The sequence below is a fragment of the Corylus avellana genome, chromosome 7, assembly GCF_965113065.1.
Source record: "Corylus avellana chromosome 7, dhCorAvel1.hap1.2, whole genome shotgun sequence".
Lineage (NCBI taxonomy): Eukaryota > Viridiplantae > Streptophyta > Magnoliopsida > Fagales > Betulaceae > Corylus > Corylus avellana.
In genome coordinates this window covers 4,117,726-4,189,814 of record NC_142496.1, presented here as the reverse complement: position 1 = coordinate 4,189,814, position 72,089 = coordinate 4,117,726, and the positions used below count along the sequence as shown (strand labels likewise).

General features: G+C 32.3%; 5 protein-coding genes and 1 pseudogene across 9 annotated transcripts; 2 read left to right on the top strand and 4 right to left on the bottom strand.

Moving 5' to 3' along the window:
• The first annotated feature begins 8,913 nt into the window (after positions 1 to 8,913).
• Positions 8,914 to 12,985, top strand: LOC132184099 (homeobox-leucine zipper protein HDG11). Its single transcript, XM_059597596.2, has 10 exons — positions 8,914 to 9,515; positions 9,744 to 9,861; positions 9,953 to 10,141; positions 10,214 to 10,672; positions 10,744 to 10,845; positions 10,944 to 11,156; positions 11,250 to 11,433; positions 11,531 to 11,799; positions 11,889 to 11,978; positions 12,063 to 12,985. Exons 1-10 carry the CDS (start codon positions 9,403 to 9,405, stop codon positions 12,447 to 12,449), a joined length of 2,124 nt encoding a protein of 707 aa, XP_059453579.2. The 5' UTR covers positions 8,914 to 9,402; the 3' UTR covers positions 12,450 to 12,985.
• An 11,449-nt stretch (positions 12,986 to 24,434) lies between these two features.
• On the top strand, positions 24,435 to 28,086 carry LOC132184807 (protein REVEILLE 7). 2 transcript variants are annotated; one of them, XM_059598576.2, is made up of 7 exons: positions 24,435 to 24,655; positions 24,824 to 24,891; positions 25,825 to 25,941; positions 26,079 to 26,190; positions 26,281 to 26,342; positions 26,518 to 26,991; positions 27,106 to 28,086. In XM_059598576.2, the coding sequence occupies exons 2-7, from the start codon at positions 24,880 to 24,882 to the stop codon at positions 27,763 to 27,765; spliced, it is 1,437 nt and encodes a 478-aa protein (XP_059454559.2). In that variant the 5' UTR covers positions 24,435 to 24,655; positions 24,824 to 24,879; the 3' UTR covers positions 27,766 to 28,086. The 2 variants fall into 2 exon arrangements, with proteins under 2 accessions (XP_059454559.2, XP_059454558.2); XM_059598575.2 differs by having other exon boundaries at positions 25,822 to 25,941.
• A 774-nt stretch (positions 28,087 to 28,860) lies between these two features.
• Positions 28,861 to 32,314, bottom strand: LOC132184460 (RNA-binding (RRM/RBD/RNP motifs) family protein). Of its 4 annotated transcripts, none has more exons than XM_059598100.2 (4): positions 32,005 to 32,314; positions 31,038 to 31,106; positions 30,830 to 30,936; positions 28,861 to 29,411 (listed from the first exon to the last, which is right to left on the bottom strand). In XM_059598100.2, the coding sequence occupies exons 1-4, from the start codon at positions 32,267 to 32,269 to the stop codon at positions 29,322 to 29,324; spliced, it is 531 nt and encodes a 176-aa protein (XP_059454083.2). In that variant the 5' UTR covers positions 32,270 to 32,314; the 3' UTR covers positions 28,861 to 29,321. The 4 variants fall into 4 exon arrangements, with proteins under 4 accessions (XP_059454083.2, XP_088374484.1, XP_088374485.1 ...); XM_088518358.1 differs by having other exon boundaries at positions 29,402 to 29,472; XM_088518359.1 differs by lacking the exon at positions 28,861 to 29,411 and adding an exon at positions 29,481 to 29,995.
• A 2,043-nt stretch (positions 32,315 to 34,357) lies between these two features.
• Positions 34,358 to 40,589, bottom strand: LOC132184737 (uncharacterized protein At4g15970). Its single transcript, XM_059598474.2, has 5 exons — positions 40,259 to 40,589; positions 36,623 to 36,994; positions 35,239 to 35,720; positions 34,764 to 34,856; positions 34,358 to 34,560 (listed from the first exon to the last, which is right to left on the bottom strand). Exons 1-4 carry the CDS (start codon positions 40,466 to 40,468, stop codon positions 34,814 to 34,816), a joined length of 1,107 nt encoding a protein of 368 aa, XP_059454457.2. The 5' UTR covers positions 40,469 to 40,589; the 3' UTR covers positions 34,358 to 34,560; positions 34,764 to 34,813.
• A 4,779-nt stretch (positions 40,590 to 45,368) lies between these two features.
• Positions 45,369 to 46,177, bottom strand: LOC148584359 (uncharacterized; annotated as a pseudogene).
• Positions 46,178 to 52,374: 6,197 nt separating this feature from the next.
• LOC148584358 (F-box/LRR-repeat protein 25-like) lies at positions 52,375 to 53,439 on the bottom strand. Its single transcript, XM_088518169.1, has one exon. It carries the CDS (start codon positions 53,437 to 53,439, stop codon positions 52,375 to 52,377), a length of 1,065 nt encoding a protein of 354 aa, XP_088374295.1.
• Between the last annotated feature and the right edge of the window lie 18,650 nt (positions 53,440 to 72,089).

Sequence of the window (72,089 nt, the reverse complement as noted above, 5' to 3'; positions counted from 1 at the left end):
AATTTTAAAAAAGCGGTTAGCGGGCGGTTATCTATTTCACTAACCGCTAACCGGCCACTAACCGCTAACCGTTAACCGCTAGGCGGTTAGCGGTTGCGGTTAGTAAAATTTACTAACCGCTAGGGCAGTTACGGTTATTGCCACTAACCGCTAACCGTAACCGCCTTTGCACCCCTAGAGAAAACTCAATCCCAACAGAAAAACAGCCATAAAAGCACATATATGTTCCTAAGAAGACGAGATCTACTCCTCATCGATCCAAAACGGTCAAAAAACTACATCATTTTCATCGTAGATCACTCACAAGAGCAGATTTAAAGAGAAAACTATTATTCAAAACAAACAAAACAAGCAACACAGCCAGCGAATCAGCAGCGACCAGAGTGGAGGAGATGATGGGCACTGACCAGCGTTGGCACGTGGTGGAGCGAATGAAGTTGCTGATTTCTGGCCAAAAAACACCTACAAAAACAAAGAAAACCAGAGAAAAACGCGCAAAAGGGGAGGGGGGATTAGGAGGGTGGAGAGGGGGAAGGGGGAAGGGGGAGAGAAGGAGGAGCTCCCTCCTCTCTTTGACAGCTAGGTTTTGTGAAACTCATTTTTTCAATCATCTCTTTTTGTAAATTCAATTGATCAATCGTTAGATTTGTGGATTTCTATAGATTCCATACAAATTCAATGGTGAATTCAATCCATTCAATATATGAATGTGATTGAAAGATGGCTAAGTAATATACCTTAAAACAAATTTTCTTCTAACTATTAACAAACAATTCGAAACACAAATACTTTTTAAAACACAAAATAACTTTTCAAATGTGGACCATATAACAAAAAAAAAAACAATTATTACATGAAAACACCTTTTCAAATAAAATAAACAAAAAACAATTATCAAACATACCCTTTGTTATTCAACTATTGAATCTTTTTGAAATTGCACATAGATTAGATAGAAACCTGATTGAAAATCCAAAAAAAAAAAAAAAATTAAAAAACAATTATAAATAAATCGCTTGAGGAGATGGAGCTTTGAATTGATCACTTCCAAGGAATTAATCTCCAATTGATATAGGGCATCCGCACTGAATTTCTAGAATAAAGCAATACTTAATTAGATTTTAAAAAAAGAATCTATAAATCAAAGGTTTGCTGACACCATACCAAACTAGTTAAGATGGCAACTCGCCCAAAACAAAAGTTGCAGAAGTTCAATTAGTAACTTTCATTAAGTTATTCTTAATGATTTAATCAGTTCTTAACCGTTGACTTGTACATAATAATGAGGGATTGGGATTTTTAGGAATTTTCTTAATTCGGGCAAAAATATAAAAGAATGAGACTTCTAATTTTTATTGAAGTGTCTGGACAGGTAAACCCCACACTAGAGCTACTCAAAAACCTCAAGACTTGGGACCTCCTTTTTCATTATCTGCCCAAATTTCTTGTAAGTTAGCCGTGAGATTCAGGTTTTGAATAATCTCTTGAAAAATGCCTATATTCCACCACCATTATAAATATTGGTGTGTTTGGCAAAAACACTCCTCTCTTTCCTTTTCTTTTTTTTTTAATTCATTTTTCTTAAACAAAGTTAATTTATGTTTGGTAAAGAGTTTTGTTTTGAGTTTTAAAAAATAAATAAATTGTAATAAGAACTTATTAGTATGATATAAAAGTGAAAGGAGATTTAAATTTTTTATGAACAAAAATGTTTGGTAAATAGGAAAAAATGAAGAATTTTTTATATATTAGTTTGATTTCTGATGATGACGATGATTGCTGCCAAATAAATATTGGAGATCCAGTTCCCAAAAATTATGCGACCCACTTTGTCAACGTCAGCATGGGGATTCCCGTAACATCACCTAGTGGGGACTCCGTAGCGGATCTGTGCCGTGTAGCTAGCAAGATCTGACGGCGACGACTGCTCCTTCACGTGTGGGGTCCATTATGGGAAAGATGATTTGATGGCTTTGATTGCAAAATCTACTTCATAGTCCTTTCTTACGGCTTTAACGGACCCTTATAATTACTACTAAAACCTATCGGACGGCCTACGGGCTACGGGTCTAGGCAGTGGATCTCTGGAAACGACTTCCTTTTTAGCGCCCTTTATTCCACGCTCCACAATGTGCCGTGTTTTTCACGTACAGTATACCCTAATTTTTATCCGGAATTTCCAATTTTAACCCATACAAATGGTTTTTTGTTGGAAATTTTTTTTTATAAAAATTCGGAAAACCAATAATTAATAATTTCCTCACCAATAAATAATGATTTGATTTTTTTTTTTAGTATAAATTCATGCAAAGAAATTAACAAAATGCATAGACTTTCCATCATATAGTTGTAATTTGAAGTACGTTAATAAATTTATGTTAATAATTTTTATTTTTTATTTTTTGTCGCAAAAGTTTGCCTTAAGAGATGATCTTCTGACTTAAATAAGATTCTAATTAATGTATCACAAAGAAAATGAAGACATGTATTAAAATGTAAAAATTAGATAATAAATTAGAAAATTTATTGATACTTGATGCTTGTGTTAATACTAAAAAGTAGAACAATTTGGCATGAAAGTTGTCCTAGTGTTGAATTAGGATTCCCTACAATTGGGGTCGTGTAGCCCATAAAGAGAGGAGGCTACGATACTTACTTGTTTTGAGTAGCTAGGGGTGCAGAGTCTACCTAACTGGGACAAATAAGTCTGCAAACCTTCTTTCTATGAGCTGCCGGAATTATAGTTCAATTTGAGCAGTCCAATTGTAAAGGAAAAGGATTCCGATCTCCTGATTTTGCGAATTGCAAAACTAAGAGAGGACAATCAAGATATGCATTTTTAATGGAGCATATTTATTGATTTATTTTCTGAGGAACAAAGCATATTTAGTTGATTAAGAATAAATAGCTAGCATTGAGTTCATTAATATTAGTATACCAATGTCTTTCATTCAAAACAATTGCATGCAAATTTGATTGCACATTAAATTTGGTTTTTATGGGTATACTTTCGTTTAAATAAAACTAATTGATTCACTAAATGAAGAACATTTAAAAATGGTTGCCAACCCTCATTCAAATTAATCATTGAGAAATTATTAGAACAAGATTGTTAAATGTATGAAAGTTAAGATCAAGGGTTCTATTGCTTGCTACTTAATGTTCTTAATGTGAAGACGCTTTAACTTCATGGGATTAATTAGTATGCTATTTGTGTCCTGTTGATTGCAGGTTTCTATAAATTTGATAAAATAAAATAAATTAAAATTAAAAAAAAAAAAAAAAAAAAAAAAACCTATTTTTGACAAAAGCTAATACTCTTTGTCCAAGTGAATAACCTAACTAGAATAGGGTTTTTGAAAATTCACCTCGCCACCAAGTCATAACTATTACTAATTTAATAATGTATAAAGTTTTTCTTCAAGTTCAGTCAGAGAAAATTTCTCTAATTCAGTCTATAAAAATATTATGTGTCTCTTAAGCAGGTAAAAAACACATACTTTTTTAACAGCATAAACAAAGCTGGAATATATTTTATTAAAAAAGGGAGAACTTATTGGAAATATTTGTACAAACGACCTCCAAATTAGGAAAATGCTTAAGATACTATAACTTTTATTACAATTTTTTTTTATAAATTAGCATTTCAATTTATGTGACACTTACTACGTTAATCATAATCAAATTTGATTATTTAGTGTCTTACGTGGTAAGTGTCACGTGAACTTACAAATTAATATGGCAATCTGCAAGATAAAAAAATTAATTAATTGTAGTTGATGAGTTAAATGTCAAGTGAACTATCACATCAATTTGTAAAGATTTTGTTGTAGTATCCATAATAATATTTTTTCAATTAATAAAAATATACAAGGTAGCAAAAGATAATAAATGAATGAACTTTTTTTTTTTTAATTGAGTTTCCAAAAATTTTGAGAAACAATATTTACCTAAAAAAACACCCCACATCAAATTGCGGGCAGCTTCCCCCCACCTTTCCTTTATTGCTTAGACGACAATGCACGAATAGCGTTTTAAGTTATTAAGTGATTTCATTAAAGATGTACCCAACCAATCAACTAATTCTACCACCACATTGTCCCTTTGGTGTAAGCGTGTGTGTATATATATATATATATATATATATATATTCTTCTAATAAATTATTTAAGAAATTTTAATTAGAATAAAGTTTTGTCTCTTGAGGGGATGAATAAGTAAGATAATATTTTAATTGGAGGTCTCTAATTTAGCCTATAAATACATAGCCTATATATTTTATCAATATGAACTTGAAAAAGGCACGTTAGAGAGAAAAAAAAAAAAAAGAAAAAAAAAAGTCACCTTTTTCATTTTTTAAAAAACAAAAACGTTTGGGTAATTTGGTTTTTTTAAGAGTTTTCATTAGGGTTTAACGGTAAAAATTGATGGAGGGTGTAAATTGCATCAAATTGAAAGTCCGAGAAGTGAAATTGAGAGGTTTTAAAATTTAGAGAGTCTTCTCAAGACGCGTGGTAGTTCAGGGTTCTTTGTAAAGTTTTTTCAAAAGCTAAAAAAACAAATACAAGGGTTGATGAATATTACTAGATTAGTACAATAAAATAAAAATAAGACGAGAGTTGGGTATTTAAAATTACAGGTTCGGATATTGAAATTTTGTGAAGAAATAAGAAAAAGGAAATATATATGGCGGATGAAAGGCCTTAATTGATGGTAAAGGTTTAGAAGGGTTTAATAAATAGGAGTGTTGGGAGACAGTAGACACAACACCACCAATTGGGTAACAACGACCATCATTGACTTCCCACCAGCCATTACCGTGTGACAATTGTGTTGTGCATAAACCTCACCAACCTTTCTTATTTATTCACCTTTTATTTACACCACTGCACTTTACTGCCTCCTCCTTCCTTTCTATTTCTCAGAAAAATAATATATATATACACCACTGCACATTTGCACCATAAGGCTGCTGCATGCTCGTGTGGTTTATAGACAGATTTCACAATAATTAATATGGTGAGAGAGAGATGGTTGGAATTTGGGAGCAAAATAATGTTTATGGGTCCACCAACCCAATTTTCCTTGAATCCGTTTTAAGGTCTTAATTTTATTTTATTTTTTATTTTTTATTTTTTATTTTTTTTAAAAAAGGAATGTGAAAGAAGACATGTCTATGAATAGTAATGTTAGAAATTATATTTTAATTTTATTATGTTGATATGATAGTGTTAATCAACTTTTAAATTTTCTTTAACAATTACTTATTAACATTGTCACGTCAACGAGATATAGTAGTAGTCCCCAAGAGATAGCTCAATCGGCTGGGATCACGCCTAATGAAGCGGAGGTCTCTAGTTCGAATCCCCTCTCCCCCTCTTGTGCGGACATGTAAAAAAAAAAAAAAAATTAAAAATTACTTAGGGTCTGTTTGATATTGCAGTTTCAATAAGTACAATTTTAAAATTTGCGTTTTTTAAAATTACGTTTTTGAAATCGCAAAGATGATTAGTAAAACATGTTAAAAAGTATCTTTATTAAATATAAAATCGTAATTTTAATTTAAATTCGTGCATTTTCAAATAACTACCTCATAGACTGCTTATAGAAATTGTGGATTTTTTTTTAAAAAAATTTAAATTAGGTTTTTTTAAAAAAATTGTAATGTCAAACGCTTTATATTTTGCGATATCTTTTAAAAACACAGATTATTTTTGCGAAATCGCAATTCCAAACACACCCAGATATAAGTGAACAAAGGATGTGGATGATCCAAAATGCCTCATTTTCTTCTTCTTTTGCTTTTTTTCTATGTTGATAAGTACTTATTTTACTCAAATGTTGTTTCTATCTAAAGACTAATTCAGGCCGTGCCGAGGAAGGATTTGTGCTAATTAAGCTAAGGTTGATCAGCTAATTATAAAAATAACATATAAAAGGTTTTGGTGATGAGGCAAAGGTCTTATTTGGATATTAACAAAAGGGACATCCAAGAGTTTTAAATATCTACAAACTATATGATCAAGGAAAGCAATAGGAAACCTTATATTTGTCTTAATCATATATGTTATGACATTCAATTGTCTTAATTAACTAATTTTATCTATATATTGTTAAAATGATTGACAAAAATTAGTTATAGTAAAATAATTAAATGGTACAAGGGAATGATTGGAGATAATGACGTAATCATGTGAAAATAATTCCGTGTATTTCACATAACTATTTTTTATTAATAAATTTAACGAAACTAGATTATAAATATATAGTTGATTGACAAATTGAATATGAAAGAAGACGTAATTAATAAAATACATTTTTTTTAAAAAAAAAGAGAATGTACGTACACCAAAAAAAAAAAAAAAACCTTTCAAAATTGGATAAAGTTTTCTTTCAACTTAGTCTATTAAATCAACATATATCTTTAAAACATGTGGGCATGTTTGTTAATGACTTTGTTTTCACTGTTTTAATTTTTGTTCATAAGTCAAAGACATTTACAAACAATTAAAAAATGTTATTTAGTAAACTGTTATAGAATTACTATACAACTGAGATAGTGTGACAGTGAAAAGTAGCTATTGGATCAATATTTAAAAATAAAAAATAAAAAAACCTAAGGACTAATTTCATTGCCATGTTAATAGACTATTATACAACTACCATATAACTGTGATGATGCATCAATAAAAATCAGTTATTAGATCAACATTTAAAAAAAAAAAACTTATTTAAACAGTAAATCCCATATGAACTTTATCAAAGTTTTTGCTATGCTAACAATTCAAACATAAATTGTCATTAATGGTAAAAGAAGCTAAGAAAATTGAGATTGGGAGTACGTTTTGTAGAAAAGATGAAAAAAAGAGGGAATCATTATCTAGCTAGAAAAGTTTTGATGGATCGGACAGTAGACAATAACGTGATTTACTAGAATATGTTGCAAATCTGAAAACTACTTGAAATGGTAATATTCAAAGATTTAGATATGAACTTCTTCCTTGTGTAATTAAATATGATTAGGTCTAATTCTATAATCTTTTATTGATTTGTATGACTCGTGATGTGAGATCTAACAAAAAAAAACTATTAAACGAAACATATATCAGGGTTGAATGGAAGAAATTCTTCTTTGTATTTATGATATTGTGAAAACAATATGCTTTATTTTTATGAAATAAAAAATAAAATAAAAATTGTTATAAAAAAAAAAAACAATTTTAACATAAATTACTCTTGGACGGTTAGATAACCATCTTTAAACCATCTTATTCCATTTGAATTTTGTTACTACAGTGGCCTACGTAGTGGGGGGACCTCATTCCTCTCTCTTTATACCCCACGTGTGTGCATAATAATATGAATAATTAAGGGAATTTTTTTTTTCATTTTTTCTCTCTCATCGGAATAATTATCTTTTTATTATTTTTTTATTCTCATAAAGTTAATACGACTTTTAAAATTATCATTAAATTTTAAATAAATAATATTTAAATTTTAATCTAATAATAATTTTAAAAATCACATTAATAAAAAAGAAATAAAAAAATAATTTTTAACATTACTCTTAAACTTATGATCTTTACCAAAAACTGAAGCTGACGTGGACAAAAATTAACCGCAGAAAATCTATATGACTAACATTAGATGTTGCTTGATTCACATAGATTGTGGGTCCCAAATATACGTTGTCACAAGCCAAAGAAAGTTCCACGTGTTGGAAAATTCCAAGAGAGCTGGATATACCTCACATCAGAGGATCCGGCCCCCACTTGAAAAAGGGTGCTGCCTAAGTTTGACTTTTGTGGATACTTTGAACAGTGTGAAAATATCAAAAGCGAGACAAGAATAGAATGATGTGAGAGAAACGTTTTAGGTCAAAAATTATTTATATATTTTTTTTATCAAAAAAACTATTTACTAAAATTTTTTATTAATTATTTTCCGTACACCATAACAGTAAAAATTTATACTTATAAAAGTAATATTAGTTACTAAACTTTTTTATACAAGTATTATATCATTAAAATGCCGTGACCGTGACAATCAGTATTTAATTTTTTTTTTCTTTTACAAGTAATAGTTTAAAAATTAATTTTTACCGTTATATCATTACATTATATGATAATCTTATAGTAGTTTATGAAGTAACATTATTATTATTATTTTTTTGTAATAGAGAAATGTTATTTTTCTTTTTCCTATCCATCTTCATTCATATATTTTTCCCCATTTGACTATTCATCTCCCTTTCATCTCTATTGTAAATTTGAATCATTCATATATTTTCCCCATTTGACTATTCATCTCTATTGTAAATTTGAAAAAGAGATGAACGAGAGATTGAAAAATAGTATGTTTTTTTTTTTTTTTTTGTCGATTAAAAGTTGATTTTCATTAACGCAAAATTTGTTTAGAATTGCATTTCAGAAATATAATTTTTAAGTAAAAAAAAAAAAAAGATTTTTAGCAAAACTTTATTTTTAAATTTTTGTTAAAAGTGTGTTTAGGTGAATTTTTTTTTTTTTTTAAAAAAAACTTTTAAGTAAACATAACACAATTCAAAGAGTATAACAAATAGTATAAATAGCATTATTTTAAAAAAGAAAGAAAGAAACTGAGCCAAAAAGGCAGAAAAAGGAAGAAAAGGATACTGTACGTTGTCATTACACGACGAAATCTCGCCCGGGAATGTCACCAACGGTCGCCGGCGACCTCGTCCTCATAAATGCTGTGTTGGGTTCACACCTGGCTGTGGGTGTACCACACTGGGAGAGAGAGAGAGAGAGAGAGAGAGAGAGAGAGAGAGGGGGGGGGGGGGGGGTGAGAATTTAAAAGGAAAGAGTGGGTGTAATGAGAGGCAATGCCATAAAAACCCATCAGTTACACATTTGATGGACACGTACAAGGGAAGTTCAGAGAGTGGGAGTGAGGCTTAGCTGGTGGGTGTGGCTAGTCAGGCCTAGTGGGTCTCCTCCCCTCTCATCCTTTCACACAATCTGTCTATCCATCCATCCATCCATCTATATTTGTTTGTTTACTTAATTACGCCCCAAGATTTTTTCATTACTCAAACCTCCCAAATCATGCCGATATATAATCCATTGATGCTATTCTTTTCAGCCGTTTCTCTTTTCACAAAATGAAACAAACGGTTCACTTCATTGGGTCTTTTTCTTTTTCCATTTTTTTTTTTTTTTTTGGGTTTGAGTATTATTTGACTTCCCCGAACAATATGCTGTGTGTGTCCACCAAAGTCACATTTCCTTAAAATACAACCCAAAATTCTAGTCTTTCTTTGTTTGTTTGCTGTCTTGTTTGTATGTAATGCTGTGGTGAGACAGTTGTGGTTGTGGTGGTGTGAGAAAAAGAGAGAGAGAGAGAGAGAGAGAGAGAGAAGAAATGGAGTATGGCGGGGGAGACGGCGGAGACCACCACGATGCCTCCTCCGACGCCCACAAGAGGAAGAAGCGCTACCATCGTCACACTGCTAACCAGATTCAGAGGCTCGAAGCGTAAGCCCCATATATATATATACTTGCTTCTGCATGATACGCTTTATAAACAACAACAAACACTATTTGCTTTTCCTTTGGCCTTTTCCCATTTTTCTTTTTGTCCTCCGGTTTTCTGGTTTCGTTTGGCTCTATTGGCCTCTGTTTCTTTCTTTTGCTTTTTGAATAATGATGGGGTTTTTTAGTTGCTCTTGTTTTCTCATTGGTTTTCTTTTTTTGGGAATGAAGGGTGTTCAAGGATTGTCCTCACCCAGATGAAAAACAGAGATTGCAGTTAAGCCGGGAGTTGGGCTTGGCACCTCGCCAGATCAAATTTTGGTTCCAAAACAGGAGGACCCAGATGAAGGTATTGGTTTCTGCAACTTTGGTTTTTCAAAATTTTCTTCCTTTTTTTTTTTTTTTTTCCCTTCATTTTATCATATTCTTATGCCATTCAGGCGCAACACGAGAGAGCTGATAACTGCGCGCTTCGGGCAGAGAACGACAAGATCCGTTGCGAGAACATAGCAATCCGGGAGGCACTCAGAAATGTCATCTGCCCCTCTTGCGGGGGCCCTCCAGTGACCGAAGATTCATACTTCGATGAACATAAACTCCGAGTGGAGAATGCCCAGTTGAAAGAAGAGGTTACTTTCTCGTCACTCATCAATGTTTTTGTATTTTCAATTCAGCCCTCTGAAAAAGTTTTCATTTTGCAGCTCGATAGAGTATCTAGCATTGCTGCCAAGTATATTGGGAGGCCAATTACCCAACTCCCACCAGTACAGCCTATTCATATTTCTTCACTGGACTTATCAATGGGAAGTTTTGGAGGCGGCGGCCCTTCCCTTGATCTTGATCTTCTTCCGGGGAGTTCATCGGCTGTACCCAGTTTGCCTTTCCAGCAGTTATGCCTTTCGGACCTTGACAAATCCAGCATGACAGATATTGCTGCCAATGCCATGGAAGAATTGCTGAGGCTTTTGCAGACCAATGAGCCCTTGTGGATGAAGTCCGCCGCTGATGGGAGGGATGTTATTAATCTTGATAGCTACGAAAGAATTTTTCCGAGGCCTAATGCTAATTTGAAAGACCCCCATTTGAGGATTGAGGCTTCTAGAGATTCAGGTGTTGTGATCATGAATGGCTTGGCATTGGTTGATATGTTTATGGATTCAGTAAGCTCCTCTCATTTCTCTTTTTTTAACTTCCCCAATCTTGAATTTTTAAAGACTCTTTGAGTTTGCAGAACAAGTGGGCGGAGCTATTTCCCACAATTGTCTCGGTGGCAAAGACAATTGAAGTGTTATCACCCGGAGGATTGGGCAGTCATAGTGGCTCTTTGCAACTGGTAAATAGGAACAAGTTTCATCACTCTCTTCTGTGATTTTTCAATGCTTCTTTTATGTTTGAAGAATTTCTCACATGCATGAAATTCGTAATTTCCAGATGTATGAAGAGTTGCAGGTGCTTTCACCACTTGTGCCTACTCGGGAGTTCTATTTCCTCCGTTATTGCCAGCAAATTGATCAAGGCTTGTGGGCAATTGTCGATGTTTCTTATGATTTCCCTCGAGATAACCAATTTGCTAATTCTCAATGTCGATGCCACCGGCTTCCATCCGGCTGCTTGATTCAGGACATGCCTAATGGGTACTCCAAGGTTGTGATCAAATGTGTCTTCGTTCCCACCACAAATAAGCATGCATGCATTGTGATGGTTTTAAGTTTTTACTCATCTTCCTGGAAAAAACAGGTTACTTGGGTGGAGCATGTGGAAATTGAGGACAAAACTCCAACTCATCGGCTTTATAGAGATCTTATTCATAGTGGATTGGCATTTGGAGCTGAAAGATGGCTTGCTGTTCTTCGGAGGATTTGTGAAAGATTTGCTTGTCTTATGGTGACAGGCACCTCTACTACTCGGGATCTTGGAGGAGGTAATTATTTCAACAGCATACCACTTGTTATTGTTAAAGTTTTGATTAAATGATGAAATTCATCTACTTTTAATGATTAATTAAACCTGTTATATAGTAATTCCATCACCTGATGGCAAGAGAAGCATGATGAAGCTTGCACAAAGAATGGTCAACAATTTCTGTGCAAGCATTAGCACATCCATCAGCCATCGGTGGACCACCCTTTCCGGCCTGAATGAGGTCGGAGTTCGAGTGACCGTCCATAAGAGCACCGATCCCGGCCAACCCAATGGCGTGGTTCTTAGTGCAGCTACTACTATATGGCTTCCAATGTCCCCACAAAATGTATTCAACTTCTTCAAAGATGAAAGAACTCGAGCGCAGGTGGAGAGATGTTTGGAATTGGAATGTGTTAATTAGATAAATAAGTTTGAAATTTTTCTAACTGTTATATTGGTTTTTTTGTTCTACAGTGGGATGTTCTCTCAAGTGGCAATGCGGTGCAAGAGGTTGCTCATATAGCAAATGGATCGCATCCTGGGAACTGCATATCTGTTCTTCGAGTAAGTGTTTGCAATGGGATTTTCTTCAAGTTTTTTCTTTCCATCTTTTCTTTTCTAACATTTGCATTGAAATTCATTGAATAGGCTTTCAACACTAGCCAGAACAATATGCTGATACTTCAAGAGAGCTGCATCGACTCCTCAGGTGCACTTGTGGTCTACTGCCCCGTTGATCTCCCAGCCATAAACATAGCAATGAGCGGTGAGGATCCTTCCTACATTCCTCTGCTACCATCAGGGTTCACCATTTCACCAGACGGCCGGCATGACCAGGGAGACGGGGCGTCAACAAGCTCCTCCAGCGGGAACATGGGCAGGTCGGGTGGTTCACTAATTACAGTGGCATTTCAGATACTAGTTAGCAGCCTGCCATCTGCTAAGCTGAACTTGGAGTCGGTGACCACTGTTAATAACCTTATCGGCACCACTGTCCAGCAAATAAAGGCAGCCTTGAATTGTCCAAGTTCCTGATGAATCATCTGCTTCATCTGCAATGGACAACTGTTTTTTGATCTACCATCCTTAAATATACTGATCAGAGCCTGTTTGTGCTGGAGGTATTCAATGCTGGAGATGTATATGGGGGTTGGTTGGGACTTTGAATGCCCTCTCTCATCAAGAGGCTGGAGCTGGGGGGTTATTTACTGATGCTGCTGCTGCTGTTGTTTTTGCTGCCTGCCAAGGTTCATTACATTTTTACACCAACTACAAAGCCTTTTTTTTTTTTTTTCCTCCCTTTTTCTTTTTTGTTGCTTTGGCATTGAGCTTTAGCAGAAGAAGAAGAAGATTAGTCTTAAAAGAAAGAGGGAGTCAAGAACGCACCATACACACATTTCCTGCTGTTTTTTCTCTCACAATTATAGCTCCCTTCCTTCATTCCCACTGTACACCAAAACAGCAAGAAAAAGTATGGTTCGGGTATTGACTTCCATTGATGGGCTTTCTTTCCAGTTTCAATCCATTGTATGAATTATTCTTGTCTTTTATCTATTCTGGCGACAAAACAAGACTCTCTCTCTCTCTCTCATAAATGGGTTTTGTCTGTGTGGAAGAGGAGGCAGGAGTTTGAAAGCAACGAGAAAAGGTAGGGGGTCAGACATTGATGGTTTGGATAGCCAACGTAGCTTCACATCAATGGTGGGCTCCATGCCTTTTTTCCTCAGACTGAAAGTGCTCTCTAATTGAACTTTGAAAAGATCCTTCTATTTTTACACATTTGCCTTGCAGGGACATGCATCTCTTCATTGATATCACCATTTCAATATTGCCCACTTAATGGGTCGTTAACATCTCTCTGAATTTCAATCTGCATGTTCATGAATGTCAAGCTACTTTTTTGCATCCATTTTTCTATTTTTTTAATATTATTTCAATTTTTTTAGTCCTTTTTAAAAATAAAAAATTATTTCTTTATTCACGTGGCTTTCATTTTGGAGCAACCAATTCATCATACAACTTGAAAGACATAGAATCATGAAAAACGAAATGGGCTTGTCCTGTATCGCCCGAGAGCAAGAGATGGATAAATTTATAAGAGCATTCATAATGGAGGATCTAAATTTTTATGCAAAATAGTTTATCAAAACTCACTTTATCTAGTTTAGTTAATGAATTTTTAAAGGTTCCTTACGTCGATTAGTTATATTTTTGTTTATATCATTTAAATATTATTTTTGTAGTCTTTATGGGAAAAAAGTTTTGGGAAAAGTTATTGGGAAAAAGTGGGAAAAAATTTGGAAAAAATTAAAAAACATGTAAGAGAAACAATAAAAAATAAATGGTTTCATTGAAAAGTGATACTATATTTAACTGTTTTTTTTATAAATTTAATTAGTCATTTTAGATAAAAGTAACATTTAGCTATTCCAGTATGAATGCTCTAAACACCACGGTTTCCTTCTAGTAAGCAATTGCATGGATAAGATACCTTATAACTCTCGTTTTTAAGTCTTTTTTTTTTTTTTTTTCATATTTAACTCTATAGTGTCATTTTGCTCCTTACCCCCATTCCTATTGGTATAGCGTAAAAACAAATTTCAACTAATAGGAAGTCAAAAAGTTTTTCAAAATTTTTTAGGGTTAATAACTTTTTTGGTACTTGGATTTTAATGTTTTTATTTTTTTCTCTTAGGTTTTAAAACATGACAAATTTAGTACCTCAGTTAATTTCAGTCAATCCCCCACTAACGGAAGTCCACTACATCGCCATGTAATCACGTAAAATCGCGACACATGTCCACCTCAAAAAAAAAAAAAAAAACTAAACGGTAAATCCACATAAATCCACTTCGGTATAAGATTAAAGGGTTATACCGACAGTGCAGAATCGTCTTCAAGTCTTCATTGGAAAAGTTTCAGATTTGCACACCTCCTCCAAGGAGTTGCGGAGCAGTTTCAGTGGAGGAGGATTTGATTCTTTGGGTTCTTTGGAAGACTCTTCCCATCAAGTAATTATTCTTTCTTCCTTTTTTTTTTTTTTTTTGGACAAGCTTTTTCTTTTTGATATTTGGTGATTGAGAAAAAAGTTTGATTTTTTTTTTTTAATTATCTGTCTGATCCGTTGAAATAATCGAAGGGAATCTGTAATACAAAGAAAGAAAAGAAGAACAATATGTGATTTGGGAAAAAGTTTTAGGAGTTTTTCAATTTGAACCTCAAAGTTTTAAAATTGGCAATATACCCCTCTAATGTTTAAAAAAATTTCAATTTAAACCTTCCGTTACTAATTTTCGTCAAATTGGACGGAAATTTATGAAATTACCTAATTACCCTCAAGTTTTTTTAAAAAAAATTTCCGTCCAATTTAACGGAAATTAGTAACGGAAGGTTTAAATTGAAAATTTTTGAAATATTAGGAGGGTACATTGCCAATTTTTAAACTTTGAGATTCAAATTGAAAAATTCCTGAAACTTCAAAAGGATCAAGTGGATTTTTCCCATGTGATTTTATAGTTTTGATTTTTGGAATTAATTATGGGTTTTCTGAAATGGGTTTTGTTAATTGGTATGCAGGACGGGATTATCAAGCCATTTTAGTGGGAAATCAAAGTCGTTTGCGAATCTATCAAACGCTTGCACGTGAAGGATCTGGAGAAATCTAAGAACCCATTCAACAAGAGGAGGAGAATTTTGTTGTCGTCAAGGAGATCTTCCTTCTACAACTCCTTCAACCCTAAATCCATGCCCCTGTTGGCTCTCGAGGAAGATGAAAACGAAGAGGATCATCATCAACATCAACAAGGATATTCATCGTCATCATCATCGCCTTCCTCATCCTCATCATCATCATTGGAGAAAAAGGAACAGGAAGAAAGAGGTACGCGACTTCTTCAGTCGCCGATGTGCCACCGAAGACTCGCCGGAGTAGTCAGTAGGTGACAGAGATTGGCCTGTGTGGAGAAGAGGGTGCCAATCAGCATCTAGGGGTTGCCAAAAAATTGTGACCTACCCAAAAAAGATAATGTCGGTCAAGGTATTGGGCTTGGAAGTAACACCTGCTATGAAGTCTTGCTTCTAGAAAACGCTGTGGCTAGTGTTTCGAAGTTGCCGGAGATGATTCTGCACCGGGGAAAATGGGATAAAGGGGGAAAAATGTCGTGATATTCTGTACCAACCACCGTTTAGTTTTTTTTTTTTGAGGTGGACACATGTTGCGATATTACGTGGAGATGACACGGACTTCCATTAGTGGGGGATTGACGGAAATTAACAGATATGGTGATTTGGTCTTTTTCAAAATTTGAAGTATTAGATTTGTCATATTCTAAAATTTAACGGAGAAAAAATAAAAACATTAAAACCCAAATACCAAAAAGATTATTAACCCAATTGTTTATAATCAAAATTTGCATAGACTTTCTATCACCATTTTCCAACGCAAACGTAGAATGAGAATCGACAGAGAAGAAGAAGAAGAAGTGTGGTGAAAGAGAAAGGGATAGAAAAAAATAAAAAGGCTTTTGAGAGGGAGAGAGATAGAGGGCCTGTTTGGCAAAGGCTTTGGGTCTTTTCAGTGTAACATAAATTGATTGATATGAAAAAGGTAAGAAATTTTCGTATGAAAATGTAAAAAATGTTTGTTTTGTAATAATTATTTTTATTTGAATAATAATAAAAAATGATTTATGTAATATTAAAAATAAAAATGTTGAGAAGTTGAATCTTTTAAATAATAGTAACAGGCCATTAAGGTATGTGACTATTATAGTATTTTAAATTGTAAGCTTAACTGCTATATTACTTTAAAAAATTATTGTTTTTTTTTTTTTTTAGCTATTGAGTTAGTTATAGTATTTCTTGCTATCAATTTTTAAAAATTATTTTTATTTTATTTTAGAACTCACATTTTTAAAATATATATATATATATATATATATATATATATATATATATGATCACCTAATTAAGATTAAAATCTTTTTCAATAACAATGAAAATTAAAAATTTTAACAATATGTGACATTGCAATTAATCATGTGTTTAAGCATTCATTATTCAAGTGAGAAAAATACAATATATATATATATATATATATATATATATATATATATATATATATATATATTGTCAATTAAAATAGGTTGCGTGGAATATGCGGCTCTAGAGAATCTAGGTGTATGAAGTCAATAGATCTAAACATGGACGCATGGCCCCCTTTTTGCTCAATTGCCACTCCTCTCACCATTATTAGAGGAAAACAAAATGTGACTTTTGAAGTATATAGGTTTTATTTTTTTTTTCTTAAAAAAAAAATTTATGGGTAACTTTACTGAAAACTTTTGAACTTTCATTCGATTTGATAAACCTTCTAAACTTTAAAATTTTCTCAATTTAGTCTCATGAACTTTCAATTGCTTTCAATTTGAACACTTCCATCAAATTTAGCTGTTAGAAATGCAAAAAAAGACCAAAATATCCATAATTTTCCTTTTTTAAAATTTTTTTTAAAAAGTTTTGAAATTAAGGGTAAAGTTACAATTTTATTAAAAAAAAAAAAAAGAAGTTAGGAGTATAAACATCATTTAACGTTTAAAATCTAACGGAACGGTTCAAATTGATTGCAATTGAAAATTCATGAGATTAAATTGAGAGATTTTGAAGTTTGAAGGGTTTTGTCAAATCAGGTGAAAGTTATGGGATCTTCAATAAAGTTATCCAAAAAAATATAAAATAACTCCCCGAGTAATATCCCAATTTCAATTTACTTGTTCGATTTTTAAATTTTAACTTATAAATCTTTAATTTTATTTTTTCAAAACTACTTACATGACATTAATTGGATTGGAGTGAAGCCACCCCTCCACCTTTCAAGAGGGGGCCACTACCCCCCAACAATGGGGCGGTCATGCGAGCCACCCCTCAATTTAGGGTGGCCACAGGAGCAGTACTCTTCTGTTCGGAGTGGCCATAAGAGTTATCCTTATTGCTGGGATAGCCGGCCAAAAAGAAATACAGAAAAGTAGCATTTACAGCTGTAATGACACTAGGGTCAAATTAGACACTTTCCACACAACTCCACGTGGAATTTTTAAAACTATATTTTTTTTATTTTTAAATAATAGCAGTTCATAAAAGGCCAAAGTATATTTTCCCAACCCATTGTTTTGAACTTTATAAACAAGAAAGGCCATCCATGGTTTAATTGAAAGAGATAAAAAGGGGAAAGAAAAATGATGATGGGAGTTGGTGAATCCTTATCTTTAACTGCCAAAACCAGTGATAAGATGTATATTGTCAACTGTTCTTTTTCTTGTTCTTGTGGAACATAAAGCAGTGAAACACAAGGCTGTCTCAAATTTACATTTATTTTAGTTCTGCATTATCTTAAAAAAAAAAAAAAATACTTTAATCCTATGAAATATATGCTTTTGAATGATTCGACCTATAACCTATACCTACTATGCTGGTTTTCCCAAACATTCAGTTTGGAATGTGGATGAGTTGTCCAATCTATTCTTCACATGGCCAATTTGTAGCAAATTAGGTATGGATGCCATGTTTGAGCAGTCAGGGACAAAAGGCAAAGCTGCTTCCATACTCATTGAATTATCTTATTCTCGGGTCTTTGTAATTTTTTATAATAAAAAAATATGAGTATTTTGAAAATTATGACAAGATTTAACGGAATATATTAACGGAGGTAGGACATTACAAAATAATTAACATTTGATATCCTAAATTGAAAGTTTTTGAACATTAAGGAGGTAATGTCAAAACGCATAGAAGTTCAGATGAAGTTTTGAGAAGTTTCCCCAAGAAAGAAGGAAGAAGAAGAAACCTACTCGGAGAAAGTCTATTAAACTAACGTCTATTTTCAAAACATATGATTCTCGCATTAATTTTAAAAATGCTTGTGAGAATCACATTCTCTGAAGATAGATCAACATTAGTTTAATAGATTGAATTAAAAGAATTTTTCCTAAGCCCGATTGGCCATTTGCTAAAAATTATATATATATATATATATATATATATATAAGGAGAATCCTAATTTCACAAATCCCCAAGTGAATTTCAAACCTTCTACTAGAACAATAAAAAGCTCAACATCATTTACCTATATTGCATTTATTCTTCTAGTTGCCATAAAATGGTATTGCTTATAAGTCATAACACATTTATTTCTCTTTTGTACGGATAATGACCTAGTAGTTAAAGTATTACTTTCACTAAATTATTATTATTTTTTTAAAAAAAAAAAAACTTTTACAATGCCTTTAATTTAAGCAAGAAAGAAAGTGTTTCCAAAAAAAAAAAAAAAAGAACAAAAAAAATAATGTTTTTTTTTTTTTTGACACTCAAAAAGAAAATCCCAACCCAGATGCTCTTAATATTTGGGCCGGGTTAAAAATAGCCCAACAACCCTTAATTTTTCAGTGGCCCATTAGGCTAGGCTAAGCCCATGTCTAAATTTATCATTGAAGATGTCCTTTGAGAGAACTCATCATGTCAAATAATTTCCCAGCCCAAATGCCTTCAGAAATCAGAAACAAGGTCAAATTTTGACCCTATTTTAGGGTTACTTAGATAGTGATTCTACCTCTCCAAAGCAATCATCTTATTAAAAAATTACAGTATTTTACATTAAAGCGTCTATGCTGTAGTTTTATTAAGGATTCGGATTTAATTTTGTTTTCTCTTTTTCATAGATGTTGTAGTTCTTTTCGCAACACCTAAAGCTGGTCAACTTACAAGGTTTACGTCGATACTAACTTTCACAATCACAATTTAACGAAACCGGTGACTTTAATTAGGATTTATGGTAATGTTTTTTGCTTTGTTGGATCTTCCTCTGAATAGTGAGAAGGATCTTCCCTCATAATCCGTTTTTTTACTCTTCTCATCTGTTGGTGATTCGATAAATATACTAAAGACGGAGTAATATTATAAATCTATTTTGTGTTCTTCTAAAAATGACGTGACTTTTAAAATCACTATTGAGTTTGTGATTAATCACTATTGAATTTTGATCAAATGATAATTTTAAAAGCTATCACATTTTTAGAATGACACAAGAAAAATTTATAGCATTACTCACCGAAGACCCCCTTAGAGGCCGAAACGACCCCATTACACAACAACTAACCATGGCCACAAGCTCGCCTAGTGGCGGACATTCATGGACCATATCAAGTAACTTCTCCTATAAAAATGGGGTAACATTTCAAGGTAAGCTGACTCTTTATCTTTTTAATTCTCTTTATTTAAATATCTTGTTGATTTAAGTTTCAGAGGCTCATCCGATTCCTTCGGACCAATGATATTTTGATTACCGGCGTCCCTATTTTGCAGGAACCCAATCACCAATATTGCTTCAACATTAAATTAAATTAAAAAAATAAATAAATAAATAAAAAGGGGGGAAAAAGATGATGGGTTAGGCACTAAAATTTGATGTTTAGTTGGTTGATTTAGTTATATAATCATAGAAGTATGGGAAGAATGAGAGGCCTCAAATGAATCCTAGATCGATGTGGAAGAACAAAAATTATGGCTGAGAAAACTCAAGGTATATAATAAACAAGCAGTATTTTGTTGTGGCATTGAGCAGCAGCCTCATGTGATTCCGTACATGGGTCATGCCACATACCATGACACATCCATCCAGACATGAGACAAAATAATTAAGTGATATTAATAGCCATAAGAGAGAGAGACAGACCGACAAGAAAGAGGGATTCCGGAAACATGGATATATATGCTAATAATTCTACAAGCTTGTGTCGTTTTATAAACACGGATATACAAAATCGTCAATCCCAAACCAGAGGAGTATCTTGCTGTATGTTTGGATAGTGTTTGAAGGGTTTAAAAGTATTTTTAACATTAAAAATATTTGTTTGAAAAAAAAAAGGAACTTATTTGATAAAAAAAATTAAAAGCGAATTTAAAGGTCTAAAAAGCCTAAAAATAGTTAAAAAAACACTTTTGACAAAAGTTTAAAAATGAAGCTTTTGCCCAAAAACTTTTTGACTTAAAAGCGCAATTTCAAACAAGACCTTAATGTCTATTTGAGATTGCGTTAGACAATTTACAAAATATTTTTAGTACTTAAAAAACTGTGTCAAACAAAAGTTTGTATGTTTGGTAAAAAATTTAATTTTAATTTTTTTTTATGTTTTACTCTAAAAATAGTCAAAAACACATTTGGACAAAAATATAAAAATAAGACTTTTTTTTTTTTTTTTTTCACTTAAAAGCAGGTGTTAGGAAAATATCAGCCTCTCATGTATATAGATAATTCTTTGTTGTTCACATGGATGAGTTTTCAAACAACCTTTTCCCCAAACGCAGCTTGGAATTGTGGTTTCCAATTGTTTTGAAGCCTTGGTGCATGTTGCTGCCTGCCTATCTCAGAAGGCTTGGCTTCTCTGCAGCAGCAGACTGTGTCCAGCTATACGTGGACCCTTCATCAGACAGGAAATATGTGATGACTCACAATTCTGCTTGGATTGTCATACTCGGCCCCATATATCCAAAAGGGTCCGGATTTTCAGCAATTTTGTTTGGACAGTACATTACGAGAATCTAAATAAATTTTAGGTTGTCGAACCATCTATTCTTCAGACAAGTATATTTCATATGAGTTTTCTCACCAAATTACGACAACAAATTGATTCTATATTGACACTTGGTTTAAAAAACTTAAATAATATGAAATTATGTACATTATTAAATACACAAATTTTAAATTTTGACCGTGAAATAATTGTCATGTCGACTTAATTCTTGTACGGGTTGCGTTTGTTCTTTGAGGAATTCTACACATTCTCCTATTTTTTGACATAAGTTTTAAAATTATTATTAAATTCAAAATTTAATAATGATATGATGGTAAATTTAAAAGTCATAAGATAATAATAATTTTTTTTCTTTTTTTTTTATCCAAGCACTCAGTAGGGTGAAAATGCGAATGCAAATGCAGTTATTAGCAATACCCGCATCCGTGTCGACAAAATGCAGATAATAGTTTTGATATTTGCATCCGCATTTGCATCTATGCGGTTAATAAATGCGATTATTATCCATTATTTACATATGTGGATAACAAATAATGGATAAATGCGGATAACAAATGCGAGAGGTTAACAAATTGAGTAATTCTAGGTGGCCTACTTGTGTCCCACTAAGAATGATGTGGTTATTAAAATCACCATTTGCTCAAAATTCAATAATGATCAATTACAAGCCTAATGATGATGTTAATAGCCACATCATTCTTAATAGGACATAAGTAGGCTAACTAAAATTACTCTAACAAATGCGAGACGTTATTATCCATCCGCATTTTCACCTTACCAAGCACGAGTGATGTTTGGGCCAATAGAAACTCGTATGCGTGGACAGGTTTTAAGTCCTTCTCGTATCGGGCCCACTTTGACTCTTTGAGCTTATTTTATAAAAGCACATGTGGGGCCTGGGCCTTTCAAAGGCAATGGAGTGAGAGAGAGATCAAATCATAAAAGCCTCAGTTTATCATACTTTTGTAGTGGCGCACAAGAGAGAATCACCCAAGGATTTCTTTTTTGTCGCAATCCTCTTTTGTAATTTTCTTAGACAAGGATTTTTTTGTTCTTTTTAATCTTTTTTTAATATATATAAGGATTTTTTTTTTTTAGATTTGTTTGTATTCTAGCTTTGGATTTTTTTTTTTTTTTTTTTTTCAATTTATAGTCTATCTTTTTATAGTGAAATTTGAGTAATGGTAGGGACCATTTTTTTATCCTCATAAAGTTGATGTGACTTTTAAAATCATCATTAAATTTTAGATGAATCATACTTAAATTTTGATCAAATGGTGATTATGAAAGCCACATCAACTTTAGAAGGATAAAAAGATGAGTGCTTATTTTAAAGGGAAATACTAGGTGTTCTTTTAGTGTTCTCTTGATGTTCTCCCAACTGTGATGTAGCTTTTAAAATTATCGTTGAATTTGAGATTATCATTAAATTATAAATTATTCAAAAGATTAGGTTTATAAGAAATAATAAATTTAACTATTTATTGTGATAATAACATAAAACAAGTTAATTAAACATCAAAATTTATATAGTTTGACTTAACAAACTTAGATCAAATAAGCACTCATCTTTTTTTTTTTTTTTTTAATCAAATGTGGGATAAGGTTACAAGGGACAAATAACCACTCATCTTATTAGCACTTGAATATGACTAAAGTACTGTCATGATGTACATGTATTGATGTAAACCCATGTTCATAATCCGATCCAATAATTTGATTTTTATAACTTAACCCTTTATCATTAACTTAAAATTTCATAAAAAGGGTTGATTTGGTAAAGTTTTTAGTTTTGAAAAGATTTTTCAAAAATAAAAAAATAAAATTGAGGAGAATTAATTTGGTAGGGTCACATTTGAAAAAAATATTATATATGGGTCAACAAAAGAAAATTTGTTTGATCAATATTTCTAAAATTCTAAATAATAAAATCAAAATTTGTTATTTAAAATTTTTTAATATATAATATGAAACTATTTAGATAATTAATATTTGAAAAGAAGACAAATGTTTTTGAGAATTTTGCCAACTTTCTTACCGTTTCTACAACCCACGGAAAACTATTGTGCAAGAAAGACTTATTTGAGATTGCGTTTAAAGGGTTTAAAAGTAATTTTAACACTCAAAAAATCATTTGAAGAAAAAAGTATTCGTTTGGTAAAAAAATTAAAAACTCTTTTAAAAATGAAGCTTTTATCTAAAAGCTCTTTTTGACTTAAAAGTTTTATTTCTTAAATGTAATTCCAAACAAGCTCTAAGAATAGTTTAATAATTTATAAAAATTATAAAAAAAAAAAAAAGAAAAAGAAAACAAGAAGAGAATATTTGGTCCGTGGCGTTCACGGTAAAACAACGGGAGCAAGCGAAGCTGAGGTGGCAAAAAGCGCAAGGAAAGTCTCGTGCGGACCAGCTCAGATCAGCTCTTGACTCATCTCCTTTATTCATCTCACACGTTATGGATAGTAGTTGGCCAGCCGTCTTTCTCCACAATTTCACCTAACCCAAAAATAATATATAAAATATTTATTTATTTTATTTATTATTATTATTATTATTTTATCATCATCATTAGGAATGTATGGTTAAGGAAATAAGGGGAATAAATTAAAAACACAAGGTAAAGAATAGACATCTTATCCTTAAAAAAAAAAAAGAAAAAAAAAAAGGAATTCAAATAGTAATGTCAAATTCATAACATATAAAATATACCTAATAAATAAATATAAAAAATAACATTACTTTCTCTTAAAATATATAGAAAGGATAAACGTTACATGCTCGGTCACTTTTATTAAAAATGCATATAATTCTACGGACAAAATTTGGAAGAAAAAAAAAGCTCCGCTCTTCAATTATTAAATTTGTAAACTTATTTAGATTTCACATAAATCAATAGTAAACCCCACAAACCTAATTGTTGATTTATTAAATTTACAAGAGAATATATTATAGATCATAGATAAAAAAAATTTTAGAAAGAATTTAAAATTTAGGGAGAATTTGTTAAATCGAAATCAGTTAGAGTAGGGTTTGGGGATGACCAAATCCAAGTGGGCATGAACTACCTGTCGTCAAGGCTAGCAGAAACCGCAAGGATGAAGACAGCCGCTTTGAACGACACCTGTCAGAAAAGCGCAAATCACAACTGAGAAATGGGGAAAACAATCCATTTATCAGCTCAAAGCCCATGTCGTCCACAAAAAATCGGATTATCAAAAAGAAAGAGAGAAAACGAGCGAAAGGGTGCCGCGTGTCGAGCGTTCTCAGCCACAAGATTCCACGGCCCCTTCGCGAATTTTCTACCGAAAAATTTTATTTAAAAAAAACAATTCCCACAAAAAGCATCTGACGTGGCGTCCTCTCATTCCCCTTTAAATCACTGAAAATCTTTGCCCTTTTCCCTTCTCCTCTTCACTGCATACATACACCCTTCGTTTCTTGATTCTTCTTCTTCTTCTTCTTCTTCTCTCTCTCTCTCTCTCTCTCTCTCTATTTCTGTTTCCTTGGATTTCAGTTTCCAAAGTATCTGCAGCCGATATTTCCTTTTCCGGGGGTATCAGAGTGTGGAATCTGTTCGCTCAGAGCAAATCCGAGGAATCTGAAAAAATCTCCGATTCCGATTCCCCTACGAATTTGTTCCCGAGATATTTTCCAACGGTGAGTTTCTGACTGGTCCGGTTAAGAATTTCCGGTTTCTGCCAATTATTTTATTTCTTAATTTTTTTTTTCTTTCTATATTGCTGATTTAAAGAAAAAAGAAAAAGTGAGGAACAGTGTAAATATTTTATGTAATATGCGATTAATGACTGGAAGCTTGTATTGCAGCTCTGCCGAGTTAAACTCTAATTCGTTGAGAGAAGACTCGTTCTGATCTGGTGGCAATGGCTGTTGAGGTACCTGTTGCCATTAATTCCTATTTTGCATTTCGGAGATTTATATTTATTAAATAATTAATAATATTTTGATGAGCTAAAGCCTAAGGGTTCGATTTTGTTGCGTGGTCAAAATAATTGTCTTTTAGGCTTCACAGAGTAAATTGGGTAATGGGTATGCAAACTAAGCATAGATTTTGTAGTCATTTCTATGCTTTCCAACCACTGTGTTCTTGGGTATATTATAATTCAAAAGTTTCGCTTTGCATTGATTTGAATATACATACTTGGATATAAGGATCATAACTATAAATAAAGAATAATAAAAAATTGCAAATAACTTACATAGAAAAGGAAAATTGAGATTCTTCACTCATAGTGCGTGTGTGGATTGATATTGGCTTGTATGTACTATTGGAACCCAATTTTGTTAGATAATGATCACAAGAGAAATGCACTATTGGTTTGTACCAAGTATTTATTGGTTTGAACCAAGTATTTATGGACCTAAATCATACACAATCAATGGAAATGTCTTTTTTTCTTTTCTTTTTTTTGTCTCATGTGACTTGTCTCTTAAACTAATAGAATAGAGTGAATTTAATAATTTAATTGGCATTTTAACACTCCTAAGTAGGCTCATACTTTCCCTCAAAAATTGAGACCTAGCATGTGAAATTTTAGCTGAAATTGGGAGTAACTATATGATGCAGCGATCGATCTACATCACTAAAGAGTCGAGTTCAAAGTCAGCACCTCTCCTATGATATTATGTTAAAGCAAGATTTATCCTTAAAGCGTAAGCTAATAGAAAATTATAAATTTAATTATTTAATTATTTAATTAATACTTTAACAAGTGGTACTAAGTATTTTACTTTAGAAGAATTGTTCAATTGATTTCTTTTCTAAGGAAGAAAAGTTTATGAATTATTCTTTCATTTGGAAATAGCAGCAAAATGAAGGAACTGCACCAAATTCGGCTATTGTGGCTGATAACTACCGCTCTGATGGTTTTGCTCAGTCTGAAACAGTGGTCCAACATTCTTTCGGGAATTACCATATGACTAAGGTTACATTCTCTCCATAGCCTTATATTCTGCCTTTTCCCTCTTTGAGAATTAATTTCGTCAAATAACTTAATACTTCTTTTTACCCACAATCTTAGTTGTTTTCCTCAGTCTTGTCTTCTTTTCATATTTTGAGTAGGTAAGGAAACCTTATACGATTGTAAAGCAAAGAGAAAAATGGACGGAAGAAGAGCATGAGAGGTTTCTTGAAGCCTTAAAGCTGTATGGTCGTGGTTGGCGTCAAATCGAAGGTAAGCTTGGTGTATGATGATTTGTTGCATATGATTTTTCATATCTATTGGATGTTCAATCAAAGTGAAGATACTCTCATCTTCATGCAGCACATGTAGGCACCAAAACTGCGGTTCAGATTCGAAGTCATGCTCAAAAATTCTTCTCTAAGGTTTAATGCTCATATTTTGAGTGTCTAATTTTTATTGTAATGCATAAACGTGATCATAAAACTCTGTTGGATCAATTACAGTCCTATGGTGTGCAAGCTTTTTATTTTTTGTGGGTTTGTCTAGTTAGCATGTTCCCTTTGTGTTAATCTTTTTCCTTTCTTTTACTGGCTTCAGGTGGTCCGGGGATCTGGTAGTAGCACTGGAAGCTCCATTGAACTGGCTGAGATACCTCCTCCAAGGCCGAAGAAGAAACCCTTGCATCCTTACCCTCGTAAATCAGATTCTCTTAATGGAGTATCAGTGACAAATAATTGTGAAGGGTCTCCATCTTCAAATTTGTTGGTTACTGAGAAAGACACCAGTTCTCCCAAGTCTGTTTTGTCTGCAGCTGGGTCAGATTCATTGGGGTCTGCAGTTTCAGAGCAGCAAGGCGTTTGTCCTTCACCCACTTCATCTCCAAATTTGTTGGTGACTGAGAAAGATACCAGTTCTCCCACTTCTGTTTTGTCTGCAACTGGGTCAGATTCATTGGGGTCTGCAGTTTCAGAGCAGAACAGCGTTTGTCCTTCGCCCACTTCATGCACAACTGACATACACTCAGTCGGCTCATCACCTTTTTCATCAACCCTGGAGAACTTCTTGTCCATGGTACAATGAACTGTCATATTAGTCGTCAACTTAGTTTGAGTTGTATGATACTTATTAACCCGTTTTCTGAGCAAAATTTTGACTCTGATTTCTCTGTTGTAATTATGAACGCAGAAATTTGAGTTAGCTTCCAGGGACACCTTAAGTACCAAAAGAGATGAAGCCATGGTAGCACCTGTGACAAGTATCAAGCTTTTTGGAAGGGAAGTTTTGGTGACAGATTCCCAGAAACCATGTTCTCCAGGTGCTGAGAATACACAGAAGCTTCCTAAAACATTACCATCAAACCAATTAGACACGCATCTATCACCTGAAATAGTTGATTGTAATTGGAAATTATTGCCATGTCGAGCGCCAGTTAGACGTGTGGAAGATATGAAAGAAAACACCAACTCTGCAGAAGCCAACCCTTATGCTTCTCTGCCATGGTGGACTTTGTGCCCAGGCCTGCCATTTTATTACCTCCCCCCAGCATATGACCAATTTTCAGTTCAAATACCAGCAGATTCTCGTGTGGAAGAAAAAACAGAGGGGGATATTCTGAAGGAAAGATCTTGTCCTGGTTCGAATTCTGCATCGGTTAGTGAAGCGGAAAATGGAGAGAAGAAGTTAAATGGCATTGATTCTGAGTGTCAAGAACCTCTCCACATTAGCCCCCGCAAGTCTATGAAAGGATTTGTTCCCTACAAAAGATGTCTAGCAGAGAGGGATAGAAGCTCATCAATGGTTGTTTTAGAGGAGAGGGAGGGGCAAAGAGCTCGAGTTTGCATATAGCACCCTCCACTTGAATTCCATAATTAGGTTGTTTTGGGACAGGAATTGGTCGTTTTGAGTTGATTGATTCGTACTTACTTTGCCTCAGTTCTCCACAAGAGCTCCCTTCAAGTCACTTTCTATCTTGGTATCCAAAGGATATTTTTAGAAAGTAGTGTTACTTAACTTACTTTGTAGCAATCTTTGTAATATTGTGTCTGGATTCATTCTTTCAAACATAATAATGTTGGTAGTCCAATACTTGATCATAATCATGTCAGACCTTATGGTAATAGCTGCTGAAGTTGGAATTTTGAAGCTGCTTAAGTTGGAATTTTGAATGTAACAATAGTCGCAAATTGTTGAATAGGGCAGTAGGATATCTGAGCTATTCTATGCGGACTTCTGAGTCAAAGCTTCCATGCACCTAATCTGGCTTACATGCTATTATTTAAGCATGGTGTAGTATAAGTAACGGTCAAGGTTGAATTTTAAAATTGACTAACTTTAAAAAAATTTTAATAGGAGAGAAAATGAAGAGAAATTATGAGAGATTTAATCTTGACCGTTATTTACACTACCGCATGTAAGCCGATCTGGGTTTCAAAAACTTGGGAGTTAGAATTTAATAAATACAACTCATTGAAAATCTTGAGTAATAAGTGAAGAAATGACAAACTAGACTTGTGAGGGGAAAAAAAATTCATTTTATTTTAACATTTTAAATTCTTTGTTCAGAGTTGATTTTTAATTTAAGAAAGATTTTCTTAATGGAATGAATAATTGGTGCATGTTGTGTCAAACACGAGCCACGTGTTATCAAATTTTAATGATTTGACTTGATATGTCGTTAATTTATTTATTTATTTATTAGAAGGCAAGTTATTTTTTCCACCGTTAATTCTAATGGAGATGGAGTTGAGTTACTGCAAATGCTTTCAAATACTCAATAAGATGCTGCCTAGTTAGCAATCAAGTGTGCTTTGCGCGTCTATAATTTTTTAGTTCTAGAGGAGGAGGAGCTGCTGATGAACGTCTGTAATAATGGGAGAAATGTGCCAACCAGAGAAGAGTGGATGAAAAATGGGTTACAAAGTAAAGCTCAAGAATTTCAAATGATCCTCGGAAAGTATCAACTCCTGGCCAATATGAATTATCATCAACAAGCAAAAGGAGAAAAATGTAGAGAGAAGTTTTTTTCCTCCTTTTCCACAAGCAATAGGGCCCTCATACCCTACCAGAATACAGTCAAATAGGTACACCCATTAGCTCGGAATCCTATCCCAAACCAAATACAAAGTGTTTCAAGCAACAATTAAACAAAGCGCGAGGCCAGGGAGAAGGGAAAATAGTTGAGTAAAGCATGCATGTTTTCAAAGAAATCAGAACTCTTGATTTTGCTTGTACAAGCACTTGAACATTTTAGAGGGAGAGAGAGAGAGAGACATAAACAATTAATCTGAAAGGTCTCACCATTCAATATTATTGTACATGGAGAATTGACATCCCAGAGCCAGTGGGTAGCTTAATTGCGCTCCACAATCAATATCTACTACAAGGATGGCACGTCTAGCTCTTCAAAACTGTTTTCTGTTTTGTTTAAGGCCTTGGTGGAGCTCTGATCTAGATTTTGCAACTTCCACAAATATCACCCTACCATCCAAAAACTGAAAGAAAGTGGTTTATGTTTGTTCAGTCATGCAATGCCCACTTCACATCTAGAGGATTCTGAAAATAACAGACACTTTTGGGAGCATGACCCAGAAAGATCCTAGTCCACTTCCAATGGAAGAGAATTTTAAATCTAAATTCAGACATTCAAATGCACCTGCAAAGTCTACAATACATGCACTGCAAAACAAAGCATTTGGCTACAACAGCTAATAGATGCAACTGGTATTACAATTTGAGTTCAAAGAAACAAGGATGACCATAACACTTTAAACCATCTGGTTTCACTCAAAAAGTTCTTTCAACTAGAAATTTTCAAAACGGGATTGCCTGCTGTTCTACTATATAGCGAACGTTAATTCCTTTTTGAAAATACAGCCCCCTCCACTGTTAATGTCAATGTGTCGCAGCTTGATTGGCTGGTTAGATGTTAAAAACTTGGACCTCACCGTTGTTGAGGCTCCTCATTGTTTATTTTGTGGGTCCTAGGATGGATATAGGAACAAACAACAATAGGAGGATAACTTTTGAGCGAATAATTTACACGAATCATCATCTTTTAGCACGAAAATCACCTAGACTGATCCACCCTTAAAAAGTTAATTCTGCATATATCATGCATACTATATAATTTTGTCCAACATTCCATGATTATCTACGATTCAAATGCTATGGTTCAAAGCAAGCTTAGCAACTTATCAAGAGTTTAATCACTTCCTACATGTCAGGAGTGTTATCATCAACATTATTATGATGATGATGATGATGTGATGTCACATTTAAATTAGACAATCTTGCTGATTTCTACAGTAAAAAATGCACATTCACCACCCACAATTTACTTTTTGATACTTCAACAACCCAAGTGCCCGCAAGAGATTTTTCACTTACCTCTGTCATAGTTTTTCATTACTCCAGTTATACCTTCCTTGTTTTGAAGATTCAACAAAACTCACTATCAGTTTCATCAGCTCAATTGGTATTAAAGTGAGTCATATTAACATGTTAAGAATACATATTAATGGAAACTATCGGGCTTCTCAATTCTTACTGGTAAATGAGTCGGTTCAGTGGAGCACATGTTCGTAAAAGTGATGGCCCAAGCCGCCCAACCTAACCTTACATGTTGCCACCCTATCTCAACCCTGGAAGTACTGTTACATTACATAATAAACTATCTTTCAGTAATGCAAAGCTCCACTTCCGTTCCTAATTTTTCATCTTCTTTCCCCACTTTCTCTATTACATAGACTAACTAGCATATATGAATAAACAAACTCGGTTCACATGTAAGCCATCAGGAAGAAATTTGGTCTTTGTACACAACAGCTACGAATTTCTAATAGAAAGATTACAAGAGAGTTCAGATTATATGAATATATCAAATTTTTGAGGTAAAAAGCCTGATATGTACCTTCCCATGCATTCCCTCAATAGCTTTCTGTGATTCCTCCTCAGTCGCATAATGGATGAAAGCAAACCCTCTTGGCCTATTAGCTATTTTATCCATCACCAGATTGACTGAAAGTAAGAGGAAATCTTTTAAGAAACCAAATATTTATATACAAACTGGAACAAACCAGTTTAATGAAGGGCAGCATGTGAACATTTGTGGTTCTCACCGTCTACAAGTTGACCAAAGTTCTGGAAAGCCTTTCGTAAACTCTCTTCAGTAGTGCGAAAAGAGAGGCCTGTATGAAATACGCAATAAATTACAACATAGTCAACCCCCCCTTCCCTAGCGGGTGGCATGAAGTAGCAGAGAAATCACAACCAATAAAGAAAGGCATCAATGTAAATTGGTCCTTAGAAATTTTCAATTCAGTACCATGGATAAAACCTTTCTTAAGCTCTCTGGTCCAATAGAACTGACTAAAATTATGCAGCAAGTGTGAAGTATCCATACCACATAGCACAGGACATGGCTATACATATATGCATATGTGCACGCAGCACTGAGGATCCAACAGAATTGAATTCAACAATGCAGCCACAGACTTCGAAACAAACTCAATGACCCCCCCCCCCCCCCCCCCCCCCCCCCCCCCCCAAGTGTAATAATGAATATAATTTTTTTATTTTTTTAATTAATTATTTATTTTATAGACTTAAATGCACAGTTATGTTATTTATACTAAAACAATAAAAATGATTTGGAGCAGTAAACAAGCAAGTGAATTGAAAAAGGTCACCAAGACCAGAAAATGTTGGAGTTTATGTTCATGTGTGTGAATGGTTAAAGTCTCACATCCAATTGTAGTCACACAAGAGTGAGCAGTTGATATAATATAGTGGGCTCAAGTAAAAAGTTTTAACCTTTTTGGATTGAGGAAGTAACCCAACATGTTATATCAATACCTCGCTTAATTAGAGACAACCCCATGATTCATAAATTGGTAAACTCTCATGTTTCTACCCATCTTCCCCATTACCCCGTATTAGAATGCAAAGCTCTCTCCGCTTTCAGTTCAAATTTTGCAACAATTAAAAAAATTTGATCAGAAGCACTGCCAAATCCAATGGACCAAAACCAAGAAACTGATATATATACATAGGTATATGTGAAAGAGTGTGGGAAAGCTAGCTAACCACTGACGTAGAGCTTTGTAGACCCAGTGTTGGGTGAAGAGGAGGCGGACGAAGATGAAGGAAGACACGCCAACACGGAGGAGCCACCATGTCTGACAGACAACCAAGAAAATCGCCTCCCTTTGCTGCTGCTACGAACACTACAAAGGCAAGTACGAGGAAGTGATTGTTGTGTGGGTGTTTTATTGGAGGAGAGGAGGATTGGAGCATTTGGGATTCTCAGAACAGCGCCACTCGCTCCCATTTTAGCCCCCAAATTCATCATCGAACAGAGTCCGACGAGTATCTTCTTATCCCCCAACTCGTTACTAGTTTGTAGCATTTGTCTTTTTTTAAAAATAAAATAAATAAAACTTCATAAGCCCCTCGATTCCATTGACTTCCATTGTTTTGGCATTACTTTTAAGTGTAACAAACTTTTAATTTCTCTCAAATTCTCAATTACTCTATTTTATTAGGATTTTTCGTTAATTTTTGTCAAAATGTCTATGAAGTCTGAACTACTATGCAATTTAAAACGACCCTCAAATTTTAAATTCTCTCAATTTCACTCCTCAAACTTTCAATTTGATGCAATGTACCATATCTATCAATTTTTATATTAAACAGTCGGTTGATGAAATGATCTTTACACTATTGAAAACTTTTCTAAATTTTCAAATTTACCCTTTTAAGTTCAAATTTCAACCCAGCCGTAAGTCAACGGACCCATGCGGGTTTAGTTGCGACCCATTGTTCAAAATAAATTTAAATAAAAAAATGAATATTCAAGGGTAATTTGGTCTTTTTAATTATTTTCGTTATGGGTTAATGTAAAAAAAAAAAAAAAAAATTGACGAAATTAGTAAATTGCATCAAATTAAAAGTTCGAAGGGTGAAATTGAGAATTTAAGAAATTTGGAAGGGTCTTCTTTAAATGCGTAGTAATTCAGAGGTCCTTGTGAAGTTTCTTCAAATTATAATATTATGCTAATTGGGGCCTAATAACTTAAATTTTGATTTTTTTTTTTTTCTTTTATCATGAATTGCGTACGGATATTTCAGTTTACTTGATGCCAAATTCTACTGTAGTTGGTGGAATTGATAAAGAAATAGGAGGTTCTTATTCGTCATTTACATCTCTATTAATTGAACTTCCAAAACCAAGTGTAGAAAAAACAACATACACCTCCGTCACATCTATTTCGCATCTGTTTACGAATCCTTAAAAGAGAAAAACAATTACTACGTACGTACGTACTTGAAACACTCTCTTCTCTTCTCTTTTCTCATCTTCGTCTTCGATATTTTGTTGAACTCAGTAGGTGCATGCTGCTAGTTACTCAAGACAAGGAATTTTCTTACTCTTGGAAACGTAGTTTTGATTTGTTTTCTCTGTTTTGATTGAATTTTCTAGCTATTGGAAAAAGTGCTTTTGGTTTGTTTTCTTTGTTTTGGTTGTCTGCCCCCTAGGATCCTGAGATTTTAATATCCCATTTAAGATCTCAGAATTCTCATTTGAGAAAGATCTCATTTAAGCAATTGGTGTTGTGCGGTGCGATTCTTTTTAAATTTTCATACTCACTGAGACAGTTGTATAATGCTTAGAACTTGGTTGTTTTTAATGTAAGCCTAGAATGCCAAAGTTGTCAATCAATCAAGTTCACTACTTGGTTCAAGTGGACAATAATCTGATTGTCTACCTAAAATAATCCCCTTTTTTCTCATACTTTTTCTAGATACTCTTCTCAAATCTTTACCATTCAAAAAGGTTAAAACAATCATTTTACCATCAAACAAAAATCCTTCTATTCAGGTTAGTGACTTAGAAAATATTTGGTATATTATTAATTGATGTAGAGAGGCAGGTTAAGGTGGCACGATCCACAAATGCATTGACATGGAAGAGAGAGTTAGGAATGTATGGCCTTTTAAGTTTTTTTAAGTAACAAGTTAATCGTTTCCAAGAAGTAGCTCAATCGGCTGGGACCACACTTAATGAAGTGGAGGTCACTAGTTCGAATCTCCCTCTCCCCTCTTGTGCGGACATGTCAAAAAAAAAAAAAAAAAAAAGTAACAAGTTAATCCATACATCTCCAAAATTTAAGGTACAAAATATTCTTGTAAGAAGTTTCAAAATTTTCTAAAACAAGTGTTTTGGGTACATTTGTTAATGTGTTTTGTGAGGTATTTTTTGTTTTTAGTTTAAAAATGTGTTTTTTTTTTTTTGGACATGTCCACACAAGTGAAAATTATGTGGAAGTATTTTCTGATAAGGTCCATCTTTTGGAAAATGTTTTGTATATAGTACATTTACTTATTTTGAGAAACCCAAACATTTAATTAAAAACAATATGGATAGTTACCACTAACTTTTCATTATCGAATTTTGTAACAAAAAAATAAACCTAGGTTACAATGTCACTATGTTCTCGACTTCTCTATCTGCACAATGACATTTCCAGACAACGAAGCACCATTTATGTACAACAATTGCAAAACTAAAGTAAATCTTTCCAGTGATAGCTAGATCCACCTAGACTTGCATCATTTGTCTCATCTACAGCACCAATTACACTGTAAAACAAAAATATTTTACAGGTGAAAAAAAAAAAAAAAAACACATAAGTTCACAATATAGTAAGTAAAATCACCAACAATAGATAACACATGCAGTAAGCCCAATCGTAATGACAATTATTGAAAATATATGTTTATAAAATATGCACAAAATTGCATTTTGATATATATATATATATATGCCAATTAAAATAATTTACCTGGATTTATATGAATGGAACACTTAAAAATGTGTAAATATTGCCATATATCATCGCTTGCCATGCTTCCCTGGTAACCTACTAAGTGAGCCCCTTGATGACCATGACCACATGACAGGGGAAAACCAAAAAACACATTAGCAACACAACCAACTTAATTAATGATCAAAGAAACTTTTTTTCTTTTCTTTTTTCAACAAATCATATCCAAATAATATTTTTTATTTTAACAAATTCAAACAATTTATTCAGAAAAATGTATTTTACCTCGTCCGAAATTGTACCATTTTTTTGATTTTGCCTCTAATGTTTAAAAATTGACAATATACTCCAACCAAGCTTCTAAAATTTTCAATTTAGCCACTCCATTAATAATTTTTGTTCGACCCTAAGGAGCCAAATGGAGGTGGACGAAAATAAAAACAATGATGAAACTTAGGAGGGTAAACTGTATTTTTTCTTAATTTATTTATACCTGCATTTTTGGGGAACTGTCCATGAGGATGGTGTTGATGCCTTCACACTTTGGGGCAGTGACATAAATTTGGTCCAATTGTCCAACAAGATTCTAAGGTCATAAACTTTGTTGTCAAGACCAACGCAACAGTTTGCATGCATTGTGCAAACAAGGTTAAAATCTCTACTGGGTTCACAGAAGCCACCAAAGTAAGCAGTATCAAGGAACCTCATTTTGAGACCAATCTCCTTGATGAAAGGATCGCCCTTGATCTCATTAAGCACATCTTGATCATGTTTGCCTGGATATGCTTCTCTGGACTCGTACCAAAACTTGTAAAATTTAATCGTCCGATTATTTGACTTTAAATAGTTGAATCCTCCATTTGGGCGGTTGTTTACATCATAAGAGTTCCCAAAGAATTGATCACAAGCAATTTGGAAATCAGCATCTAAATAAAAACGTTGAAATGGGTCTTGAAGCCACATCACATCAGCATCCTGGTAATCAAATTAAGTAAACAAATTTGTCAAATTATAATCTAAAAACCCACTTCCTCATTTACCCTTTCAAGCAAATAGACTTTGGAGAAATTGTTTGAGGTACTAAAAGATTTCCTCACAAACCGAATTGACAATTCATAATTGCCCTAATGATTAAGGTCAGTTTGTAAGGATATTTGTAATAAAAGCTGTAGTGCATCTATCGGTCATATATGTTGCCACATATTGTAATAAAATCTAAATCATATAATAGACCCTCTCTATTTCCTTAGAGATTGAGATACCCTAGAATTTTCCTTAAATTTGAGATTATCAAATTCATAAATCTCAGTCGTATATCTTATCTAAGCGTGTAAAATAAGCCATGTTTCAGAATTTAACGAGGAAACTATTAAGTGACTGAAATTTAATAAGGTAGATTTCTCATTAAATTCTGGAACATGGCTTATTTTATAAGTTTAAATGAAATGGTTAGTTGAAATTTATGAATTTGAGAATCTCAAATTTAAAATGAATTCTAAAACATGTACACATAGATTGTCATGTCATCCAAAAATTTCAAAAGACATAACACTATGTACATCATTAAATACAACAAAATCGAATTTTACCTACATGGAGAAGGATCATTTCCATTTCATTTGGAACCGATTGGTTACTTTTGAGTTTTGAGGGGCAAAATTGACTAAAAAAAAGTAATATTACAATTTTGCCCCTCAATTTTTAACTAACCGGTTCCATTCTATTTCAACCTAAATCTATAACTACAACTCTTTTACAATCTGTTGACCCGTATCAGCATATGATTAGAATATATTCAAAAATTCATTTGATGCCAAATATAGTAACGTTACCCAATAATTTAAATAGTTGACACAATTAAAGATAAGAGAGAGTACCGTGAAAACAAAGTTGTAGCCCATCTCAAGGATAGAAGCCAAAAGATGAATTCTTGCCCACATCATGTGTAAGTATGTTGGAGTCATGAACAAAGCCTCACTTGTGAAATTGTCTCCTAATTTAGAGCTGTCGAGATAATAGCAATGAGGGTGTAAATATAAGCAACGAGCATATGCCTTTTGGTCCAAGCAAATTACGACCAAATTATTCAAAAGCCTCTGCGTTCCATTCCCAATACGAAAACTCTCGAGAAAGAGATCAAACATAGACTTGGGTTCTGCCCACGCCTCATTTAGAGTTGTCAAGATGACGGTTCCATCCACCATGGATGCTTTTCTAAGAACTCTATCCAAATCAACTTTTGCCTGGCACTGTAAAAATAAAATATGGGAAATGAATTAGAAAAAATTAATGTGTTTTCGTATGGTAATTAGAGTTTCACTTTTCAAATTTTGCTATAAAACATCTATGGGTTTTACAAATATAATTGTTAGTTCTAAACGCTGGGTGTCGGGTTCAATTGTCGTATCAAGGTATGGGTACAAGACTTATATAAATAAACTCTAATTAACCTGACTCATTTAATTTAAATAGTTTGTGTCGGGTTATGAATTGTGTCAAAATTGTTAGTCATTCTAAAGACTAATCAAGTGAGAGTACAGTTTTAATCCAAGCATCGATCAAAGGTCATTGTTGCATGTATTGTAATAATAAATAAATAAATAAATAAAACACGTAAGTTCAAGCTTCTTGAAACTCCAATTAAACATGGAACATATTGATTCAACTAGGCCAGCCTTCAAATTAATTGCTCTTCGACTTCTCACATGGGTCATGCCCCAATATCATCAAGCAACACGACTAGTATGACACTAAGGGGCTCCTATGGGGTAGGTCAAGATAGAGGGATATATGGTGAGGAAAGGAAACATAGAGGTAGGAAAGAGACGAAAGGAAAAGAGTAATGCTTCCCTCCCAACTTATCTATTGGTCACGATTACCTCCTACTATTACGCAACAGGTAGTTGGAATTATCCGATCTAATAGTCGCAGCCGGCCACCAAATTGCACATGAGGAGCGGTAACAATTACGCCTGAAAAAGTTCAGTTAGGACTTAGGATAGTTGACTACTTCCAAAGATTGGGCCGACAAACTCCACACCACCACCCATGAGAAATTAGAAATTATTTTTTGAAATGCCACATCACACTACCGCATCATAAAGCATTACCAATTGCCATAGTCTATGTACAAACATGAATAATTTGTATGCATGCACAACATGCGCAACCACACGAGTGGCCTCCACATCAAGAAGGAGACAAATTCTATAAAAGATTCCGAATGTTCTTTTAACTATTCTCCTCTAATGGGTCATGACACAAGTGGGTTGGAGATAGGATTAAGACTTATCTTTATAACAATTATGACACGAAACTTTAACTGTACTATTTATGTTTAAAATTGTCGAATAAATTTCGTGTTCAAATTGCATTATAATTCAAGTATCCCACGCAACCTGACGTGTGGGGCTCACCCGTTTGGCTTACTGTCTCTTTCTAGAATTCAAGCACTCTGTTATTTTTACACATGGTTAAAAGACATTCGTTACTTTTTAGAGACTGAGTTGTAATAACTCCTACGATCTATTTTGTAGAAAACTTAATGACAAATGCTTTTTAAAATCATAAATGGTTGTCAAACCTTAAAAGAAGATATATTATTGTTTTGGTAAAACAAAAAAATTAGAATTCCTAATTTATAGTTATATTGAATTTATTTATTTATTTATTGCTAAGTAGTATTGTTATATTGATTGAAACTTCAATAATTGATCGAGTTGTGTTTCGTGGAATTGGAAATCATGGACCCCACAAGTTGGGCCTCGGGGTTTGACTTGACCTTCTACCATTGGCTACGAGTCTTTTAGGAACCCAACTTAATCAGGCTCAACTGACATTCACCGACTACTTAACTGACAGCCCGGTTCATTTATTAACTTTAATTACATTCTTCAATTTTTTTTTTTTTCCCTTTAAAATATCACAATCGGATTTGGAAGAATTCATAGTCTTCTCTCTTCTGTCTTCTCTTTTTTCAGGGATTAATTTCATTTTCTCCCAAACTTAATTCCAAACATAATGTAAACATTTTAATTGAATGGAAAATGCTTAGAATAATATAAACTTTACTATAAAAAAAAAGGGGGGGGGGGGGGGGAATTATTATTATTTAAAAAAAAAACTTGTACTTTATCTTATTTTGATTTTAAGACTTGAGTTTTTTTATTTTTTATTTTTTATTTTTAAAGACCTTAGTTTTAAGAATTGAGATCCCCTCCAAGAGAAATTGGAGATTCTTTAATTGTTAATCGTGGCCCTTCATTTTAAATCTAATGATCTATAAAATGTCAGTTGCTTTTGTATAACCGATGCATTAAATGCTGACTTTTGTTTAACCAAAGTTTAAATGATTTTATAGACCATTGAATTTAAAATAAAGAGTCATGATTAACAATTAGAGAATCTTCAATATCTCCTCAATTGGAGGGGATCCAGATCCTAGTTTTAATCCATTTTCAATCTAGCACTTATGTTAGTATTTCTATTAATTTTTGGGTAATTTTTGTTCATTTATATCCTCCCAATTTTTCTCTTCTCTTTCTCCCGCCTCTTCCCTCCGTACCTTCCTCAATTGACCGCCATCCCATGGTGGTCGGTTCAAAGAGGAGGTAGAGAGAAAAGAGAGAAAAATTATATTAGAAGGGTATAATTGCAAAGAAAAAAAAAATTGTTTTGAAAATTAAAGGCAATACTAAACTAGGCTTAGTTGGAAAATACATCAAAGCTTACGTCTTAAAATAAATATGACAATTCTGGTGCTATAGAGGTCGGCACATAAAGACTCTCTCAGTTTTATTGTCTGGATTATTAGTATCCAAACAATATAAAATTCGTAAGTGATTAACCCTATTTCTTTTCGAAATTAATTGGAATGACAAAAAAGTAATTTTACATTTTACATTTACTACTTAATATTTTACCCTTTTGCCATCGCTCTCAATCATTACTATTTTTAGGATATAGAAAGAAAAAACACCTTTTGGGTCTTTTTCCTAACAAAAAATTCCAAGTATATGATAAAGGTATATAGTATAAAGAACAAAACAAACAAAAAAGTTAATAATAAAGGCAATTACTTGGAAAATACTAATAATGAAGGCAATTGACTTTGACATTGGATTGATTACTGTCCACATATTTTTGGAATAATCAAGGGGTCTTGTCCTGTCAAAAACTATAACCCATCTTCACCACTATCTATCTCCCTTTCTCATCATCCATAATTCGAAAATAATAATAATAATAATAAGAATAATAATAATATGTGAAATATTTATTAAAAATATGAGATAAATTACAGAAATAAAATTTGAATTAATTCACTAAATTCAATAGAAAAAAAAATCACTACTTGCCAAAAGACAGCCCACTATGGTGTTAAGCGATGAAGCGGTTTCAAAGTCTTCATAAAGAAAGCTCAGAAAAATGGAAAAATAAAGCAAGTCTTCACCAACAAATATATATATATTTATTATTTATATATCCAAAGAAGATGAAGAAGAAAAACTGACCGGAGACGGAGATGCAGCGGCGCGATTATAAGAGCCGGGAAGAAACCGGAAAGGGTAGGCGGAATTGTAAAGAAGCAGGCCTATTAAGACTGCTGCTCCGCCAAGTAAAAGCATGACCTTGACAACCCGATTGACAACCCGATGGACATCGTTACCGCCGGAGTACGATGGCTTACTGTCGTTGCCGGGGTCGGCGGCTGAATTGCTCATTGCCGGACGATGGTAGATATTCTTCAGAGTAGAAGAGTTGAAGCGCTGGTGTTTCTCTTCGCTGGTTTCTTCGCCGTATATGCTAGTGTCATTTTTTTATAGCGGAAGCTAAGCTGTCTCTTTTAATTAATTGTTGCCCGTTCTCGTCACTCTTCTAAATTAATAAGCTTATGATATATTTAATTATTGAATTAAAAAATAATAATAAAATACTAGAGAGAGAGAGAGTTGGAACTTGCAAGTTGCAAAATAATAATGAATGAATCTTGATTTGGGTAACTTAGTTGGATATTCCTTCTAATTGAGTTGGAATAATTTTTTTAAAATTAATTTACGTCACAATCACATATTAATTTAATAGACTAAATTAAAAAATAAATAAATAAAAATCACATTTGAAGTGTCAATTGTTCAGTCTAAGGTGATAAGGTTAAGTGGGGCATTTTTATATTAAAATATTTATTTTAATTTCATATATTTTTTAATATATATAGGTTTTACAGATTTAATAGTAATTTTAAAAATTGAGAGGACGAGAAAATGACCGAAGGAAGAAATGAATTATTTCTCTATTACTAATGAAATTTTTATAATCAATTGGTAATATGACTAATCTTTTAAATAAGACTTGAAGAGAGAAAGATAGAGAAAAATAAAATTTTATAAAGAGGGTTGATGTAATTGAATAAGATGTGGGATGTCACTTTGGAGACTTTCCATCTTATAAGCATTTAATTTGCTTATTTATATTGATCAATGGGAGAAGAATCCATTGATGTCAGAAGAATTCAATGAATATGAACATTGGGATTTCCAAAGAAGAAAGTAATTAATTAAATTGAATTAAAAACAACTGTTGAATTAACTTTTCATCTTCCTTCTTTCAATGGGTAATTATTTTTTTTATCATAATTGGAGCCTTGTAAAGCTGAAATTCTTAAGGAAATTCTAATTTTCAAAATTTCGAATATAGGCAATCTATTTTTCATCTAATAGTCATTGTTCTGTCACATATCCCATAACTAATAAAATACTACAATATCCATATTTAATTTTAAGGAAATACTTAATGTTTTTCTAGTGTTTTTCTGGTATCTTTCTAACTGTGATGTGACTTTTAAAATCACCAATAGATTAAAAATTAATAATAATAATCACAAATTTAATAATAATTTTAAAAGTCATATCATAATTAAAAAAAAAAAAAAAAACTAAAAAATTACTAAAAGAACCACTAGTATTTTCCTTAATTTTATTCTAGAGTTAATAGCAAGTTTGTGTCCCAAGAAGTCAATAGGGACTACAGGGGAAGCAAGACGACTCCGATCCATCCACATGAAGGTTTTTTTTTCCGTTGACTTTTAATATTCGAAAAGAAAGCACGTGTGCGTAACGTGCGGGAGTTTTATGTAATTTTATAATTTTTTGTAAGTAACCTGCGGAAAATAATAATATCCTGACATTTACAACCTGGACAAGTATGTCCAGTATCTTTCTTTGCTAGTCTTGGGTCTCCTCACGTTATTTTCCTTGTTTTCGTCCATGGAGGGTCTCCGCCAACCTTTTTGGCTGTCATTTCTTTGCCCAAACAAAAACAAATTACGTTGGACTCAATCAAAGGCCAAAACAATATTAAAATGCTTCGATATGTGTTTTATAATGTCATGCCACTATCGAGATGCCTCGATACAATCGGCCAGCTTTAATTTGTCTCATTTTTTTTTATCGAGACGTTATTAACAATTCAAGCAGTAAAAATAAGATTTTTTTTTTTTTTTTTTTAGACAAGTGAGTAGACTGGTCAAAATTTGTTTAAGCAAATAAATTTGAGAAAAACTTCATAAAAGCCTTCTGAACTTCAATGTATTTTTAGAAGACAATCTAAAGTGGACTGGGATCTCCTCTAATTACTCAAAATTGGAAAATCTAATGTTACGAAATCGTGGCACTTCGTTTTAAATTCAATGGTCTATAAAATCATTTAAACCTCGGTAAAATAAAAGACAGCTTAAAATCAAAATTTAATGTCTCAGTCATACAAAAACAGCTGGCATTTTATAGACCATTGGATTTAAAATGAAGGGTCACGATTTCGTAACATGAGATTCTCCAATTTTGAGTAATTGAAAGAGATCTCAATCCATCCAAAGTTTAAAAACTATTAATTTCATCATCTCGAACTTTTAATTTGATGCAATCTACTCCTTTCATTAAGGTTTGGTGTTAAATGGACGTTAAAATGGATAAAATGACATTTATACTCATAAAACTTTTATAAAATTTTAAATTTATCTTTAATTTCACATTAATATATATATATATATATATATATATATATATATATATATATATATATATATATATATATATATAAAATTGAATGTATTTTGGTGTTTTTCATAACCTAAGACAGGATTTGGCATCGCAAGAGCAGATTGCATTTGCATCAAATTACAAGTTTGAATGATGAAATTAAAAGTTTTTGAGAGAACTTTATAAAGTTAACCCTAAAATTTATGAGCTCTCTCACATTTACTATTTAGATTCCAATCAATTTCTAGGCATCACTATATTTTTTGAATTGTTTATATATATATATATATATATATATATATATATATCAGATAGTACAACAGAGACAAAAACACCAAAACAAAACAGAAAGGGAGAAAGCAAGAAAGGAAAAGGAAGGACCATAAGAAAGGTTGGGAACTTGGGATACAGAATGGGAGAAAGCAAGAAAGGAAAAGGAAGGACCATGAGGAGGGTTGGGATCTGACAGAGACAAAATAGACATACACTAAAAAACTTTGTTCTCTTGCAGTTGACTTCTTATAAATATTACAAATTCCTTTTAATTGTTATATAGGTCATGAAAAACTTTGATGTGGAGTTTTAATAAATTATTGGATTAACTTTTATTAAATAATTTATAAATTTAATAGTTTATAAGCAGTTCACGTCAATTCAATTGTATAAAAGTTGAATTTTTTAATTTATTTCATTTTAATAAAACGTCACATTAATTAAGGGAGTTAGAGAAAATTATCTCTTTTTGTTAAAAAAAAAAAAAAAAAATTATTTTGTGTGAGAATGATATTAGGATGAATTGAGATTTTGAAATTTGAGTCTTCTTTTTTTACTCTAATATTATTAATGATTTTTTATTATTGAAATCCTTGGAAAGTCCAATGTAAACTTGTTTGATGCATTTGTTTCAGCATAAGTTAATCTCATTAAATAATTCTCCTTTCATTTAAACTTCATTTCAGGGACGGCAATTGAACAACACAACAACATAATAATATGCTAAAATATGCGGCGGAGAAATTTAGAATTATCTTCAGCCATATTTGCTCAAACGAATCAAAAAAATTCATTAACAAAAACTTTAAAGAAATATGTAATCTAAAACTATTCATTTTTTGCGATTTAATTTAAAATCATATTTTTCGTCTACGAAATGGCATGGGAGCCGCACTTTGATAATTAAAGAATTTCTAACGTTTTCTCACTTGGCCTGCACGACACATGAATTTCTTTTGTTTATGATGTTCGATACGTAATAACGGCCATATCTTTATTTATTCAAACTTGTTCATGATTACTCTCACTCACGTATTGTACATTGACAAGGCCCAACATTGCCTTTGTCGTGGATCAGCTACGTGCCAATTTACACAAAAAGAGAATTTTGGTGTGATGGAAGCCATTATATGTTGTCACTTGCTAGCATCCTACTTGTGCAATTTCCTCATTTTCACGCATTGCCTTATTTCTTTTCTGTTTATGCTATTTGTTGATTGTTGTTTATGTGTTCTTTGTTTACTTGGATGTTGAATATTGGTAAAATGGGCAGTTATTCTCCCAAACACATGGTTAGAGAAGCAAGCAATTAACAAACTTGGGGTGAGTAAACCATTCCCAGCAATCAGGATTTTATTTAAAATTACATTTTTTTGTCGTGAAATTTAGGACAAACATACTTTAAGAGTGTTTAGGATTGCGATTTCATAAATAAAAAATGCAATTTTAAACCAAATCACAAAAAATTAATTATTTAAGATTATGTTTTTAAAAAATTGCAAATTAAAAAAATCACAAAATTTGCGTTTTCAAATAATGACACGTAAATAGGTGTTTTTTGTGGAAACATATAATTTTAAAAGTTAAAGTACAATTTTAAATTCCAAGTTACGATTTTGCCAAGTACTTAACTGCATTTTTAAAAATTATATTTTCAAATTACACATTTTTCAATCGTTATTTTTAAATCGCACTTTTTAAAATAACAAATCAAGACATACCCTAAAACGTAAATACATTGAGCATTCCATGAGAATCATATGGGTTGCTAATGTAAGAATTTAGTGTCCCATATGACATGGCACATAAGAGTATTTATTAGACTCCTTAAGTTATGAGATTATTTAATCTTAATCCTTAATAAACTGATGGTTAATTAATTAAGAGAAGTGGTTTCCTATTGAATTAACTCTTACTTTGATGGGAAGTTGAGTTGTAAAGGAATAAAGGAAACCGGTCCTCTCTCTGCCCTATAAATGTACTCAATTTCCATCATCTTTGGGTACTTTAAGTGGGTCAAGTGAGAGAAACTGATTTCTAGTGTTTATGTTTTCAAAGAATAATTAAAAGAAGCAATGAATTCTGGTATGTTTCTTTTTATTAATTTATTATGAAATTCATGATAGTTAAGATCTTGTAAGTTATAATATGTTATGTCAATTTTATGTTTTACATGCTGCACTTTTCTTTTTTTCTTTTTTTCAAATTACAAGCCAAAAGATGCTCCACATTAGCTACTTACCTACCCCCATCAATAGGACAACCTGCAAGAAAGACTCAAATGCCCACAAAGCACATCCACTTTTCCATTATCTCAACCACCACCGCCATCATCAACTGCGTCAAACTCGGCTTTCGGCCGCCGCCTTGGCAAAGGAAAAGTCACGCCCTGCTGCCTACAAATATCCAGAATACTAACATTCTTCAAGCTCTCATCATCATCATCACAACCTTCCTTGAGAATTTTCAACACATTCAATATGCTAATAATCTCCACATTCTTTGATCCCTTCCCCACCGGCTGCTCATCTTCCAAATCGCCCTCGTCTCTTTCTTTGGATTCCGATAGAAAAAAATCCAGCTTCCTCTTCGTCGAAGCACAGACTTCGACATCGTTGTGGTTTGCTTCCACAACAGTTTCTTCATTAATTTCAAAGATCGGGCGACTCTTGGAGTCCAATCTCACATCCAAATTCTCTGTAATGATGGTGTCAGTTAGAGCTCCTACACAAGCTTCTGGAGCCTCCGAAGCCATATTATGTTCTGAAAGTTCGGATTTTTGTGTCAGTTCCACTTCCGAAAACCCTAGATCCGAGTCCTTCCCCAAATCCACGGCATCACGTGGCCCATCGACCTCCAGTTGATCAGATGATCGAAAGCCATCAACCACTGCTCCTCTGAGCTCGAGAGTACGGAAGCATTCGGTGGGGTCTGGAACACATCGTGGGCGCTGCTACTCTCCAGCAAATACACCATGAGGATCCTGGTAGACTCCACGCACTCCTCCTCCTCCTCCTCGTCGGATTCGCGAGCAAAAGCGCAGCGACTTAAGCGGTCCTCTTAGGAGGCCAAAACGTGGCAGAGCTTGGTGATTGAGGCGAAGGGGTCGCCATTTCTGTCCATATTCGAAAGATCTAGTTGTTTTGCACTTGAAGGAGGTAGTTATGCTTTGTTTGTAAAAGCACGTGATAAAAGGTTGAGATAAATAATATACATATTTATATTTATAAAAACTATATATATATATATATATATATATATATATACGAGCTAACGATTTAAGCCGAACGAGTTGAGTTGAACTTATACAAGCCGAGCTTACAAGCTTTATTCCAGCGGTCAAGTTGATACAAATAATTCTAGCAAATTATTATGTTCATGAACGACTTATTTATTATTCAAACCAAGACTGAATCGAGTTTAACTGAACCAAAAAATCAAGCCAAGTTCACGAAAAATCGAGCCAAGTTCTCCTCATTTAAAACTTGATGAATCATCCCCGCGTGAAATTAAGAAATTATGTCAGCAAATATCGAATACACAACAATATGACACCAATCGGGGTTGGCTATCTCTCTTTTAAAGAAAATTTATTTTTCAACTCTTTAAAAATATTTATTTAAATTATATTTAAAACACCTACACAATTAGGAATTCTATTTCGCATCTCTTTAGGAATTAATGCCTTCAAAGTCTTTCATCAATGGGAGTTGAAGGTAAATGATGCATTGATTTCGTGTGTGTGTGTGTGTATGCAGAATATAGGCAATCCCATTGCCACCCAATGGTGAAAGTATTGTGGTGTTCGAGTTGTTTTTCTTTAAAGCAACTTCGAGTTGTCTTGCTTTGTTTCAATAATTTTGATTTTGGCTTTTTAACTAAATTTGACTTTGACTGCAAATTGAGCAAGAGATACTCAGGCTGACGTGGATGGATATGAAAAAAATTAAGAATAATTGTTATAAAAAAGTGAAAAAAGTGGTATTAAAAAGTGAATATATATATATATATATATATATATATATATTGTAGAGATTTTTTTTATTTAAATATTAGTAAAAAGTAAATAGTGTGATATATAAAGTAAATTATGTGATATAAAAAGTGAAAAAAGTGAGAATATTTTTATGTTAATTTTTTTAGAAAAAAAGGAGGTGAATAGTATTAAAGGGAGGAGAAGAGGTTTACCTGCCAAAGTTTTTGAAGTCAAAGTCAAATTTAGCTATCTACAACTTCATTTTACGAGTAATAAGAGCTCATTCAGAAAAGAGAAGAAAACAAGAATCAAATTAAAAAAAAAAAAAATCACTTACAAAAAGCTCATTGAATGGTGACTTGTTTGATTACTAGTTAGAGTGCACATGCCTTGATTCTTGGTGTTAGGTATTTTTGTGATATTTAACTTTGAAAATACAATATCATATATATATATAAAAGCACATATTTAATTTTTTAAGAGAAGTAAACTAAAACCATAGTATTAGAATATTGAGTAGGAAAAAAAATTTGTCAACATTCTGCACTATGTAAATAGAGTATTTTTGTTTTATTTTTTTTTTTGAATTTATAAGGATATTTTTGTCTTATTGAGAAATATATATGGACATTTTTATCTTTTTGCTAACCTTGGGAAAACATTGATAATGTTTTGGTAGTTTGGAAGGACATTGTTACAATTGAAAATTTGGAGAGGACATTGTCAATTGGGTAATAGCTTAAAGAGAGTATGTGGACTTTACCCTATAAATTAATATCATTCCATACAAATAAACCTATCCATTACTGAGTAGGATATGTTTAATGTACTCTAAAGTAAACAAAAAGAAATGACAAAGAAATATCCGGCACGAGTGAAACATTTTAAAGAAATAGAAGCAAATATATTTGTCAAGCATAAGCAAGAAGAAGAAGCTAATTTTTGCATAAAACATTATAAAAAGAAATACAACATCAGTCTTTTTCATAAAACATTACAAATAAAAACAGACACACATTACCATCACCAAACAAACAAAAAATCAGATAAAGAAATATGCCTCATTTAGTAAAATTCCAAAGGAAAAGAAGTGGACATTACTTATTGAACACAAGGGGAAAAAAAGTCTGTCTCTCAAGCTTATCTCTATGACTCAATGCCATCTAAACAGTGCCTATCATCTAAACATTTGATAAGACACTAATGCCCATATTTTCTAAGATAATGACCATAATTTATAAAATGACAAAACAATGGGTAAGGTCAAAGTAGTAATTTTAGTCTACAAAAGTCATTTCTCACGCCTATCCCTATGCAATCCAAAAAGTACCTATTACCCAAATATTTGATAAGACACAAATGCCCATATTTTCTAAGATAATGACCATAATTTATAAGATGACAAAACAATGGGTAAGGTCAAAATAGTAATTTTAGTGTACAAATGTCATTTCTCACGCCTATCCCTATGCAATCCAAAAAGTGCCTATTACACAAATATTTGATAAGACACTCATGCCCATATCTTCTAAGATAATGCCCATAATTTTTCAAGATGACTAAACAATGAGTAAGGCTAAAACAGTCATTTTAGTCTCAAGCAAAATTGTTGTACACGGACACTTTTTAAGTACAAAGATTTATTATGATGATATGAATATGGTTCTCTCTATCCCTTGGAACTAGAAACTAGGCGAAATTGTTGATATAGTGACCACACGGCAAGTTGCCAAGCACTAGAAGGAGATTGAAAAGAGAATAAATAGTTTGAAAGATCCACTGGAGGTTTGACAAAACCGCCTTCAATGCTTAATTTAGAGTGGATAGAAAGAAAGTCAAATTTAATAGAGTAAGGGTGTGTATAAATGCGTACTTGAGGAGGGGCATCCCCTCCTTATATAGGCTCCTCATTCACGCCTCTCTTTGTGAGGGTTTGGGAGTCTCCCGCTCAAATATTATTTAGAGAATTAAATGATATTGAGGTCATGCAATTGAGGGTGCGAGTGATTTCCTTTCACGAATATTGGGGGAAGTTTATGACGTGAGAAATTCATTATTTGAACTAATGAGAGGGAGGAATAAGCTCTGGTGATCTCATCAAAATATAGGTTTATCATAGTTTTAGAATAGGACCGATCTTGAGCTTGAACAACGGGTCTCTTCGTAGCCCATTGGTCTTGTCTTAATCCAATAGGCCATGAGGCCTTTGAGCAAATGGGCCCTTCGGCAAGCAAGCCTCATGGGCTCTTCAGTAAGGGAGGATTTTGGATGTGTTTGAGCCCAAGGGATCCTAGGGCAGACGATCCTTATGGGCCTAGTAGGGTTGGGTACAATAGAAGCCCTTCAATTTTTTGTGCCAACTTAATTATGGTCGGCCCATAAGGATTCTAGCTACTGGACCGTAATCATATATGGACCTTATGGGCCTAGTGGGGCTGCGTACACCCGTAATCCTCCAATTTCCTTTGGTGACTTGGCCTAGAAGATGATTTTATTTTTTTCATATATATATATATATATTTTGACATGTCCGCACAAGAGGGAGGAGGAGAATTTGAACTAGTGACCTCTACTTCATTAAGTGTGGTCTCAACCAATTGAGCTACTTCTTGGGAACCTAGAAGATGATCTTACTTAGTATTAAATAAATTATACTTTTCTTGCTTCTAAAACAAGTGTTTGTAAAATGTGATGAAACCCAATCAACTTTTGAAAAACTCAATCATGTTGTGCCACATCATGTAGTAAAATTTTTTTTGTAAAATTTGTTTGTAAACCTAACATTTTTCATATATATATATATATATATATATATATATATATATGGGAAAAATATAATTTAGCCCTCCAAACTATCAGCCATTTTCATTTTAGCCCCTTAATGTTCGAAAAGTGATAAAGTAGCCCCCAAATTACCAAAAAGTTACAATTTGGCCACTCCGTTAGTCAACACCGTCAAATAGAATGAAAAATGCAAAACGACGTCGTTTTTTGAGGTTAAGTTACTAAAATTCCATTTTGGAAAAAAAAAAATCAATTTAAAAAATGCCCCCCAAAAACGACATCGTTTTAAAAATAAAATAAAAAAACGGTGGTTTAGGGGTGGCTCGCCGGCCACCCCATGGCACACCTAAACCACCGTTTTTTTTTTTTTTTCCCTCAAAACGACGTCATTTTTGGAATCATTTTTTAAATTGATTTTTTTTAAAAATGGTATTTTAGTAACTTAACCTTGTCAAAACGACATAGTATTGAATTTTTCATCCTATTTGACGATAATGACTAATGAAGTGGCCAAATTGTAACTAGTTGGTAGTTTGAGGGGCTACTTTATCACTTTTTGAACATTATGAGCTAAAATGGAAATGACTGGTAGTTTGGAGAGCTAAATTATATTTTTTTTTCCTATATATATATATATATATATATATAGATAAAATCTTGAAGCAAACTATGATAATTTTTTTTTTTTTTTTTTTTTTTTTATGGAAAATTAGAGTTATTATTGTTTTTATAACCGCACGCAACATGTTGACGAATGATAAAATTCGTTTCTTAGAATTGTTTTTTTTTTAATTAAAAGGGTGGGAAGGGGCGATCAGTGTAATTTTCCCCCTTGGGCGTTACCATCGGGGTCCCCACCAGCTGTGGAATGTTCGGTTTGAGCCATAGCTACTGCCGGGGAAGGCGAGCCCGTCACCACAACCCCACCAAGGTGCAAGCCGGTAAAGCCCCTTCAAAGTAGCATCTAGTTCACGCATCTATTACCGCAAGCGGATTCGAACACGCAACCACTAGAATGAAAGTAATTCTATTACCAACTCGACTACCACCTTGGTGGTCGTTTCTTAGAATTGTTAAATAGAAAGTAAATGTGTTTGTTGCATAAGATAATCCGTTTGATCTAACATGATGTAATGGATGTTATTTGATATTGGGTCACGTTGCATTGAAGTGCCTAAAAATGCATTAAAAATGACCCACTATACAATTATGGATTATATTATCAAAGAATAAAATTTAATTTAATCTTTTTTTAGGAAAAAGTAAATTTATCTCCCTTTAACGACCAACAAACTCACAATACCACCCGATCTTTCAATTTTTGTAATGTTCTCTAATTTACCATTGGGGCTGCACATTGCTGGCACATTCTCTCAATCATGTAGACAATCTCAAAGAAATATCCATTCTCTAAAATGTAATTTTAGAATATTTTCATGTGCACATTCTCTCAAGCTTTACATCTTTGTCACATTTAAGCAATACATGTGCTTTAAAATGTTGGAAGTTGTCTAATATTTCTCCATTCTCAAAAACATATTTCTTTAAAGCTTTTTCATTTGCAGATCCTCCCGAGTTTTTAAAGTAGAGAGTTTTTAAGAAAACTCCGTCAATATAGAACTGAAAGAAGTTTGTAATAATTAAGATTCTTACATTTATAAACATGGTCTTCTTATGTGAACCGAAACACAACATGGATATAGTAACATCATTAGTAAGACATCTTCCTAATTTTTGTTTCTTTCAAAAAAAAAAAAAAAAAAAAACTCTCAAGAGTTAAGGTTCTTAAATTGAAAGAAAAGATAAGAGAATAAAAACACAAGAATTTTACGTGATTTGATCTATGACTTACATCCACATGACAAAGTCCTAAGGCTGCATTATGCATTTCAGCTTTTATTCACTTGATGATATTTCAATAAATGCTCATATTTATAGGAGAATTGAGATAGATAAGTATGTAATCATCAAACCTCATTACCGGTAAGTAACGTACAATATCATTTTAATATATTTCTTTTTAAAATAGAAAATATAGTATCTAACATTAATAGCATCGAATCAAGTTTACTTTAGACCAAAAGAAAAAAGCTATTTGAACAGAATTAAGAAATATGAACACATAACAGAAACAACATAATTTTCCCATTAGGAATCTTCATCAACCGAGATGAAATTCGCTAATAGTAAAGGTTTTTTTTTTAATACCAATAAGAGGCCATGAGTGTTGTCTAGAAGAAAAAACTGTTTGGGAGGCCATGGAGATAGAGGGGGGCAAATTAGAGGTGCTCCCAACTCTTACAAATACAATGTTTAATAATTAACTTGACTGAGTTGATTTTATTCCATGGTAATGCAGTATTTAAAGGACGAAATATAATAAAAGAGTCCCACGAGAACAGACTTCAAGGTGGACTACAACTCAACTACTAACATTTAGAAAATTATTCCTTACATACCCAATCAAAGGAAACAACAACTATTGACAGATGCGAATGAAATGACAAAACTAATAAATATGAATGAAATAACAAATACTAACAAATATTGCTTCTATCTTCTAGGCTCTAGCCACGTAAGGTAATTTAACATTACCATACTGCCTAAGTGTACGTAAATTAGGAGCAATAATGTTAACTTCAACCAGCTCTTTGCAATGTAAAAAGATCAAACTCTTCATGCGATCACTTGAAATGTTAATCGTTTTCAACATATTGCAGTCGCATAGGCTCAAGCTCTCAATGAGTGGGTGTTTAGAAAGAAAGTCATGCAACCATTTGTCTGTCACAGTGGCCGAATATAATGCTAACTTCTTTAGATTTTCACATGGACTAAGTAGGTTGATTTGGCATGGTGTCGGAAGATAGATAAGCAAAGATTCGAGATTTGATGCTTCAATCTCAATGCTCTCAAGTACAAAATTAAGACTCACCTCAAAGGTCACGAGTTTAAGAAGACCTGAAAGACGCATATTTTTCATCCCAAAACAGTGTTGAAATTTGATCTCTTCCACCGCAGGGCAACCAGCAATTAGAGTTTGGAAAGTTTGGTCATCCATATAAACTTCACCCAAAACCAACTTTTTCAAGGAGGATAAGTTAATATCACTGTGAAATGACTCGAATTTACACCCCCATATCCACAACTTAGTTATTGATTTTGCTGCCATTACACTATCTGGCACATCATAGTATCCTTGTGGCCACACACAGAGCTGCAACTCTTTGACATTGCTTTCAATTGCATACCCAAGCCAACGGCTCACAAGAGCACGATACGATTCATCAATGGTCATTCTAAGCTTGAATTCTTTCAAACTTAGCTTTTCGGTACAGCGACTAAGTAAAGTTCTCTCAACAAAATAATTGAAGGCATCTCTCTTTCTTTGGGCTTCTTGCTCCTTGTTTGAATACAAAGTTGACGAAACCACATCTTGATTAATTACCGGAATGGGGAATAAAGTCCAAACGTTTTGCCATGTCTTAGACAATATACTAAGTTGAAGTGTTTGGTTTAAAGGGATGAATGATAAAATGTGCTCTAGAATAGGTTTCGGCAATTTCGATAGTCGGTCAATTTTATGCTCCATAACGTCCTGGTCCGATACAGCTTCCCTACACAACATCGTTGGTCATAAGTGATAATGACTTTTAATAGGTGACACTTAACACATACAATATTTAATTTACACGTGGGTGAATTGATGGTATCTTCTAAAAGCAATTATCGTTGGTACCTTCAAAAAGCATTTTTTTTCTTTTCTTTTTTACATGATTATCAGTAATAAAAGTTTTTTTTTTTTTTATGTGTAAATGTATCCCATGAAAGAAAAATAAATAAATAAATCTCGCAACAAACGCCAATTCTATAAAATAAACTCATCCTATTATATATACCGAACCTTAAAAAAAAATAAAACATCATAGACGATCAAGACAAACCTTTTGCCCTACGGCGTTGGGCGGTGGGACGTGTTGGCTGCACAAGTGACGCGTTCGGAGAAGAGGAAGAAGAAGAAGCGAAACGGCAGACACGACAAGTCGCTACAGCAAGTCGGCAACGCAATTTAGAGTGACGGCGTGAATATAATATTGGATCCGGCTTTTGCTGTGAATTTATGAAGGGCTCAGATTGTTTTATTGAACGACATAGTTTGGGAAAATTATATTTTACTCCTCAAAGTTTGGGGTGATTTGTAATTCGATCTCCTAAGTTTTAATTTTGGCAATTCACACCCTCAAAGTTTCAAATTTTTGCAATTTGACCAATTGTATCTAAAACTTTCTATATTGTCCCTAATTTTTTATAAAAAAAATAAATAAATAAATTCCTCTTAGCATTTTTGCACCCCCAAATTTGTTTTTTATTTTTTTTTTATAAAAAATAAAATTAGGGACAATATGAAAATTTTAAGATAATATTGGTCGAATTGCAAAAATTTGAAACTTTGAGGGGTAGATTGCCAAAATTGAAACTTTAGAAGTCGAATTGCAAATCGTCCCAAACTTTAATAGAGAAAAATGTTTCCCACATAGATTTTTATAAACTTAAAACTTCTTGCTAGACTTGATGCCGTTTAAGGAATGAAAAGTGAAAACGCTTTAAAAAACATCTCCCTTCTCTCTATGCAAGAATGACGCCAACATTTCAGGAGATGAAAATGTTGAGGTATCATCTATATATATCCTAAGATCAAATATTCAAAAACAAAAAACAAAAAATCAGATTTTTTTTTTTTTTGCATTAATTTTTTTTTCTTTTTCTTTTTTTTTTTAGTTCCCATTTTTTTGTTTTAATTTTAATTATGTGGTATTTTTGTAATTTTGGGCATGAGAATGATATTGTAACCCTATGATAAATTGGAGAGGGAATTGAAAAAAATGAAAATCTTGAAAGATATTACAAATATGATGGTAGTTAAAGCGAGTAAGGGTGCGTTTATGATTGCGATTTCACAAGAATAATCTGCGTTTTTAAAAGATATCGCAAAACGTAAAGTATTTGGCATTATGATTTTAAAAAAATATTTAATCTAAAATAATAAGAAGAAAAAATCTGCGATTTTTATAAGCAGGTTAGGGAGTGCTTATTTGAAAATGCGCGAATTTAAACCAGAATCACGATTTCGCATAACAAATATTTGATGAAAAATTATTTTTTAATATGTTTTACCAAACGCCTTTACAATTTTAAAAAATAACGATTTCAAAAACTCAATTTTTAAAATTACACTTATTAAAACTGCAATCCCAAACAAACCCTAAAATGTAATTTTCCCATTATAAAAAAGATTGAATATAAAAATTGTTTGATAAAATGATTGACTCAAGTTCCCGAATGCTGTTTACCTTTTTTTCTTTATTCAATTGTTGCTGTCTTTCCTTCTTATCATGCTGAGCATTATGTTTATCACTAAAAGTCACCATAATGTTGTTAATGTGTGTTGGAACTTTTTGTTATTTGGGAAAAAGTTCAAATATATGATTTGAGTAAATATCTTTTTTTTTGTACAAATGTAGGGTTGGATTTTAATGTTTTTCACCCTAATTACCCTTTAGATAATACCTTTGTAATTGTATGATTGAAATCCAAGTAGGCTTTTTTGTCACTAATCCGCTGGGTCTTGGCATGGATATGTGTATTTTGTTTGTGCATGATAACAATTATTTCACCTTTTTGTGCTTTTTTTAATTATAAAAATAAAATTAAAAAAATAAAAAAAGCATGCGGGACAGACCAACTGTGTCTATTTTATTTGAACGTGATTATAGTAGCACTTACCCGCTAGTCGAAAACTACACAAGAAAAGCCTAGAAGGTGAAAACCGCAAACGCTCCCTTAAGTCTGACTGAGCCATCGCCTTACATTTTTATGCTTTAGTTGTTAAGCTTGTGATGTTGAAAATTTGCTAAATCAACCTACTGGTTATTGTTTTTACAGGTAATTTTTTTTTTTTTTTTGTCATTTTTTAGAAATTATGTTCCATGTTAATGTCAACTATTATATTTAATTTTCCTTGCTTTGTCAGACATATTAATTAAGCTAATCATAAATTTTTTTAGAAGGGCCCATTTGGGGACTAAGTGGGCCCAATCGTTAGCTTTCAGATTATGAGTGCCTTCGAGGAAAGACTTTGCACTTTGAGATTGGCCCCTTCACTAGACGACTCCTGGGAACAATTCAAAGGCCCATTCAACCAAGGCTATGAGCTAGGTTTATGTGATAGATTTTCTATTTACTTTATTTTGTGTCAACATTTTGGTAAAGAAACATGTAAAATTTAATGAAAGAAAACAAACTCCTGAGTAATCAATTGTAGCAAAAGATGTTTAGTTTGTATGAAAATTAGGACAAATATTTCATATAGTTGTCAGTCTGAATTACAAGTAATTTGGATAGTTCTACATAGAATTAGGGTTGAAAATTTTTTATACAACCTGTCAATATGACACAAATTTAACACAAAATTAGCTAGTTAGAGTTTGAAGGGTCTAACTCATTTAATTAAATGGGTCCGTTAAAGTTGACGAATATGCTACAAGTCCCTCTTGTGTCCCTCTTGAGTCTCTCCAAGAATGATATGGCTATTAAAATCATCATTGAACTTATGATTGATCATTATTGAATTTTGATCAAATAGTGATTTTAATAGTCACATCATTCTTCAAATGACTTAAGAGGGACTTTTATAATTACTCAAGGTTGACATATATAGTATTATACACATCAATACAATTCAAGAGTGACAAACAACATAAGGGTTAACAATTTTTCTACACAAGTTACAAATTCAATATGAATCTAACACAAAATTATCAAGTTATAATTGAAGGGTTTAAACCGTTTATTTAAATAAGTCGGGTTAGAATTAACTTATATAATCTTATACCCATACATCAACAGACCTGAACCCGACAAGCGACATATATACGGGCTAATAATTTTTCTACACAAGCTGCAAATTCGATACGAGTCCAACACGAAATTATCAGGATATGATTGAAGGATCTGACCCGTTTACTTAAATGGGTCAGGTTGGAGTTAACCTATATAATCTTATACCCACAAATTGACACAACTCGAACCTGATATGCAAATATGAATTGTCACCCCTACATAAAAGGGTGTTACAAAGCCCACTTGTCCCCAATAGCCCAGGATGGAGGGTACACTTGCTTTAGGCAATTGGTCTTTGCTATCTGCTCTTTGTTAGGCTGCTCCAATATATATATAATTCGGAAAACCAATTATAAGACATTCTAATCTATTTGGTATCTCTCATTAATGAACATATGAATGTAATCTCAGTGGAGTTGCACGTAAAATACAAGTGGCCAGGCTCATCTTTATGGCTCTTTTCCTTTGGAATATTTAGAAAAAATATCTCTTATTTTTCCCTTTTTCATGTGCATGCTGACCGTGAAAGAGGGAATAGAGGCAACCATTTGTAGGGAATTAGTAAACAATTCAATCATTTGGAATTTAATAATTGGGTTCACCTTGTGATGGGGGTGTTGACTTTGTTGGGGTGGTTCAAATTGTGGATGATTGGTGTTTTTGGTGTGTATGCTTGCTGCCCATTATTTCTTCATATCCTATCAGAATCATCAACTACTAAACTATATGTGAAACTAATTAATAGGATCAAAGTGGCATCCAACATGACAACCTCTAGATGAAATGGTTTTTTTTTTTTTTTTTTTGTGTGTTGTTCATGAATTCTATATTATAAGACAATACTAAGACACGTATAAGATCTTGTTTGCCCTTTTTCTCTTGTTGCTTTTCCACTTCAATCCCGTGGAGATTCTACAAGATCAGATCACCACTACTTATTAAGAAAAAACCAAAAAAAAAAAAAAAAAAAAGACCAAATGGTTTAGGGTATGTGTACATATAAGGTATAGATGAGAAAGGAAAATTACACTAGATGAAGGGGTGACAAATGACAATTCATGTTTGCATATTTAGTTCAGATTGTGTCAAGGCATAAATATAAAATTATATATGTTAACCATAATTCAATCAATTTAATTTAACAAGTCATACCCCTCGACAACAACCCGCTAATTTCATGTTTGGTTCGTGCTAGGTTAAAGAATTGTGTCAACAATTGCCAACCTTAAATGTGGGGTTCGGGTCATATCGAGACATGGGTGTAAGATTGTACAAGTCAACTTTAACTTGACTCATTTAATTAAACTGATCAAACCCATTAACTCTAGCCCGTTAATTTCGTGTTGGATTTGTATCGGGTTCATGGGTCATATAAAAAATTATCATAATAATTTGACTAAATAATATGGACAAAATTTTCTTTTAAATTGAATTGGCTATATTTTTTTTCAACTCAATCTATTAAATTGACATTTATCTTTGAAACACATTTTATATATATATATGTATATATATAATTCAGTTGCCAAGTATATACAATAAACACCCTACTGTTCACCTTACCTTGTATTTCTTTTTTTTTTCTTTTTTCTATTTAGCTTGTCTTGTATCTTAAAAGCATAGTATATCATAGCATATCAATTACTCAGTAAAACAAAAAAAGTGAAAAAAAAGAGTTGATGTAGACTAGACATTAATAAATGTAGCAAATCATGTGCAACGCAATGGTGGCAGAGGTACATAATTATGTATAGGTATATCCTAATTCCCCCACAGCCATTTAACCCCCAATCTATTGGTTGGGGAATCCTTCAAAACCCTACAAAAATATTGGTCACTTGAAGTTCCATGGGCAGAGTGGGATACCTTTGGCACATGCCAATCATTTCTATCTAACCTAAAACCCATTAAGGAATTATATGAAAGAGAAAGTCCACTTGGAATCACTTCGCCTGCAATTCCAGTACAGGAAACTTACTGTTCAAGTAATTTTATTGGGACATTTGTCCTAATCTTGTGCCAATTCCTCAATGGGAATCTCCTTGCTGAGTATGACAATAATATGGAATGCACCAACTGAAAAAAAAAGCTACTTTTTTTTTCATAGACAATTTTTTTTTTTTTTTTCTTTCTAAACTATAATAAATTCATTTGACTTATTATATTAAACCGGCATTCATCCTCAAATTATGTGAGTCTCACATGCTCCGATTAAAAATGTGTAAGAACTTACTGAAGTGAATTTTTAGACGGCGGAACATGAGACTTCTAAAAATAAAGAAAATTGTCAGTTCTTAAGAGACGAATGACACTTTGATCCTTCGGTTCAGTCAATACATTTTTAAGAGAAAAAATTGAATAGAGAGATTTTGGGAGAGATAAATGGCAATACCTAATTTTTGGAGAGATTGGCCTCTTTTTAAGCAGAGACTTCTTAATATGATTCTTAGATGCTTGTCAAGTGACAAATTTAGAGTTGTTTGATTATTTTCATGTAGTAGGGTATTTGATCGGCATTAGGATTTTTTTTTTTTACATGTCTGGGGCGGAAAAAGGGTAAAGATGACTCGAACTACTGACTTCCGCTTCATCAGGTGTGGTTCTCAACCAATTAAACTATCATTTAAGAATAGGCCTTAAGAAAATTTAGTGTATCATCATAATTATATACTTTTAAAATAATGTCAATTTAGTAAACTGAATTATAAATTTTGATTTATAAAGTAATGAATAATGATATGGACATCTCCATTTCAGCATAGCAGGCGAACATAGATCTGAGTCAGGCATATCTGAGTCAGGCATATGATATTAAAATCTACGTGCTTGTACTGCCTTCTTGTTGATAAACAATTCTTGCAATGGAAAAAGGTAGTATTTTTTTTAAAAAAAAATTATTATTTTATAAACAAAAGGTAATATGGCATGCATTGTTTGTGATCTTTGAAGCAGGAGATGAAATAGATATGTTTGGTTGGCGAGGTTTCCTAGCATCACGTTTTAGACATTGTGGTCATAGTGTCCACCATGGGATGATCACAAGAAAAGCACTTGTGAGAGCAAGTGATGCTTGATGGCTTCAATAAAAGATTGGATTAGGTACAATTGTTTAAACCCTAGCTAAGGATTTAGACTTTCACTTCATTTGTTTTGACTTAAAATATATTTTAAAAAATATTTTTGTGTTTTTTAATGTTTGGCGTGATAAAAGATATCACAAAAAAAAAAAAAAAAAAAGGTACTGTACAAGTCATTGAGTAGCCAAACTATTTCTTTGACCACAATATTGATTTGGCCACTTTCTAATAGTTTGGCCTCCTAAATAGTTAAAGGGATAGTTTTTTTTTTTTTTTTTTTTTAATTAAAATGGTAGGCCGGGGAGATCAATTATGGCTATTCTACCTAATGTGACCATAGTAGCACCTATCCGCTGGTAGCCACACAGGAATGGCTTAAACGATGAAAACTGCAGGCACTCCCTCAAATTCGATTAAATCATAGTCTGACTCAGCCCTACCAAGACATTAAGGCGGCTAATACTAATAACGTATATGTATGGATTTTTCATTGCGGAGATTTGAACCCAATCCCTAATACATACTCTGGCCACTTGAAAACTTCATTGGACCATTGAATTACCACCTTTAATGGTTAAATGGGATAGTTTGAATACCTTTAATAGCTACCACAGTGGCTTGCACGCCACTTCTTAGCTTGCAAAGCGTTGGATCATATTTTTTATGGTATTCGAAATCGCACACTGCAAAACATGTACTAATAACTGTTGAAATAAACATAACGACATTGTTGTCCCTGAACACAAAGCACTCTTTTCTTTCTCTCTTTATTGTCATTATCTAAGTTGAAATGGATGACCTATCACAACTATTACACCTCTCAATTACATAAAAGTTTTAAAACCAAAGAGGAGAATGTGGATCATATTAAAACCAAAAACACACTTTAAACACGATTTTTTCTCAAAGCCATTAAAAAAAATTCAAAATACAAAACATTTTATCAAACAACTTTTAAAACACGTTATATAAAAATTCTACAAAAAAATATTTTTCATCTTAATATCACATCAAATCATTTGTTTAAAAAAAACACTACTTCCAAAACTATCATTAAAACAAAACAGAAAAATCATTTCTGTTTTTTATGATTTAATAATTCGTCATTTACCCAAAATAAAACTCTAAAAATTAATGAAACTGTTTCTTTTTTTTCTTTTTTCCTTTTTGGCCCAAGCATCACATGGATTGTCCGCTGGTTTTATTTTTGAGAAGAAAATTCGGGAGATTAAAACGACATATTTTTTTTTAATTGATATGAAAATATACAAGAGTACTAAGCACCAAAAAACTATATAGGAATACAAGATAAGATCCACCTTCTATTATCTTATTAGGGGTGGGTATCGATTTGGTCAGCATTAATAAGAGCATTTTCGTCTATCGAACCATGGAAGTCGGTTAAGTTGATTAATTAATCAATTTCATACTGACAATGAATAGTTTCGCCTTTTTCGATTAACCAGTTAATCTGTTAAGTCGGTTAATTGTCGATTACAAATTTTGATGTTAAGATTTATTAATTTTCTTGTAACTATAGAATCAGTAAAACATATGCTTTATAAATGAAAAGAAAAAAGTAAATCCATGGAACACGAACCAAAATGATAACTATAAATTAGCAGAACAAAACAATAAAGAAACCTACTAAATAAAATTTAAAATTCACTTTAAAAATCGGATAAGTTGGTTAATTGTCAGTCAATGGACGATAAAAAATTTATACCGCTTATTTCACAGAATCGAAATCAAAACAATATTTTTATTCCTTATACTGACCGCTAAAAGTCAATTATCAATCGATCGATGATTCAATAACAATTGGTAACCACTAAATTGATTAATATGCTCACCCCTATATCTTCCATCATACTCCTCTGTTGGTTAGGAAACGAAGAATTAACATTATGCGAGCAAAATAAAGATGGACCCTAAATAGCTAGCACTATTGTAGTGGCTCGTGGACAAAAAGAGTTCATGAAAGCAAAATAAAGATAACCCTAAAATCTCTCACACATAAATATATATAAAAGAAAAAGAAAAAGAAGAAGAGAAAGAAGGAAAGAAAGAGAGAGAGATGAAGGCTAAAAATGGCTAGCACCTAGTGGCTCTTGGACAAAAAGAGGGTCAAGGGGGGCTTCTGTGGTTGTTGGGTGGGTGCGATCTCCCAAAAACATCACAGAAAAGCTGCCATTATAGGGTTTAGAAGCTCGTGGACTGGGGTCTACCATTAGGGTTTGGCTGACAGCCATAAGAGTCTCAGTCAAACAACACAGCCACATCTACATCAATCCTTTTCTCTCTTTTTTTTTTTTTTTTTTTCTTCAATTCTATGGTCACATCTACATCAATCTGATTATACATACATGTTTCTTTATATATATATATATATATATATATATATATAAATGATTATTTTTCATATTTTTCATAAAAGAAACAAAAGTGAATCCTGAGTTTGTTTTTAAAAATTAATTATGTTTTCTCTAAGTGTGTTTTGAATTTGTATTTTTTCTTCATAATTAACAAATATTAAATGTTAAAACTCTGTAAAATTAGTTCCATGAGATGTCATTAGTTCAACTACTGGCTCAAAAATTGATTACAAAATATAAAATCATATCAATTTAAAAGCAAAGAATATCTCAAAAACAGTGAAAAATATATCAAAATAAAATTTTTAAAAAATGTTAGGTATTTTTTCTAGTATTTTTTTGGTGTCCTCCTAATTGTGATGTGGTTTTTAAAATCATCGTTAAATTTAAGATTATCACTATTAACTTTTAATTTATTGGTGATTTTAAAAGTCACATTACAATTAAAAAAATACCTAATATTTTCAAAAAAAAAATATAAAATCACAAAAGAGAACGATTTTATTTCCTTTTTTTTAATAGATGGGTAAATTTAAAAATTAAAGATAAAAAAAGAAATTCAATCTTAATAAGGAAATTTTTTTGGCAGTGAGCTCTTTCATTTGCTTTTCCTTGCAATCTTTTCATGAGTAATTGGCAGAGTTGTTCCATTTCTTTCTAGTAGATTTTGTGGAGTGATTGTGATTTTTTGACAGATTTGGTGTATAGGTTCGACGCTACGCCATAGATGAGTTTGATGGTGATTCGGTGAAGTACAAGAACAAACGAAAAATTCCTGAATATGTCCAATTACACACAGTTATTTTAGATTCTTATTGATGTTTAGATGGCATTTGGATTAAGATATGACTCAGTCAGATTGAAAAAAGTATATGTAGTTTTTATTGTTTAAACCTCTCATGTGCAGGATAAGTATTATTATAGTCACACATAGATAAAATAACTATAATTGGTTTCCTCAACCTAATCTTTTACTTAGAAAAAGGAAAAAAAATTTGATTCTATATGCGGTGATTAAATGGTTTTAAATAACTTTTTTTGGGCAAAGTTTATTTAATCCTATCAAATTATCATCCAATAACAATATATCCTCAAACTATTGATTACGACAATTTACGTCCCAAACTATCAAAATAATGACAATATACCTCCCAATGCTAGCAAAATGATGAAATTACCCATATAAAATTTTTAATAAGACAAAAATACCTTAAAATTTTGGAATTTTTTTAAAAAAATATTTTTGTTTTTATTTTAGTAAGGGTAATTTCGTCATTTTGTTAAAATTAGGGGTACATTGTCATTGTTTTGGTTAACAATCTACCCTCAAACTATTAATTACGATAATTTACCCCCCAAACTACCAAAATAATGACATTATACCTCACAATGCAAACAAAATGATGAAATTACCCCTATAAAATTTTTAATAAAACAAAAATACCCTAAAAATTTTGGAAATTTTTTTTTGTTTTTTGTTTTTTTTTTTTGTTTTTATTTTAGTCAGGGTAATTTTGTCATTTTGTTAAAATTATTGGTACATTGTCATTATTTTGGTAGTTTGGGGGTAAATTGTCGCAATTGATAGTTTGAGGGGTAGATTGTCATTGAGGTGGTAGTTTGAGAGGATTAAGTAGACTTTACCTAATTTTTTATGAAGTTGGGTATGTATTAGGACGTGGATTCAACTCTCTGTAATAAAGAATCACTCATACGAATCTAATTAGTATTAGTTATATTGGGTTCATTGAGGTTTTGATAGGACTAAATCAAGTTATGACTCAATTGGTCTTGAAGAAACGCATGTGGTTCTCACCGTCTAAGGTTCTCTTAAACAATTTTCAGCAGATAGATGCTACCATAGTCACATCCAGGTAAAGTAAAAATAAATAAATTAATTGATTAATTCTGTTTTCAAAAAACGATAAAAACATCTCTATTTTATTGAGTTGCTTATTAGCATTTTAATTTTGTTTAAACTAAGACTGATTAAAAAACTGGTGAACAAACAAGTAATGGGTCATGTAGCCTAGAAATATTTAGGGAAAATTATTAAATTGATAATTGGGGTTTAGTCTTTATCAAATCGATATTCCATATATGTGAGATAAAAATTATCTAAAAAATCGTTGGGGTAATGTTTTGTTTTGTTTGGTTATAACTTTTTTTACCACATGGTAAGCTGACTCAGCATGAAGCCTATGTGGCGATATGACATGGACAATGAAATGGACATATGTTTGACTTGTTATTTTCTCCATCAACAAAAACTAACAAAAAATTGATAGAATAACCAATTCAGCACAAAAGTTCAAAGTTTTGTGTGGTTATTTTTTTATACCACTCGGATGAATTTGATACAAAGTTCAACGCCAAGGATGAATTTTTAGAGCAAATTAAGTAAAACTAGTTTTATGGTGCGTTTGGTATTGTGATGTTATAGATAAAAAATGTAATTTTAAACCAAATTGTAAAAAATAGATTGTTTGAGATTGCGATTTGAAAACGCAAATAGTAATGAGGTTTTTTTTAAAACACGCAAATTGAAAGACTAAAACTGCGATTTTGCAGAACATTTAACTTCATTTTTAAAAATCACATTTTCAAATTGCACTAAAATGATAAAAGTCATTTTCTAACCATCTCCAGCATTCCTAAATGGAGGAGCCAAATGGTACTTTTATTTAAAATGACTAATCAGATTTGAAAAAAACTCTTATATTGGATTAGCAAAAAAAAAAAAAAAAAAAAAAGCTACATGTAGCAGCTCTTTTCAAATAATCCATTTTATTTTTTATCGTTTTTTTCACCAGTTTTCTTTTTCTCAAAACTTTTTACACTTTTCAAGGGATCATTATGAAAATATTCTTTCACAATTTTTAATAAAAATATGTTTAATAAATATGATTGACATTAGTATAAGAATATGGGTTTCATACATCACGTTGGCAAATATGACATTTGAAAAACCATTGAAAAATATAATTATTATAAAATATAACCGTTTCAAAAATATTATAGTTACAAAAATGATTACTTGAAAAATAATAATCGTTGAAAATTTATTGTGTTAAACGAATTACCATTGAAAAAATAAATAGTGAAATACGAATTTTAAAAAAGAAATAAAGATAGAATCAATAAAGAGTAAAAAAAATAATATTTAAATGATATATATAAAAATATAGCTAATCAGATGTAAGGGCCTTCAAAAATTCATTAGCTAAACTAGATAAAGTAAGTTTTGAAAAGCTATTTTGCATAAAAATTTGGCTCATCCATTAGGAATGCTTGTGTAACATGTATATTTTGAAATTGCAAACCCAAACGAACTATTAGTATGAAATCACATTAATTGCCAATCATTTATTTTAAATATAAATTAATGTAGTTTGAATAAAAGTTAGGGAAAATTACAGTTTACCCCCCCAAAGTTGACAGCGTTTTTCAATTCGAACACCAAAGTTTCAATTTTTGCAATCTACCCCCCCAAAGTTTCAAATTTTTGCAATTTGACCAATTGTGTCCAAAACTTTCCATATTGTCCTTAATTTTTATTTTTTTATTTTTTATAAAAAAAAATTGGGGGGCCATCTGGCCATTTTTGCACCCCCCCCCCCCCAAATTTTTATTTTTTATTTTTCATAAAAAAAAAAATTAGGGGCAATATGGGAATTTTGGAATAATATTGGTCGAATTGAAAAAAATTAGAACTTTATGGGGGTAGATTGCAAAAATTAAAACTTTGATGTTCGAATTAAAAAATGCTGTCAACTTTATGAGGGTAAATTGTAATTTTCTCTAAAAATTAATTATCGATTTGGATTCTCAACTTTGACATAGACGAGAATTCAAAATTCAGTCCTATATAACCACTGATTTCTGATTAAAAAAAATATATAGTTAATGGAATTGGGTTTAATCCTCCATACACAACTTCTGGAGAATTTGCAATTTCCTCTTTCTATTTTTTTTTTTTGCTTTTAAATTCCGTTTGTGTATGTTTGCAGTATGTAATAGATTCTATAAATCTCTCACTAAATGTGTTGTGGAAGTGTGCATGTGGGGGCTATAAATCATACAACCCACATGAGTAGTTTTGAAAATCATGTAAAACTTATTCACTCCATTTGTTAAAATTTTTACTTTTTGTCTTTGTTTTCTCGTATCAACCCAAAAACATAAATAAAAACAAAACAAAACAAAATACAAAACACTCGTACAAATACAAAAACATTTTCATATTTATATCACGTCAAAACACTTAAAAAAAAAAAAAAAGTTCATGACTTTTGTAGGGCCCTATCACCAAATTGTGATACCTAGTGCCAATATGCTTAAGGGCCAAAACACGTCTTCGTGAATGTTGTTAGAAGTACTGTAATTTTTATTAGAAATCGTTCACAAATTGATATGAAAATCTACATAAGACTTACAATTTCAACCATTTAAATAAAAGGTGTGCTACCCCAAACAATTTTTATCAATATGTTGGAATCATATGTTTTTTATGACCACACATCCTAGCTTAAATGCTGGTTGTGGAATTTACACATTTACATTTGGTTGGTCAATGGTGAAAGAAAAGATTGAGAAATTCAAATTGACTCTAGCGTAATCGTTTGATTCATAAATTAGGATAAAATACTAAAGTGTCAAGTTGTCTAAATTGTTTCACTTGAAAAAATAGGAGAATATTTATAATAATGAGGAATTAGGCAAACTCTATGATCAATCAAATGAGCCGAGTCAAAGTTAACAGAACTAAGAAGATAAGCCTATTGGGTGTGTACAAGGTCCAACCCAAAGCTGTAGATCCGCTACAGTGGATATCCCGGTATACCATTACCAAGAATTCTATGACCTCAGTACTAAGATTCTCGAGGTGTTAAGGCTGACTATTTCGAGCCCATCACCGAGAATCTCGAAAGTCCACGACCAAGACTCACTACGATTGTTTAGTATCAATATACGATTATTCTTATCATGAATGATCATGGGAGGGTCCACGAATAAGACTAGCGACGACGGTCTGAGACTATGGTACGATTGACGGTTAGCCCCCATTATTCTAAATTTTTAGGTAATGCTAACACTCGAGAATAAGGAGAATGCAACCGAAGCCAACCGCCATTATAATCTTCTATATAAAGGGGACTCAATTCATAAATCAAGGTACACACTCTAGCTCAAGAATAAAGTTGTTATCATTATTATCATCAAAAAAAGATTATTGACTTAAGTATCATAACTATATTTTGCAGGCACTAAGCCATATTCACTTCATCTGGAAACTGTACCAAAGCAATGTTACTGAGCACTACTATTTTCGAAATTCATCCAAAAATAATGCTTCTCCTAAGCATTAACTTATATTGAGTGCCCTAATATCCAAATGGGAAGGTCTAGAGGATAAATTAGACAACCAAAATAAAATGGGTGAGTTCCAGATAAGAACCGTAGACACAAAGATGATGGAACTAAAGGAAAATCAGCCTTCGAGACTCATAGAGAGTAAAGAAGAGATAATCGGCACCAAAGTGCTCTTGCCCCTTTTGGCTTTGTCCCCATAAAACATCTATGCACCCACATACTATTCACTTCATTTTTTTTAAACACATCAACGTCAAAACATTATCACTTTTATATCACATTATTTACATTTTATTATTATTTAAATAAAAAAATCACTATTAAATAAAATTTTTTTATTTTTCAATATCACACTTTTACTTTTCTATACTAATCATTATTTTATTCTTTAATTTTTTTTTATTGTGAACAGTGCAGTGTAATGTCATATTGGTTGCCAAACAGCACCTATACATATATATAAAATAAAGTTGAAATTCTTAGTGTTGGTAATATGCAAAATATACTACACATGGTATTATGAAATTCAAACGATCCTGTATTAGGTGGTATTACAAAATAAGAAATGATAGAGACACAATTTTTTCACACAATTTTGTCCCAACTTTTTTCTTATGTGGTCTTTTTTTAAAAAAAAAAAAAATTGAAAAAAATTCTGAAGTAATAAGATCATATGTGGTATTTTTTTTAGTTGGTAATTTTTTTTTAAAATGGTCTTTTTCTTAAGAATAATGACCATTTTTATGAAGAAAAATGCTTTTTTTTTTTTTTTTTTTTTTTAAAAAAAATATATACCAACTAAAAAAAGGAGTACATAAGATGTTATTACTTCAAAAAAAATTTATATTTTATAATTTATATATATATTTTTTAAATGACTACATAAGAAAAAATTGGGCTAAAGTTGTGTCTCTATTATCCTTAGTTATAAAATAGATAAATGATAAAGGCACAATTTTGGCCTAACTTTTCTATTATGTGGTCATTTTTATAAAAATAAAAATAAAAAATAAAAAAAATTTCTTAAGCAATAACATCATATGTGGTCATTTTTGTTATTTTTTATTTTTTTATATATAAAAAAATGGTATTTGTCTTCCTAATAATGACCTTTTTAAAAAAATATAACAATTTTTATTAAGAAAAATACTATTTTTATGAAGAAAAATACCATTTTTTTTAAGAAATATCAAATAAAAAAAGGACCATATATAATGTTATTGCTTCAAATTTATTTTTTATTTTATTAAAAAAAAAAAATTTAAAAAAAGAGAAAAATTGGCCCCTCTTCCACAAAATATGAAAGAATGTTGGATGACTTTCAGATTTTCTTTTGATTGGATAATTTGGATGTACGTGGCAACTTTATGAGGTACACCAGCTCAGCTCAAGGTGACAGACAAGCAAAAACTGACGGACTGCTTTTGCTTTGTTCTCTTTACTTTTTTTTTTTTTTTTTTTTTTTGTCCTTTTCTTATTTTGTTTAGTATAAGAAGTCAGGTTGAATACGTACAGTATAAGGATGATTTAACTTGTCTTTGTGGCATAAATAATTAAATAAATAAATAATTAAATCATGCCATCCACAACTTTAGCTTGTTTGTGATTGCATTTTTAAGTCAAAAATAGTTTTTGAGCAAAAGTTTTATTTTTAAGATTTTGTTAAAAGTGTGTTTTGGTCATTTTTCGACTTTTTGAACCTTTAAAGGCGCTTTTAAATTTTTTACTAAACAAGTACTTTTTTTTTTTTTTTTTCAAACGGACTTTTGAATATTAAAATAATTTTTAGGAACATCAAACGCATCCCAAAGAGGCTCTTAGTTTATTCATTGATAATAATCATAATATATCAATATCTTAAAATAAATGGGTAAATACTAAATACCCCCGGGGTTTCACTTAATTTTTTTTCCCCCTATGGTTTATTTTTTTATCACATGAGGTTCTTTTGATTTTGATAAAAGACCAAATTCATTCTTTTGTCCATTGACCGTTAGTTGTCCTAACGAAACTCCACATGGACCAATTAGAAGCTGGCATTTGGCATAAGTGGCCACGTCATCACTAATGACGTGGCACCTAATTAATTTTTTTAAAAAAATTAAAATTAAAAATACATATTTTTTCATTAAAACAAAAAAAAATTGGGTACTGGGAGTGGCTCGGCCACCCCCATGGAGCCAAGGTGGGGGGGGGGGGGGGGGGGGGGCGAAACCACCCCCAACCACCCCCAATCCCTTGGTGCCTTCCGCCACCCCCAAACCACCATTGGGGGTGGTTTCGGCCACCCCCTTGGCTCCAAGGAAGTGGTCGAGCCACCCCAGTACCCGAAACCACCCCAATTTTTTTTTTTTTTAATGAAAAAAAAAAAAATATATATATATATATATATATATATATATATATATATATATATATATTTTTTAATTTTTTTTTAAATAAAAAATTTAATTAGGTGTCATGTCATCAATGATGCCATGGCCACTTATGTCAAATGTCAGCTTCTAATTGGTTCACGTGGAGATCCGTTAGGCTAACTAACGGTTAATGGATGGAAGAATGAATTTGATTTTTTATTAAAATCAGAAAAATCTCCTATGATAAAAAATAAACCATAGAGAGCAAAAAAATTAAGTGAAACCCAGGGGGTATTTAGTATTTACCCCTAAAATAAATCACGATTCAATTTTTTTATGCTTTTCCAATGTCGTTGTCTGTCTTTTTTTAATAGAAAAAAAAAAATCAATAGTCCTTTGTTAGGTAAAATCTCATATCTTAATATACTCTTAGTTGCTATACCCAAGCCATTCAAATTGGTTATCCTAGCTCTCCTACGGCCAGATTCATCTCAAGATTGGATGATCCCTTCTGTCATTTTTGATATTATAGACTCTATTCCCTCTGCTTTCTCTTGGGAAGGTAAAAAGGTTAATCGAAGTGCAAATTTTTATGCCCACTATTTAGCGCGTTGGGCCGCAACCAGATCTCACTCTAATAGCATTCTCTTTTTTTTTTGTTTTTTTGTAGTTTTTGTAGTTTGTAATGTTTTTTTTTTTAAAAAAAAAAAGATAAAAAAAGAAGAAGATAAAACCCACCATTGTTTTACCATTTGCTTCATAAAATGAGAAAGTGGGGGGTCAAAGATTATAAATGAATGTTATAAATTATGTTAGGAATTTAAGGGTGCGTTTGAGAGTCCGTTTTTTAAAAAATAATCTGCGATTTTAAATCAAATCGCAACTTTAAGGTGTTTGGGATTGCGATTTTAAAAACGCAAATTTTAAAATCGCAAAAAAATATGCGATTTCCATAAACTGATTAGAGGGTACTTATTTGAAAAAATGCGAATTTAAAACAAAATCACGATTTCTATTAGAAAGATATTTGGCGCAATAGTTACCTTTTTTAGAACGGGAATGAAAAAAATACCAAGAATACCCACAAGAATTAAAACCTTTTTTTTTTTTTTTTTTTTTTTTTTTTCATCCTCTCTGTCTTGTTCATCCATATTGGTAATTTGATCATAAAACCGCAATTATGTGCTAATGTTATCCAAATACTCAATTGATAAAAAAAGTACTTTTTAGTATGTTTTACCAAATGTCTGTGCGATTTTAAAAAGTAGCGATTTTAAATTACGTTTTTAAAATCGCACTTATTGGAATCGTAATACCAAACGGGCCCTAATTCAAATTAAATTAAATTATTTAATAGTTGACATAATAATAAGTGTCGCATATATTATGTATTAATTTATAATAAACTTATATAACAATTATAATCATATTCATAGAATCATAACCCTAGTCCTCATAGGAAGGTCATGTGGTACTTATTTGTCATTTTCCTTTTTTGTATTTTTTTTCTGTTGTTTATATTACGTTTCAAAAGAGACCAAGAAAAAGAAGGGACTTTTGGTTGATGTCTCTCTCAAAACGTAGAAGTCCAGATTTGAGATTACGACAAAGTACACATAATATCGTTGAAATCCTTCAAATTACAGACACAAAAATTTGGACAGTTGTATTAAAGTTTAGAGAAAGGTCTAGCAGATCGGACGGCTCAAAATTAAAGCCAGGGCATTGGAGACGATCAGCGAAGCGCCAGAAAGAAACTTCTTGAAAGCATCGTCCAATTTTTTAAATTAAAAAAAAAAAGAAAAAGAAAAAAGATGCTTCTGAGAATACCGATGGTGTTTAAGGGTACTAATTAAGCTTGATTAGTGAGTGTTTAGCAATAATAATGCCATTGACGTTTTTGTGATTTCCACCGTTTCAGCCGATAACGGAGAAGACTGCTCCCGACGTTCCCGTTATGCAGAACCCGCACTCGCCCCAACTTCAGACATAGCCGTACAAAGGTCACTTTCGTAATTTAACATACGCGGTACTATAAAATCAGATGAACAGCCAGAAACGACAGGTGTCGGACATCCGCAGCGAGTAGACGACCTTTATCCGGACCACCGCGAGTACCGAAATTGGAGGGGTTTCATGGCTTAGTGGTGCTAATCGAGACGGGTCGTGGGTCGTGGCCAATCATGTGACTCGTTC

Excerpts from the sequence above, each read along its gene's own strand:
- LOC132184807 (XM_059598575.2), top strand. Across the intron at positions 25,942-26,078 it reads GGAATTACCATATGACTAAG|GTAAGGAAACCTTATACGAT; the intron begins GTTACATTCTCT and ends TATTTTGAGTAG. Across the intron at positions 26,191-26,280 it reads TGGTTGGCGTCAAATCGAAG|CACATGTAGGCACCAAAACT; the intron begins GTAAGCTTGGTG and ends ATCTTCATGCAG.
- LOC148584358 (XM_088518169.1), bottom strand. The coding sequence starts at position 53,439 with ATGTTGTGTAGGGAAGCTGTATCGGACCAGGACGTTATGGAGCATAAA.
- LOC132184460 (XM_059598100.2), bottom strand. The coding sequence starts at position 32,269 with ATGATGAATTTGGGGGCTAAAATGGGAGCGAGTGGCGCTGTTCTGAGA. Across the intron at positions 31,107-32,004 it reads TACAAAGCTCTACGTCAGTG|GCCTCTCTTTTCGCACTACT; the intron begins GTTAGCTAGCTT and ends TATTTCATACAG. Across the intron at positions 30,937-31,037 it reads CTTTGGTCAACTTGTAGACG|TCAATCTGGTGATGGATAAA; the intron begins GTGAGAACCACA and ends TCTTACTTTCAG.
- LOC132184737 (XM_059598474.2), bottom strand. The coding sequence starts at position 40,468 with ATGAGCAATTCAGCCGCCGACCCCGGCAACGACAGTAAGCCATCGTAC. Across the intron at positions 36,995-40,258 it reads CCGCTGCATCTCCGTCTCCG|TGCCAGGCAAAAGTTGATTT; the intron begins GTCAGTTTTTCT and ends TTATTTTTACAG. Across the intron at positions 34,857-35,238 it reads ACAGTTCCCCAAAAATGCAG|GGGCTCACTTAGTAGGTTAC; the intron begins GTATAAATAAAT and ends ATGGTCATCAAG.
- LOC132184099 (XM_059597596.2), top strand. The coding sequence starts at position 9,403 with ATGGAGTATGGCGGGGGAGACGGCGGAGACCACCACGATGCCTCCTCC. Across the intron at positions 9,862-9,952 it reads ACAGGAGGACCCAGATGAAG|GCGCAACACGAGAGAGCTGA; the intron begins GTATTGGTTTCT and ends TATGCCATTCAG. Across the intron at positions 10,846-10,943 it reads ATAGTGGCTCTTTGCAACTG|ATGTATGAAGAGTTGCAGGT; the intron begins GTAAATAGGAAC and ends CGTAATTTCCAG.